Source organism: Xyrauchen texanus, chromosome 8, assembly GCF_025860055.1.
Source record: "Xyrauchen texanus isolate HMW12.3.18 chromosome 8, RBS_HiC_50CHRs, whole genome shotgun sequence".
Taxonomy (NCBI): domain Eukaryota; kingdom Metazoa; phylum Chordata; class Actinopteri; order Cypriniformes; family Catostomidae; genus Xyrauchen; species Xyrauchen texanus.
The window spans coordinates 26,398,099-26,470,187 of NC_068283.1; the positions used below are offsets into that span (position 1 = coordinate 26,398,099).

The window sequence follows — 72,089 nt, forward strand, 5'->3', positions numbered from 1 at the left end:
CACTGTTTTAAAAAACATTTTACTTTTTCCTACACTGTTGGTTGGTTCCAGTGGTAGCCATTTGCGACCAACAGGAGTGGACCATCTGTACCTCGTTTATTGACCACGGCATGGTTTTGCACACAGCCATTTATTTTTTCACAATTCCAAAGTTGCTTGAACAAATGATACTGCTATCGCTGTTACTAACTTTAAAACTAGCGGGCTGACCAATCAGTGATCTGCAGGATTTTAACGTCATATTTAGTATTGGCTCGGCTCGCTTGGAACATCGAGCGAGGTGGTACTAAAAAAATTACCAGGTTCTATCCACAGTGGAAAACCCCAAAAAAGCGAACAGAGTCGAGTTGAGTCGAGTTGTACCGTGCAGTGGAAAAGCCACATTTGTGTGGTTTTTTTTATTGTTGTCATACAGCGAAGAAGTACTCCATGCTGCAGATGGTAGCTACTGTTTTTGTTTGGGAAAACTTTACCATGGTGATGAAACATTATCCCACCCTCCATCCTCTGATGTAATCGGTTCCTGCGTAGAGACCAGCAAGATTTTGGGGCTGGTATCAAACCAGGTTTTCTGCTCTGGAACGGGCTTTTCTGTGATTGAATTGCATTGAACAGTAAGAGAATTCTCACCAGCCCAGAAACCTGCACCCGAACCATGTCAGTGGTAAAGGGCTATCAGAGACTCCAAAACCAAAGGGGCCGTTCAGACCAAGCTCATTCTTGCGTCGTGGTCACAACTGACGCCTCCAAGACAGGCTGGGGCGCTATATGCAACGAGCACGCGGACGTCAGCCCCTGGATGGGCCTGTGGCTACATTGGCACATCAACTGCCTCGAGTTGTTGGAAACACTGCTTGCCCTATGGAGGTTCCGGCCACTGATCCAGGGCAAGCATGTTGGTTCGAACAGACAACACTGCCAAGGTGGGTTACGCTCCCCTCGCATGTCACAACTTGCCTGCCGTCTCCTCCTCTGGAGTCAGCAGCACCTCAAGTCGAGCCACTCACATCCCTGGCGACCTCAACACCACGGCGGACACGCTGTCATGACAGGTCACCCACAAAGGAGAGTGGAGACTCCACCCTCAGGTGGTACAGCTAATTTGGAGTCGATACGGGCAGGCACAGGTTAACCTGTTGGCATCCCCGGAATCCTCCCATTGCCCGCTCTGGTACGCCATGACCGAGGCTCCCCTCAGCATAGATGCTTTGGCATACAGCTGGGCACCTGGACTATGCAAGTATGTGACAAGTTGACTACCCTATCCTTTTGGGTAGTCAACTTGTCCCCAAAAGGGCTGTTCGACACTCACACTAGCATCAGGGGAGGTACGGGCCGGCCCGGTGCGCTGGCTATGCGGCACATAGCAGTCTGCCCATCTCGCACTGCCAGTTCATGTAACACAGTCCAGCTAGTTGTAGATTTTTTGTAGGGGATCCCTAGTGTCACTTCATCGACACAATGTTGAGTGAGTGACAGATAGGGAATGTCCTGGTTACTTCCGTGACCTCCATTCCCTGGTGGAGGGAATAAGACGTTGTGTCCCTCCTGCCACAATGTTGTACTACCCTCTGAAATGGCCACAACCTTATTCTCGACTCCTCAGCACAAAACATGAATGAGCGGTATGCACGCCCCCTCTTTTATATCCATATGTCCAGGGGAGGGGCATGTAAATACCACTCGCCAATACCCATTGGCTTTTATCAAAGATCAGAGGTGTCTCAGGCTCCCAAGAGTGACCGCTAGTGTCACTACATTGACACAAAGTCTCGTTCCCTCCATCAGGGAACTGAGGTAACGGATGTAGTTTTTGATAGGACATTTTTGATAAGAAGAGTGGACTTTGCTGAAGCAAAAGTAGTGCAAAAACCATTGAAGAACCTCCATTTTAGAGCACACATTCGTGGATACATCATTGTCCTAAGTATGTGGTGATTGTTACCAGTTGATGGATTGTGGTTCTGATGGATTGTGTGTTTGTGTGTGTTTTTTTGTTGTGCATGTATGTGATGGCTGATGATTATTGGAGTGCTGTTTTGGCCTGAGGTTGCTTTAATGGCAGCAGTGATCTGAAGCTAATGGCAGCAGCTCTGAGAATTTCAGCTGTGATGTGAGCCCAAGACATGCTCTCTCACAGGTGAGGAACACGGCCATCAAGCTAGAAAGAAAAGCCCCTGTGTCTGTCACTGAAAAGTCAATTTACCTGCTATGCTGAGCATGTGGGATTAGAGGAGAGGAATGAGACCCAGAGCTACAGAGAATGAGAGAGAGAGGGGAGGAAAAAAAGCCATTAAGTATTACAGGGGCCCGAGGTCCACTTTAGTTTAATAGTTTTTTACCCTTGACTTTGTTACACACACACACACACACACACACACACACACACACACACACACACACACACACACACACACACACACACACACACACACACACACACACACATATGTTGTGTTTCCATGTTTTATGGGGACTTTCCATAGACATAATGGTTTTTATACTGTACAAACTTTATATTCTATCCCCTAAACCTAACCCTACCCCTAAACCTAACCCTCACAGAAAACTTTCTGCATTTTTACATTTTCAAAAACATAATTTAGAATGATTTATAAGTTGTTTTCCTCATGGGGACCGACAAACTGTCCCCACAAGGTCAAAAATTTCGGTTTTACTATCCTTATGGGGACATTTGGTCCCCACAAAGTGATAAATACACGCTCACACACACACACACACACACACACACACAAATACATTGACTTTTTTTTCTGTACCCAAGTGTGTTTTCTTGGTCCTGTTCTGTTTTCCAGTCCCCTCCCCATCTTTTACATACATACACACATACACAGTCACATATACACAGCTTTACTGGAGGAAAAAAGGATATGACTGATTAAAATGTGCATAATTATCAGCCAGCTTGCTTTGGGTCTCAGATCTCAGTAGGATCAGAAATTCAGAATCCTGTTATAGATGGGGTATGCATCTTAGCTTGGATCTCTGTGTGTGTGTGTGTGTGTGTGTGTGTGTGTGTGTGTGTGTGTGTGTGTGTGTGTGTGTGTGTGTGTGTGTGTGTGTGTGTGTGTGTGTGTGTGTGTGTGTGTGTGTGTGTAATGTTGTGATTCAATTTGTAGTAGGTTGGTTTGAAACTAATTATTAATAAATATTATGGTTTCAGCACAGATAAATATGTATATAAAAAACTGTCACTCAGGCTTACTTGCTAATCTTGTAGTATCAGTATGCCAAATAGCTGAAGTTGTAGTCTTCAGACTGGCTTTGAAGTGCTGACCTTTCTGAAACACATCCTTGGCCTTTGTACACCAGTACGAAGAAAGATTGAAAGAAAGTATGGAAGCTGTATTTAATCTCAGACTGAAAAGTCATGCATTGATTCTAGAGCATGTTCTGCGACAAACCGTGGCACAAAGGTCATTATGCTAAATCTGACACCAACTGTGAGTGTGTGCATTTGTGAGTCAGCTGTCAGGAAGGTTGTGTTTTTTGTGTATGTCCGAGAGAGTCAGGCAGTGGGTCAGTCTAACGCCCAGCTCAGCATTTTTACTTCTAAACACTAATGTGATTTAGCTTTATCCTGGGGCTAAACCCAGTGCAAAGGGGATGGAAAGGAACATGTTCGAGGTCAACAGATCTCCACATAACTCCAAACTGCAGCCAATGACATTTGTTCTCAGGAGAGATGAGACATACCAATAACAATAACCAATATCTTAAGTCTGAAAATAGACACCTTTATTTATTCAATTTTAGAGGGGGCATATCATGAAACATGGAATTTTCCTTTCTCTGGAACTAAAATCTCTCCCCAGTCCCCAGTTTTCTTTTTCTTTTTGTAAACTTTGCTGCAAAAATGACAATAACAACATTTTTATTGTTGTGGCATCAAAACCTGGGCAAATTAACACATGGCCACCCACATTTAACATCAATAACACCTGTTCATTGTTCAGCAATTTAAATCCCCACGAACAATTGCACAGATATACACAATTGTGAAATACATAAAAAAGACAGATACTCATCAAACTACATGAAATGCATGGTCCTCTTGTGCTTTCCCAGTCATCATATATAACTCACACCGTATACTGTACTTCTGGATGTTATTGTATAACAGCAAGATTAAGGGCAACATGGACAAAAATGAATGAGAAGGTTAGTGAAAGAGAATGAGGAAGATAGAGATAAATCTGGCCTTTATCAAAGTCAGAGGCTGCCCTTTTCTCCTTCATTGGATTGTGTGCGCTTTGCTTAAGTCTGTTGACAGGTCATGCGGAATTCAAGATATGTTTGGATTATGCTTTGTGATAGGGCTTTCATGCACTTCAAACACTCACACACTTGTTTTCATTAGACACGGATGCTGAGAGCTCAGATTTGATGTTGACCTCCATTATGAGTGTATGTGGACGAGCGTCAGAGTGAAGACATCATGCTTGTCCCTTTGCAGCCAGCCAGAAACGCAGCAAACAGGCAAATGTGCATAATTGCTTGCACTCTGATAATGTCAAATCAAATCAAAGCAGGGTCAAACAGAATAAGCCGCTGTTATGCAGGGTTTCTGTTTTCTGTTGCCTGCACACACACACACACGCATACACTATCTCTCTCTAATACCTCATATTTGAAATACAAAAGGGCCAAAATGCGTGCAAAATCGCTCACGAGAATAAAATAAATAATAGATTATTTCATATACAGTATAATGTTCTGTGTGTCACTGTCCTGTCTGGGTTTTTGTGTGACAGGACCGTGACATCAGAATGAGAATGAGCTTTATTGCCAAGTATGCTTACACACACAAGGAATTTGTCATGGTAACAGAAGCTTCCAGTGCAAATGAAACTGTATATACATACATACAAACATATACTTTTAACATATATACATATAGTGACATAAAAAAAGATATAACAGATGAAAAAAGAGAAATATACAATAGATCAATAATGTTGTTAGAATATTTGATATACAGATACATATCATCATTCTATATCTGTCATGTTTTTTGTTTAACGTCTCTGTGTGAGTACATGGATTTGGTTGTTATTTCCCTGCGCTCCTTGGTTGGTCTCATGTTTCATGTTTGGAGCATTGTGTCTGGATCCTGACTTCCCTGTCTGGTTCGGTTTCGATTGGTGTGGGGATTCGAACACTCGTGCTCCATGTTCTGTCTGTTATTGGTGTGAGTGCATTGTGCTTATATCATCTTGGCGGCATCATCTTGCACCTCAATCGTTTATGTCTGTCATAAACCACGGGTGCACTTCACGTTGCGCTGTGCGCTTGGGTTGCGAAGCTGTCTTCATGTTGTGCTGAGGTTTGGCCACTTTGGTCTGAGGTGTCGGGTTTGTGTGTGGCCGAACTTTCGCACTCGTTTTGTTGCCTGTTGCATGCATTGTGTGGCGTTTGCCTTATTTGCCTGTTGCCTGTTGTCTGTCAGTTGGCATGAGCGTATATTGCCTTATTGTCTTAGCGATGTGCACTCATGCAATTCGGGTGATTGTGCCTTGTGAGAGCATATGGCTTTGTTTTATTGCTGTGTTACCACATGTCTCTCAGTCTTGCGCCATACCCCGTCTCCTTGCTTGCCCATTATAGTTCATTTGTTACACCTGCCCTGCCCATTAACCTATTTGATTTCCTTCCAATTTTAGTCTCCTCGCATGTACTGTCCAGTGCCAGTTCGTCTTGTGCTTTTTCCATGTTCATGTCAGTCCTGTTTGCCTTCCAGTCTGTCGGTTCCAGGTGGTTCTGGACACAGTTCTTCTGCCCTCAGCCTGTCATCTAGTCTTTTGCCCTGGACTGTGTTTTTTCCACTACGGGGTAGTTTTTGTTTGGTTTTGTTTAAATAAATTCTTTTTTTTAACTCTGCATTTGATTCCTGCCTCTGCAAATCTCGTGACTGAATGAACTGTCCAAAAGATGGGCCTAGCAAAGAGTATTTTTTTTATGCTTCTCCTGCTCACCAGAGTGCTGAATACGTCAATTGGTTTTACAGGCTACGGCAGGAGGAAAAGTCCATGTGGGGGTATGCCCGTCTGCTCGCTGAGGGCGTCCCCCTGCGGCTAAGAAACACCCTGCTCTGCCTCAACCTGGGCCCAGCTCTCAGCCCCAGCGTCGAGCACTCCGCAGGAGGCACACGCCCCATGTCTCACGGACCCCCTCGAGGACCCGGAAGGCTCCCAGGCGCTCCTGAGGCATCCGACCCAGAGTCCAAGACGTTAGTGGGGGCTGCGGTACCAACATTCTCAAAAAAAGAGCTATTTCCTTTGTCTCTGGGTCACCTGGCCCGCAAATGCCATTCTCAAGGCACTTTGCTTCCAGATCTCAACAGTCCCAGCTTCCTGAACGCGGTACCTCCGCCCTCAGCCCCACGAATGTTCCCAGCCGGCCGGTTCAGACGAGTCTAGAGGATGCCAACATCGGACCTCCTCCTCAGTCACGAACCCGCCCCCTGCCGGGGAGAACCTGAAGGACGCGTACTTTCTCTGGTACGCCCGAAAAGAGGCTCCCCTCGGGGCAGACCCATTGGCCCACATCTGGCCCACGGGGCTGCACAAGTACGTATTCCCCCAGTGAGCCTTCTTGCACAGGTGCTATGCAAGGTCAGGGAAGACGAGGAGCAAGTCACCTTAGTGGCCCCCTATTGGCCCACTCGGACTTGGTTCTCGGATCTCACGTTTCTCGCGACAGCCCCTCCCTGGCGAATTCCCCTGAGGAAGGACCTTCTTTCTCAGGGACGGGGCACGCTCTGGCATCCGCACCAGACCTCTGGAACCTCCATGTCTGGCCCTTGGACAGGACGCGGAAGATCTAGCTGGTCTACCATCTACCATCATAGACACGATCAACCAAGCCAGAGCCCCTTCTACCAGGCATCTTTACGCCCTAAAGTGGCGCCTGTTCGCAAATTGGTGTTCTTCCCGAGCTGAAGACCCACAGAGGTGCGCAGTTAGGTCAGTGCTTTTGTTCCTACAGGAGAGGCTGGAGGGGAGGCTGTCCCCTTCCACCCTCAAGGTGAATGTCACCACGATACAGTAGACGGCAAGTCTCTGGGTAAGCACGACTTAATTATCAGGTTCCTAAGAGGCGCCTGGAGGCTAAATCCCTCCCGGCCAAGCCTGTTCCCCTCCTAGGATCTCTCGGTGGTCCTCACGGGCCTCCAGAGACCCCCCTTCAAGCCGCTAGACTCAGCTGGACTCAGGGCCCTCTCTCTCAAAATGGCCCTGCTGATCGTGCTCACCTCCATCAAGAGGGTCGGGGACCTGTAAGCGTTCTCTGTCAGCGACACTTGCCTGAAGTTTGGTCCGGCAGACACATATGTGATCCTAAGACACATATGTGTTTATCGACTCGGTAACACTTTATTTTGATGGTCCCCCTACGGATATTCAACTGACTATAAGTGACTTTCAAATGACTTTCTAAAACTAACTATAGATGAACAGTTGATACTACCTTAAAGTAAAGTAACTCTGTACTGATAGGAAATTCATATGCAACAAACATTCATAAGAGCATTTCCAGAAAACCTTTGGGTAACAAAAGTTGAAATAAGAAATCGAGCAGGTAAGTAGGTCATTAATAAAGATCTATATACAGGCTACTGAAAGTCTACTGAATTTTTGTTGAAACACTGTTTACTAGCTATATCAAATCAGTTGATAAGTCACTTATAGTCAGTTGAATATCTGTAGGGGGACCACCAAAATAAAGTGTTACCAAGTTAAGTTAAGTTAGGTTAGGTTAGGATATTTAGGTTTGGTTAGGGTCAGGGTTACAGGCTGCGAGAATTCAAATTAACACAATGGTGAATCCAGTTCACAATTTCAATTTTTTAGCACAGAAGCCTCACAATAAAGAACTAAGAATTGATTTGCTGAATTAAAAACAAAAACAAATAGAGATTACAAAATATGAAAAAATGCAAGGAATCAACACATCTGACTGTCATTATGTCATTACACAACATTTAGTTTTATTTCTGTAATTTGTTTGGACGAGCAGTTTTCCAGCAGTTCCCATAATTAGTGCAACAGCTCTGGAATGCAGATATACTGTTACAATACTTTATATTATGCTATTTTATGCTATATTATGCTATTGTATAAAAGCAATATCACTGTGGCATGGGGGGGCATTGTCATGTGTCGGTCTGCCGCAGAGGGAGAGCGGTAAGGCTCTTCACCTGGCTCATAATTGTCTCTATAACACCTGTCTCTCATTATAGTGATGGCGGAGGAAGACTTATAAGGAATGCCAGAGCATTAGAGGGGAAAGAGAGAGTTACCATCGAGTTAAAACACAGAGATAAAGAGTTTTTGTTATTGTTTTAGTTTTGATGGTAACCGTCAACTTTGGACCATTTGTTTATTAAAAGGAATTGACCTTGAACCTGCTTCGTTGTCTCCTGACTCCTCGATTGCTCACAGACCAAGATCTTTTACAATCACAAAAACAAGATATTTTTTTTTGCTTTTTCTCACTCTCACTCTCTCTATCTTTTCAAGTATCCTGTAGCATGTTTGTGCAGTAGTCCCATGATTCATACTGCTATGCCTAGGAATGCCCACATAAAGACAAGCACGTTTTTTGATGACCCATCTGTCATGAAGCCAGAGGCAAACACTTCTGCTCTGTGTGGTTATCAGAATTTCTGTTTGCGGATGGCTGTGCAATAATCACATGGGTCTAGAAGGTGTGTAGCCTGGATGTCTGACACTCATTGTCACTGCACTAGATCTCAGTTTATCTCTCTCACTCTATTTTCCATATGTTCATCCAGTCTCCTCTCTGTACTAAGTATACTTTGAGTTTATTTTGGGGAATGGCTGGAATGGGAATATTTGGAAAGTAATTTAGACTCTTACCCAATCAGTCCCTTATTTTCATAAAACTGGATTATTTCTCCCTCCTGAAATGTCAGTTAATATCTAGGCTCTATAAATACAGATTCTTAATATTACAGAAATATTGCAGTAATATTTATTTTTGACAGCAGTTGAGAAGTTATTTAGTATATAAATAACCTGAACTTTCAAGGTGCAAATGTCCTGGAAATGTTAAAAAATGTTTAATATGAAGAGCTGTATCTTTGTCTCATTAGCTTTATTTTTCAGACTTTTTACAGCAGTACACACACACACACACACACACACACACATGTTGGTGCAGCTATCCTTATGAGGACTCTCCATAGACAGTGATTTTTATACTGTACTGTAGATGTTTGTATATGGATCAAATTGAGGAAGTGTTTATTTAAGTGTTTAGTGGTGGTGGCGTAGTGGGTTAAAGCACATAACTGTTAATCAGAAGGTCACTGGTTCGATCCCCACAGCCACCACCATTGTGTCCTTGAGCAAGGCACTTAACTCCAGGTTGCTCCGGGGGAATTGTCCCTGTAATAAGTGCACTGTAAGTCGCTTTGGATAACAGAATCTGCCAAATGCATAAATGTAAATGTAAGAAGGTAATTTCCATACAGGAATGTCTTTTATTAAACTCAAAAACTTGTTAGATTTACTGTGCAACAGTACAGATTCACATGAACACAAAATCAAGATGCTTCAATTTAAAAGACCAATTGCAGCGGCCAACACACATGCAGCTTCTCAGCTGAGCTCTCTCTCCCTTTCTTTGGACTGGGTCGTCTTTTATCTCCCCCGACTCTCACTGTGAACATGGAAATGGTAATTAGTCACTTCATCCCAGGTGGATTTCCTTTCTATCTCCCCAGACGGGTGCTCGACCACGCCCTCACCTCCACACATATACTATAAATTATATCCCCCTAAACCTAACCCTCACAAAAAACTTTCTGCATTTTTACATTTTAAAAAAACAAAAACATAATTTAGTATGTTTTTTAAGCTATTTGAATTACAGGGACACTAGAAATGTCCCCATAAATCAAATTTATAGCAAAATACCCTTGAAATTACCAGTTAATAACCTAAAACCTTGTAAACCACCCACACACACACACGCAAGGATGTATTAAGAAGGATTCACTAGATCTTTAATTTACCAGCATGTCAGGGTACCGTGGCCTTTTCAGCCAACAGAAATTGATGACCAAACTTCACCATCATTATGGAAACCAGTGACTTTGCGACATTAGGAGCCTTTCGCCTTGTGTGGCTTTGACCTTTGAGTCAGAAACTACAAGGAAAGTCACTAACTTTGTAAGTTTGGCATTAATTATGGCCGTGTGTATATGTGTGTATATGTAGCGTGCAGCGGTGGCTTCAAACTTGCCTTAAAATAAAACTTTTCACTGCCCATTTACTGTCATTAACAAATATAAATAAAATCAAGATTTACAAATTTAAGATATGCAGTTGATTTACACAATATACACAAATGATCCTGTTACAAAGTTTACATCCCCTTTGTTCTTAATATGGTGTGTTGCTTTCTTATTGATTAATGACTGCTTGTATCCTTTGTGATAGTTGTTCATGAGTCCCTGCTTTGTCCTGAGCAGTGAAGCTGACCACTGTTCTTATGAAATATCTTCCAGGTACAGGTATGTGAGACTGACATCCAGTTTTTCACACTAAGAACAACCGAGGGACTCATACACAGCTATTACAAAAGGTGCAAACATGTACTGATGCTCAAGAAGGCCACATTAAGAACAAAGGGGATGCAAATATTTACACTGGATTATTTGTGTAAATAGTTATTATTTCTTTCTTCTGGAATATATGCAAATATGTCATGTCAAATATCTTAATCAGGGTAGTACTAAATAAAAAGCAAAATGCTATTTTTATGTTAGCACTTAATTTTTTTTAAATGATAAGCATCTAGAATATTTTTCAATGGTGATGCAAACTTACAGTACTCAACTGTAGTGATAATCGCAGACATCGCAGCATTAGCTCGATAGCCCAAGTGACACTTCTGTCAACTGGCCTGAAACTCCCTCACAGTGGTTCTGAGCCAGTTGGTCATCATTTTGTTGAACCCTGTTCTGGCATACACTTTTTACAATATTTGTGAATGATGTTCTCTCTCTTCTATGTTATTTGAGATTGCTATGGTAAATGAAAAAGTTTGGTGCGTTGGGTATAATGCCTAATTGAGTAGATGGCTCTGAGAGCCTCGCTCAGTGACATGGTGGGATTTAAACAAAACACACACACACACACACACACACACACACACACACACACACACACACACACACACACACACACACACACACACACACACACACACACACACACACACACACACAGAGACATTACAACACCTCTCCTGATGCACATGTGCACACGTAATTATCATTTCCCCTTTTGTCTGCCCCATTGGCCTGTTCTCCCTCTGTTCATCTGAAAGGATGCCTGAAGATTTGTAAGGGTGAGAGTGAGTATAAATACATGACAGATTCCCTCTGAGCTGCACGACTGTACCAGACAGATTTTTTCCCTGGATCTCTTGTTAAAAATCCTAATTTGAGCAGTTTCACTGAAGGCCTGTTGAATCATTCAGACACTGGATTACTTGAATCTGATTGGTCAATTGCAACATTCTGATGTCTAAACTGTAAAACTGACTATTGTCCCGAGAAACCAATTTCCTAGGCTAGTTTCATTTTTCTTGGTTCACTCTGCTGTCTTTTTTACCCACATAATAATGTAAACTCAAATCAATATATTTAATGTCAGTTCATTTATTTATTTGGTAAGTAGCCATGTAATAATTGGAAAAGTGTACTGTCAGTCTGTCAGGGTTTATTTTACTATTATGATCTAAATGTACATTTTTCTTAATAGACAATGCTGCTGCTTTAATGCTTGTCATTATGTCCGTTTAAATTGCATTTTGTTGTCTTCTGTCCTGTTTTACACTTACGTGTGACAGATGGTTTACTTTGTAAACAATAAATATTGGTATAGAATAGCTCATTGTTCATATTTTTATTTATCTGTGTGCATATGTTTCATATTGTATATTCTGTTGCAAAAATGAGGATTGCAATAGACATTTGTGACACCTTTACACACATTCTTCTTTAAATGTGTATGTGTGTGTGTACTCGCTCACTGGACTACTGTTATCTCTATGTCATGCATAGACCTGGAATACAAACTCTACATTATACAGTACTGTGTGTAGGCATGTTCATGACAGGAATAGAGTCTATAAAGAAAATATTCTGCACTCCTGCAAGTCAGATACATGATGGGTTTAATAATATTATATAATAAATATAATATAAACGACATTATAATTATTATTTTATTGTTTATTGAATTATAATTAAAAGTAATTTTTTATAAAACAAAAAGTAACCAACTTTAGTAAATACACTTCCTCTAGCTATGTGGAGTGTACCGGTACACCTGTTCATCAGTAAATCCTTAATTTGCTCTTAGACAGGTATTCAGAATTCCTCTGAGCTGAAATGTTCTCTGTCTGACAATCTCTAAAAACTGCACTGTGATCAGACTAAAATAAGAGGCTCTTTGATGACTGTTTGGAGAAGGGCTGCTCCCAGGTCAATTGTCTGAATGTGCAGCAGCTCTCAAAGGTTAGAGCTCACGGAGGAAAAGATAAGCACAGGATATCTGTTGCTTTTGTTTTATCTTGTTTTCCAGTGGCTCCCTGGAGACACCCAAGTACATGGTGTGTGTGAAAAGTACAGTTTCAGTTCAGAGAGAGAGAGAGAGAGAGAGCGAGAGAGAGCGAGAGGAAAAAAAATGGGTGTTCTGACCCATGATATTGTCAGGCCTCTGTGAGTTTAGAGTAAGTAAAGACTCAGCACACGAGGACAAGAGCAGAGAAAATAGGGGCAGAAGAAGAGAGGAACAAAGACAACAATGCCAATCCAAATTTCACAAAAAAGAAAAAGGCACTTTACACGAATGGCCTATAAAATAGACTAGACTAGTCTAAACTAGAACACATGGATAATAGAAAAAAACATATATATTATATTTATATAACATTATTAACATTTTCTAGTAATAACTGTGATAACAGGGTTAAATAGTTGAGCTTTGTGAATGCAATCAACACTATAATTGGCAAATAAATAAAATTATTTAATTGCCTTCGCAGCAAAAGTCCAAATATTGCCACTTTGTGTAATGGTATATCAAATTGTACATTATTCATGCAAACTGACAAAATCCAAAGACAGGGAAAAGAGTACATTAATTTACAAGAATCAATGTCAACATTACATTTGATGTATTTTGCAAATATCTGCCAGCAATTCACATTCTCTCTATCTTTCTCCCCTCTCTCTCTCTCTCTCTCTCTCTCTCTCTCTCTCTCTCTCTCTCTCTCTCATTCTGCAGGAAAAACTACTCAGAACACCAGGGTTGGCGGTTTTAAATGTGTCCTCCGGAAGAAAGTGTCCTGAGATGCAACAGAGGTGCAATGTGAATCAAGCAATGAGGCACACACAGGCACACTTAATGAAAGCTTTTGTTGTCTACAGCTGTGTTTTTCCTGTGTTTGTCTTTTGAGTCAGGACAGTCGACAAGTAAGAGATACAAATAGAGAGATGGGAGGAAGGACGGAATCTGTAGAAGTAAAAAGAAGAGGCATACACATTGTAGTTAATGTTAATATCTGTCGCCTTCCTCTTTAAATTGATCTGATGTCAAATTAATGTCTATCATTGTCTATCATGTAAATTATTAGATAAATCTGAATCTTTATGCAAATGGTGTTCCATTTACCCAGAAACTGTTTACTCGCTTTGTTTCACAGAAAAAAAACAAAAACAACATTACGCCACAGACTCTGAAAGTCCCATTTGTTATTTAAATGTATTCAACATTTCCAAAAGAGTAGGACTGACAAACATAGCATATATTTATTTAATTTACAACTTTATTGTTGAATTATATCTTCTCTGTAGAGGCTTAGCTAAACGTGTCTGATGCAATCTCATTGGCTCTATATCACATCTTTGACTGGCTAACATTTCTCAAATCAATAATGTGGCAAAGACGAAATACAGTTCATGCTCTGGTGTTGGTACTGATACACACACACGCTCATCCTTACAGACACACGGGCACACATACAAATAAACCTCATTTGCCAGCATCAATTTGCCGCATCAGAAAAAAAAAGTCGCACAAGTATTCTCACTGCACGTTTTTGCAATTCTTATCAGGAATAAATGAGTGACTCTACTCAGGAATAAATGAGCAACTCTACTCCTCTCTGCCCTTTTTTTACCCCCCAGATACACTTGTAGCAAACAGTTCTGACATGAGAATTTTACCATATAATGTGTATAAAAATTTGCTGACAACTCTCAATCCAAAGCCCAATGGCAGTGCTCTCTGAATATGACAACATATTCATGTTTCTAAATACAGAAAGCAACTAGCTGCTATAAAATAGCATAGCTATGACAACGAGATATTTAGGGCTGCAACAACTAATCGATAAAAACGATAATTATCGATAATGAAAATCATTGACAACCAGGGGTGTAGATTCCAGGGGTGATGGGGGGGGGTTATGGGGGTCTACACACTTGTTGACAACTAATTTCATTACCGTTTAGTTGGATATTTGCAGCGTGCACGGATAAGCTCCGTCATTGACGTCACTTTACAGCCCAGTTAATAATGTGTTTCATGATGAAACTCTTTGAAAAACAACGAAATCAAGTTGAAGCGGGAAAAACATGACCCAAGATGCCCATCGCACTAGAGTACTTTATAACCACTTCAAAGAAGATCATAATAAGCATACAGTTTAATGTGGAGCGGTCGCTGCATCAGGTGCATTGAAAGAAGGGTTGTGCTGTTTCATGAACTTAAAAATTGTTTCTCTACAAAGCATAACTTACATTTTGTCTATGTTTTGTAATGTATACATGTTATGATTTCAAAATCAGGCATGCATTTCCATTTCTCAAAACCATTTGTCTACCACAAGCGAGTCTCCGTTCAACTTTACCGAGCATGCAAGTGCACGCCTCCGCGTCAACCGATTGAGAAAGGCAGTGCAATCATATTGATTACACGTGTGCAACATCATACTACGTTTCAATGTAATCAATGATGCAGTTTTCATAGATGTCACAATGTCTCAGAGGTCCAAGTGTGTCAGCTTTTTAAGTGTTTAAGATGGTTTCTTCTCTTCATGTAAGCGCATACAATACAATGAGCTTATGTCTAGACAAAAATGATACTTTTCAGCACAAGAGTGAATCTGATGATTGTACTTTATATAATTTGTAATAATGCTAAGGGTCCTAATATTTGATAGTCCTGATAATGCCAAATGCAATGTCTGATTTCCCCAGTAAATGTATACAGTTACTGGATAAGCATGCACTACCATTAAAAATGTTTCTCGAAAAGAATAGTTTACAAAAAAGTAATGAGAGACTATACTTTTTTTAAACTTACAATATTTCATCTGCGCAGAATTATTCATATTTTTATTCTGGTGTCATTTTGCCCTCTGCTTGGTTGATTGTTTGTCCCACTCCATCCCTGATGGATAATTTTACTCATTAATGAATAGTACATTTTGTTAAGCTTTACTAGTAAAGGAAAGGAACTGTTTTGCATATGTCCTGAAAGAAATAATAATATTAATAATAATAAATTCAAACTTAACTTTCATGATTCGGGCTTTGTTCAAAGTTTTGTGGGAGTATAGAATCGTGTAGTTGAATTCAGTACCGTAAATCGAACCAAATACTCTTGCCCTTTTTGATTTCATTTTTAAAATAAATTTTAATAAAATACAGAAAATTATTTTATTCAAATTATTAATATTATTATTTTTAACATTGGATTAATTTGACAAAAATTATCGAAGATTAATCGATTATCAAAATAATCATTATTTGCAGCCCTAGTTGCAGATATTTATACAGGTTTGACATGTAAACAGGTTTTTTATATTTGGGAATTTGATTTGAATTTCAAAAATGCCCATCAATGGTTTCTTGTCTATCGCAAGTGTGATAGTGTGTGTTAAATAATCCTAAAACATACTTAAACATCCTTTGTGCCTTCAATAACTGTTGCTCATGTTCATATGAAAGTGAATGAACTCTTCTGCCGTTTCCTTAAGAGCACAGGGGGGCAGGATGTGGGTGAGAGAGGGAACTTCAGGGTAGAGTGCTAATTGACAAGGGAGGAAAAGAGTCAAGGCAAGGGAGTGACATCAGGTATCAGAGTATCAATTGTTTTAAGTGCTTGTAAGGAATAACATTCATCCACAACAGTCATCAGTCTCAGTCTTAACAGAGAACAACACATACACAAAGAATCTCAGTTACCAACAACAGCCAACAGGGGATGTTGTGCTCAAATGTAGAATACAGGAGAATGCAAGCATTTTTAATTATCTGAAATCTGATTGCAACTACAACTTATTTGATCTTTCATAAGCCTGCAATAGTAACATACTACACAGGGTGTTAGGGATATTTTTAACATTCTCCTTTTGTCAATAGATATCTGTTGGTGAAGAGAAATCTTTACTAAGGAGAAGCACACAATGATGAGGGAAAAGGTCTCAGCCAGTCACTCCTGAAGTCTTAAAACAAGAAATTGTCTTTCAACACCGAAAGAGAAAAATGTGATTTGTATCACTTTGTTTCCTCATCTTTTCCCAATCAATAAGGTGATTCAGAGAGAAGAAACTGAACCCTCGTTCTGTCGAGTCTCTTTCAGTTCAGTCAGTCAAATATTTTCAGCTGTGGAAACTGCACTTTTAAGATGTGTGTTGAAGCGATGGAGAGATCCTGAAAAAAATCAAGAGCTGGGATTATGAATGCTCTGTCCTTAACTTTTTTCCTTTCACTACGTCTCTTTCTTTTCCACGTTTTCCCCTCAAATTCAGTCGGCGTAAAGAATGAAGCCAGAGAAGGTGCTGTATTTGTTGTTGTTGCCTCCATGGGCTTTGCCACCATCCAGTTTGATGTAGACTTCATCGCCCGCTTCTAGATGCAGAATCACACTGTTAGAGGCGTAGTCATAGTTCTGATCAGCGTCTTGGGCGATCGCACTGGCTCGTACCTACATGAGAAACAGAGAGAGAGAGAGATAAAATGAACAAAGTTAAGTAAAAGGAATGGGAAATATGGAAAATATGATGCTGGAAGATCCCAACATCATCACATGGAAAATCGACATTGCTCATGAAATTTCATGTATACCGAAATCAACCCCATACTGCCGAATTACTGACAAGCAACATCAACCTTCAGACATTTTTGGATCATTTTAACTGCAGTCACTTTTCCTTCTAGTGCTTCTGATAGCATGCTGCACAAACATCTTTGGAAACACAGGTTCTGATCCCATGGGAACCAGGAGGTAATCATGTTCACATAAACAATGATGTGCACAAATCGGAGGTTGCATTTTCGCTCTAAAATTATAATATGCATTCATGTTGACTGTACTGCACCATTTAAACTAAAAACAACTTACTTTTGGCAAAACTCTTTGGACATTTCATCAGGAAACTGAATTCTGTGAGCACATTCGCATACTTTAAAAAACACTTCAAGCTTCGGCCATCGAAGGGCAGTGATTTGAATTTCGGTAAACACAGACCAATCTAGATCTTTTGGCCTTTTGTTGCCGAATTCACAGTGTGATAAGTATGTACCTGCAGCAGATATTCTATCTATTTTGATTCTATCGTTAATACTTTATTATAATTTAAAAGATGTTTTACAAGTGCCGTCATTTTATTTGAAATTTATTTCACAGCTCATGATAGTCGTTAGTGAATAGTTTGTGTCTGTGAACTTATGGTGTCATCAGCAAATTATTGTGTCATGACATCATTTTCTTTTAGCTTCAGAATGATTATTCAAATGGCATACAATGCTCAAGTTACTGGCTCAAAAACTTGGATCCTGTCATGGATGTACTAATGACTATTTTCACTGACGTTTAAATGGAAATTTTAAAGTCGACTACTCGACGAGTCTAAAAAGAAACCAACCTTCAGAAAACAGTCATAAAATGTGTTTATGCAACCCAATGTGTTTATGACCCGAAAAGAAATGCGCTGAAAAGTTTTGCGTATTTCACGACGTGCAGTTTGTGCATTAGCCATTGATCTAATATGACAGGTTTTTGGTAAAGAACGTTAACCAATAAGAGTTATGGTGTTAAAAAAAAAACAAAAAAAAACAGTAGCCATACGATAGAAAAACATAGGCCTGTGATGGAGCCTACAATAAACCTAATGTATTCTAAACATGACGTGCACACAGAATAAAAGCATGCACAGATGTAAACGAAGACAGATGTAAAGAAGACTCAAATGTGAAAACATCAGTAGGGACTTTCAAATGTATGGATATCCGATTCCCGCACCACCAGCGAAGTGATTTCATAACTACTTTTTTAGTTTGCTTGTCTGGCGACTGCACATTTTCCTGTACACGCCACGAGTGAGTGAAAGACCCAAGCAGCACTTGCAGCATAAGGTGAAATGAAACATTGTTTCTGGTCCAGATATCCTCTTTTTAAAATAATATCTGTATTATTAATTCTATTTCAAATAACTAACATTAATATGACAGTAATTTAAGTGCAGCCTCTGTAAAAATATAAAGCCAAATATAAATGTGTAAAAATGATGATCGGTTTAATGGGGGAAAATAGTAACTGACTAGTAATTCCTGTGTCGACTAGTAGCAGCAGAACTATTTAGTCGACTAGTCTTGTACATCCCTAGTTCCTGTGCCAGCCAAACAACTGCCATAGAGATTAGTGGGAATGCTTAAAGAGAGTTCTCTCTAGGCATTATAAACCTACTTTAATCCGATAGATCACAAACTGAGCACCAATGGCAGTGCAGTCTCCATTGATGCTTATTGCATAAGCCATCCGGCCATGTGGTTCACACCCAGGTAATGAATAGAAATGAGTGAAAATCTCCTTCTCTGATTCATAAAATCTGCAACTTCTACCAAGGTTAAATCTCCCTCATTAAAGAGAAAATATCAGACATCCGCTGAGACATAAATGCTTGGACCCATAAAAACACTCTCACACACGTTGACACATGTTCAGATTGGGTTCAAATTGAAGATAACAGTTACTATTCACTATTCACCAAGATTGAGACGTGAGCGGATTTAATATGCGTGGATTTATTTGAGTATCGCATGACAGCATTTGGGCAATTGCTGAGGATTTTTGTAATCTGTCTGGTGAATTAAAGTTGAGCTGGTGAAGGCATGAATATGTACAGTCATGTACCAGCCAGCCTGGCAGCCTGTATCTCTCACTCAACAAGCTGTGAAAAGTGAACACATTAAAAGAATCCATGAATGTGACAGCCTTTTCAGTCTTTTTTTTCAGTTCATTATCAGACAAAATGTTAGGCTTCAAAAGTGCTAATGTCTTAGTAAAAAAAGCATTAATGTGTTTTTTGGGGCTGTGTATTTGTGTGTCTATGTATTCTAGTTTTAGATGACCTCTGTTCCATCTAATTAAGAGTTCTGTTTGAAAGTTTTACTTTATTTTTTTCAAGACATGAGGGAGAGTTTTGTGGGCAGAGAAATTAGAGCGAACCCCGATACACCATTATAATTAACACCAGTGATGGGGTATTGTCTGTTACTATAGACTGTACCTTACTGTTAAAGGTGTTTGATGTGCAGTTTTTGGGACATGAGGAAGTGACACAGTGCAATAGAACTTTTAAGCACACAGAAAAGTGTAACATAATAAAAAGTCTTTATTCTTTATAACAAGCCTATCAAAATTGTAACTGGGTGAAATTAAACAATACAAAGACCAAACACACTTGTAATGGGGACTTAAATGTCAAATAATTGAAGGAATGACCCATATCTACAGGCATTCCTGCGCAAGACGCTGCTAAATATTGAAAAACAGTGTGGAAGTACGCAAAAACACATTTAGTGTTATCGTCCCTTACTACACTTAAAATGAAAAACGCTTTAATACAATGAACAGGAAGAAGAGAGAAAGGGAGAGAAAAGGCTTAACATGAAAATAACGTATTTCTTCTTGGATTAGTGTCGTTGTTTTGGCAGTAAATAGTGTTTATCATAAGAAAATCATGTTGTTTATCTACAGCTGTACTACTGTACTTTTATTATTAATGAATGCAGTTTTTCTTACCACTTTCTCTCTCTCTCTCTCTCTCTCTCTCTGCTCTCTCACTTCCAGAACGAGCTCTGACAAATGAACTAAATTGTAATGGCATGTCATGAATAGGTGTGTTTACTGGTGTTTTAAAATAACAGTTGTGGGAAACAATTAACATGCACTCTAATGCTATATGATTTTGACAAAATGATCTTGCTTCTGACAGAAAACACGACAGAAGATGTCCACTGATTGTCACTGATCTTTCCCCCAGCCGTTTCTGTCAAGTGGAGCGTCTGTGTAAAGCAACATCTGATATCACACACAACTCACATGAAAGGTGTGTGTCTTTCAGGTCCATCTCTATCAATTTGTGAAACATTCTCAGCAGTTTGGGTGTCAGCATTGTGTATGGATTTCATATGTAATGCAATTTTGTCCCTTAATTATGGGATGATTCCTTATTTTACAGGACATTTTGTATATTTAGTTAATTATTTTTACCGGATACTGCTTCAGCGTGAGGTTGACTCTCTCTCTCTCTCTCTCTCTCTCTCTCTCTCTCTCTCTCTCTCTCTCTCTCTCTCTCTCTCTCTCTCTCTCCACTCACTGTCATAATTTCCCTCAGTCGATGATGGCGGTGACAATAGTTGTCAGGGGTTGGGAATGGTAGAATGCAAGTGATAATACACCAATTAAAACAAAGAATCTCCAGTTTCACAAAACAGCATCCATTAAAGTTAAACGGAAACTAACGCAACCGTAGTTTATGGACTTCTGAAGCAACAAATCAAGTGGGTATACTGAGGGTATATGCAAATATTGATCCTTAGAATTCAGTATACGCAAACAGTCCTGGGAAAAAAGTAAGCAAAACGGCGCATACGTGCATATGGCACCGACTACACCACTGATGCACACACACACACAGAGTATGTTTGTGTTCCTTGAGTACATTTCTAGACTGATTAGTCAGGCACATATCACCACCTGTCCCACTGAAATATTGTCCAATTTTTTGGTATACGCAAGTGTGTGTGTTTGTGGCCCTGTCTTAATTTCATTCATGCACACAAATGCAAGTGTGCCTGTAAATACCCTGGCAGAGGGGATTCCCTAAAGTCAAGGCCATATGGATATTTGGGCTGTGGTACGGTGGCTGAAGAGGGACACATTGCATTGCTGTTCTGTGTAATTTGTAGCGGTGCAATGCTGGTTTGAGCAGCTTTTGCTGAATACACATTACACAGCCTCTATTTAGAATGACTGAGCATATGAACAACAGATACACAAACAACCATTCACACTGGCTGCTTACACTCCAGGTCAAGTTATTCCAATGTATGAATGTCCAAAAGAAATGTTTGAATATTCAGATCCATTCAACAAAAAATGCAAACTTAAAGGGAAAGTTCACCCAAAAATGACATCTCCACTATCATTCACTCATGTTGTGCTAAACCCACATGAGTTTTTTTTTTCTTTAGTGGAAACAAAAGATGGTTAGCAGTATGTATCATTTCAGTCACTGTTGACTTTCTTTACATGAAAAATAGAGTAATGAATGTGAGTGATGAATTGGGCTGTCAGCCCTATCATTCAGTCTAACATCTTTTGTGATCCACAGAAAAAGTAAGCCATTCAGGTTTAGAACAACATGAGGGTGAATGAATGGTGGCAATAACTATATATTTTTTGGCGAACTACCACTTTAATTATACAAGGACAAACTTTGAAGAAGTGAAATCTTACAAAAGGCTGAATTGGATTGTTTCCAAGAGGTACGTCTTATGCAGTTCAGACGTGATGGACAATAAAATCTCTGAAAAAACATATCAGCTTAACATAACAACAAATGGTGGAACAGAATGAGGGAAAAGGAGAAAATAAATAATGCAAAAAGAGTTTGAAAAGAGGTGTCAATTCTTTAAAATCAAATTATTCTGCTGCATTTTGTGCAGAGGCAGCACTTGCCAGAATTGTTCCCTATTGATCGGGCACAATGTTTACTGAATGTGCCAGTATGAGAGTGCGTGAGTGACATTGCCCAAAATTTCCCCTCCTTTTTCAGTGTCCTTTTTCTGAGCCAAAGAGAGAGTTCTGGAGCTTTCCATCATTCTGAGAGGAGGACCAGTCCTCCTCAGGGACACAGTGGGATCAGCAAACACAGCAGAGCCCTCTCATTAGTTTTCATTGCGAGCTGAATGGCAGTGGGTTTGTCAGCCAGAGACTGTAATGTGTTCTTTAATTATGATGGACAGAGCGATGTGAAAGAGAGAATGGAGAGAAATGTGAAAGGGCCAAGAAAAAGAACGAAATATGGAAGTTCTAAAATCAGTTTAAAAATGCTGGATTAAGCCTAGTTTACCACAGAATTTTTTCTTTTTTGGGGCCACAGTAATCCACTCTATACACATGTAAGGCACAAATGAGCATACTGTATATGCGACACAAGAATGTCTTCAATCTCATTTCGTAAATCAATTTTGCAATTACATTTTTAACCAATTGGTCCCAAGATCATTTAAATGGATTTATGAAGTCTAATAACTTAAATTTAACATAGGTGTCTTAGCAGAGTAACCAGATGTTGGTTTATTACATTAAAGCATGTTCCACTAACATTTGACATCCAGAATGTGTCCAAAATTTGTTTTGTTTTGTTTCTCAATTTTTAACAGTTTATCTATTTTTTTAATAATATACAACCCAACATTCTTATTTTTATGAATGTTTTGCTTGAAAAGTGTGCTTTTGCCATCTTTCTTTGTTGGCTTATGCAATGCTATTCATAAATTTTTAAGTGTGGCTGAAGTGTACAAGAAATTCTGTGGCTATATTGATATTCTGTGCTTAAGGGGTCATTCACACAGAACACTTGTTTTGTGACCATCTGCGCTGTTTTTCCTTTTTTTTTTTTTTTTATGTAAGCACGCTAGATGGACGTCTTTGAATGTTGCTCACATCACTGTTTTTCAGTGTTTGTGCAGGAGCGCAACGTTTTTAGATGCCATGTCTAGTTGTAAAATACAAACTTGTTTTAAAAATGTATCACGGAACATTTGAGTTTTGCTCTATTCATTGCACTTTGTCTTCACAAAAAAACTAATTCTCATTCTCTTTTGCCATACGTTCTGTCCTCTTTCATAAATGTCCAAATAGACATCTTCATTGTATCTCTTTTTTCTTCCATCTCAAGTATTTCCTTGATCATCTCAGGACCTTAAATTCTTCCTTTCTCTCCCTTCTCTTTTTCTCTGTTTCTAATTTCTCTCATTCTCTCTGTCTATATCCATGTTTTTCTGTGATGTTCTATCAGTATTGAGAGGTCTGGGAGAGCAGACGATCGATAGCTCAGGTAAGAGGAGCAGACAGTTGGTGATGTAGATGAGAATGGCTTTAGAGAAACAGATAGACACCAACCCTGTGACCATCTGTGCACCATTTTTACCACACCGTCTGAATTCTATTCAATGTCCTTCTTTAACATTTATTTACATCACACATTTTCTTAACACCAGCTTTAAAAAAAAAAATTTCTTCATTTTGCCTTCTAACTTTTGTGTTCATCAAACAACGTATCTTCTAAATGGAAAAACTGGACAAATAATAAACAATTAAAATGATACACTCCTCTGCCATAACATATAGGTGTCAAAATATTAGTAACAGTTTCCTAATTTAAGAAAGTTTCTAGTGTTTTGTTTCCCACTCTGAGGCTGTGAAATACTGTGTTAATTACACAGGAGTTGCATACGGATATTGCTCTCTAAAAGTGAGACGAACTCATCAGCACATGGATATTCAGTCTGGCCTTTTTCTGAATCCTTTTTCATCTGGGACCAGATCAGGGAATCCGGGACAGGATCAAGGTGAATGGTTGAAATTTGCTAATTCTATAGGCCATGCACAACCTGCACGAGTGAGTGACATTTTGCTTTGACCCACTGAGACAGAGTAATGAAAAGATGTTAATAAGAACAAAGAAAAGTTCATGAACTAATTGGTATTCAAAATGTGTGCTTTAGATGTAAGAGTCAGAGAGTTTTACACAATTGATATTGCTATAAATTGCTTTTGGACATCCATAATATATTAAAAAAAAAAACATAAGAAAACACTGTTGAAAGGATCTAGACATGTGTTTAGAAAATACTGTATTTCATTCAGTAACTTAGAGAGTCAATAGTCAGAATTAAAGTTTGCTTTGGATGACACTATTGGTTGTGAAATAGAGCAACTATAGAGCTAATGCATATGGTTTCTAATCATCATCTAAAGTCTCTGTCGGTCAAATGGAAGAAGCCCATCACTCATCCAAGATGACTCTCTGCTGCTATGTCTCCCTTTTTTATTCTCTATCTTTTTCTATCCATTGTTTACCTTCTTGATTAAATCTGGTGAGTCTAATATCGATGTGCAAACAAAGGCTGCTATTCTGATCCATGGTGACGATCGTCCGGTGCATATTAATATAAAATAATCTGCCTTTAGCAAACACAGCCTGCACTGCGGCCTTATTAAAGGGTGAGCTCTTAGTGCCCAGGGAGTGCGTGGGATTTGTTGGAGAGGATTTCAATGAAACATGTTTTAATCTTTTTTATTTTTAATATTAGCCTCCTCTGGGAAGCTGGACTTCCATCGCTGGCTGCGTTTGGATAGCATTTCAGAGTAATTAAAAAGCAATTGAACTGCCCTTGAAATCTATGTTGTATAAGCTTGAAAAACTCTTAAAAAGATTGAATGACAAAATTACACTGACAGCTGATATTGTTAGTGATTTCATTTGTAAAGCTACTGTCAGACAGTGAAATGTATCCAGAGCACATCACAAAGCATTTCAATTCAGTGTTAACAGAATATACCAATAGCCTCCAAGGCATACACTGTGCATACTTCATTCATGATACCCTCAAAGCATCTACTGTAGGCTAGCTGACTTCTAAACAAATTCACACAAAGACAGTCACTGCAATGAACATCTAGTTTAAAAGAAATATTCTATGTAACAAGTGTCAGTGGCATGCTGTTGATAACCTCAAACATTTTTTTTTTATTTGTACAGTACCACAGTTTGTAAAAGCAATCATAAAACCATATGCACAGACATTTACTTACAATGGAAGCCTACAAGGCAATGCTTGAATATTCCTTTAACAGAGAAAGAGCCGGAAAAAAGTAGTAGAAGTTAGGCAAAGTCAAAGAATGAGAATCCAAAGACAGCGCTGGGCTGTAGGGATGGTTTGGGAGGACAGACAGCCTGCTCTGACATGCAGCTGTTTTCCCCTATTTTATAAGACAGCCAGAATGAATATATGTCAGTATGTTCAGAGCTGTTCGGATATACAAAATTCCCCATGTTTATAGACATTCGTCATGTAATGGTTTTTTGACTTTGAAAGTCTGAACTTTCGGTTTGGTCATACATTGCAGGTTTGTGTGACTGAAGGGCAGACATAAATGCTTAAATATACACCAAATTATCAGACATAATTTGGCATAAATTGTGTATTTGTTACAAAAGTAACAAAGTAACAAAAGTTCACCTTAGTAAACCAAACCAAATCTTAGGTGATTCTTACCAAATCTGTCAAGAAAATGGCCTGGTCATGTAAACTCAAAATCAAAACAATATAAAAATAAATCAATTCAAATTTAATTTTACTTTTCATAAAGGTCATGAAGCCAAATTTAGGACCATTAAGATTTTTTGCATTGTGGCATTACTTTCAGGACACTTTACCACCCACTGATTATTAAAATCAGTGAAAATTAAAGGCAGTAAAGAGGGAGTACTACCATGATGTAGAAACACTTTACAATTTAGATTATACAACTTATTACCATTTTTTCTTTTGCCTTTTATAGAGTCAATGAAGAGATTAAATGTGCTGTGACTGAAAAACAGTAGACAGTAAATAGTGAATAGTCTTACACATGTCTGCATCTACCTGCCAGAGACTGATCTGCCTCAGAAACACAAAACATTTCATCTATAAAATCAGACTAAGCCAGATGGAAACATTCTGCTATCTCCATGTCCCTCTATTTCCTACTCTCGATCTCTCTTGCCTATATTTCTGTAACTGACACAAGTTGACTCCCCCTACCCATTACAAGATCTTAGTCAGTTTGTGGTAATGTTAGATAACCTGAAGCATACGCCTGGCTCTAATTATACTTAAAAGGTGGACTGTGTGCTGCATCTCTGATCGAGGCTTAGTGGAGCACTTCATGCAGCATTTACAGAAAAATCTCCTCTTAGGCGACAGTGAGCCAGATGCTCACACATCCCCTAAAATTCATGAGGACATAGATACTTCCACGGATTACATTTTACTTGGGTTTACTAGTGAAGCAAACCTGTTTAAGGACAAGATAAGTTGTGGAGAACAAAAGTGAAGGTGCCACGCTTTCATTTCCATCTGTCGCTTTACCACATCAACACACCCAGAAAGATTAATTTAATCAGTTGCTCTTTGTCCCGTCAACAATCTTCAGAATGCTTAAATAACAGTGATATAATGTTTAAACAATGATTACAACTGTTTGATGAGGCAGTGGTGTTTGCACAGAGTATGAGCAATGAAGAGAGATAAAAGAGAAACATTTGGATCAAACTTCAGAAGCACTCCTAATAAATGTATTACTGGGAGAGTTTAAATAATAACGTAGTCTGCTGATAGTCATGTTTGAAGAGGGCCAGCTGGCTAGAGAAGAGGATGCCAGCAGCCATCAGCTAATGCCAGACTAGCTTTCCTTCAGTAACTGGCATACAGTAAAAATAAATCTACATATTAAAAAATCCCAACACATATACTATACACAATGCACTTGGCCATCTAGAGTATGAATTTTAAAAGTATAAATTTGTCCCAAATGGAACCCTTAAATGTTTGGTTTGTTTTGTTTTAACACACATAACAATTTTAGCTGAAGGAAGTGACGTTTCAAATGCACACAGTCTTTGCCACTAGCTTTAAACTCAATCCAATACTTATAAATAATGCACAAATTCACACAGTATACAGTAGGTGATGGTAAAGTGTTCAGCTCAAATTTGTAAGGCGCTGTCTACACAAAGTTTTGGTGCCACATTCATCATTAATTACAATTGTTTTGTCAGACTTGCAATAAGGACAAGTACCCGCACCACTTCCGCTATGTAGAACAAGCCACAAGCAGTAAGTGCATGAAGTGTCCAACATTTCATACTCAATTTTTTCAGTTGAAGAAGTACCTCAACTGGTAACTCGTAGTACTCTTATTTTTGTTGCATTTTCAGAATGAACATACTAAGCAAACTACTTGCACTACAAAATGGCATAGAATAGTGCAGAAGTGTGTGACTTGGGATGCTCCAATAGTTTCAACTGTGGACAAACTACAAAATAACCATAGATTTAGTCTAGTCTGGGGAGGTGTGGTGAGTAATTGTTTGGGCAGTGCCGAGAGCCAAAATAGTTTTCTTATTGTTTGACCGTGTAAATAATAATAATAATAATAACAATCATGATCTTTATTATGATTTTTGTAAAATACCATTTTACTTCCAAGAGTTTGGGTACTGAAGTTTGGACATGGATTTCAGTATGCCTCTGGGTCCAACTATATCCATAAATGGATAGCTGCGCTTCTTATAGTGACACATTGTTTTTCTTAACTATAATGGTTAATATATGTTTAAAATACTGATGCAATGGCCTAGTGTTGAGTTGCTGTTGCAATTTTAATTCAGAGTAATAAACAGATTCACTTCCCGGTCTCGGCTGAGACTTGGCTTTTATGGTCTTGGTCTTGAGTCCCACTCAGCACCCTTTAGACTTAGACTTGCCTTTAACTTGATTGATTGGTCGCATTGAATTTGCACACCCAACAAGTCAAATGAAATGAGCAGTAGGGGAGAAATGACATGGGCACCAAACCACCCGTGCCAATCTACCACTTAGTGAAAATGAGTAAAAACTCCTGAACAGTAAATGGTGAACAGGAACACAAAGGAACACACAATGACAACAGGCACCATGCTGCGAAATCCCTCCATCAGAGAATGCAGCCACAACATACGCAGCAACCATAGAGTAAATGCTGCCAAGCCGGCGAAATCAGGTAGGCTGGGTGAGACACCACAGCACTGCCCGACCCTGTGCATAAACGGGAACCACGAAAACAAGCAAATGTTCTTTAGAATAAAATCCAGAAATGTCAATTTCATGGGTGTGTGTCATGAAAAGAAAAGTACATTTAATCAAAAGACAAACAAATAGCTCTGGTGTGAAGTGGCAGTCAAATGCGCACTTCACACCAAAAAATCATAACTTGTGTGGTCATGGTTAAGGGGTTTCTTGCAACCGGCAGTTGGTCTTGATTCAGACTCTAACCGAACACAATTACTGCACTGGTTCTTCATTCTCACACAACATAGCCTATCTTTTCCCATACCTTTACACTGCAGAGCTAAGGTGGACCTGTGCCTTCTGAGTATGATAGACTGTCCCCTGGGGGATTCCTGTGTAAATACATTTATGCCTCTGTGCAGTGTATATGCAAAAAATAACTACAACAAAGTTGTGCCAGAAAATAAGCGCCCCAAAAATCAGACTGTTTGAAAGAGCTGTTTGTGTGTCATAAATTCTTACAAAGTATTTTGCAGAAACAGCCTGGTCGTGTGCAACAACATGTGGTGTCTATTATAATCCAATCCATTATGAATCTTCATAAAGTATTGGCTGCAGTGTGCACATAGTGTACAAAATGGCCTGACCTCTATGCAAATGTGGTCTGAAGCCTTTGAGAAGAGGAGCTGCATCATGAAACATCACACTGTGTTATAAACCATTATTGTGTGAGAGATTGGTCTCACCTCTTCTCAGTGCCATAATGAGGAGAGTGTAGTAATTCGGTCTTTGGGGAGATTGAAGGAGAGGGAGAGAAAAACGAGGAGAGGGAGCGAGGGATGGGAGCAAGGAAGAGACGCATGGTTTTTGCTGCAGCATACATTTTTCATGAATTGCCCTATTCATCATTTGGCGCTGGGCGGATAGCTGTTATCTTACAGTAGCTGTTGTTTACTTTACGAGGTGAACGAGGTGTTAAACATGCACACGCGCATTGACTAATTCAACCGAGTAACTGGGCTAAGCGCGAGAGTCGGAGCGTAGGGGAACGTAGGTTTGAGGGGATGTGAGTGGAAAGAGTCATTGAAAGCATTGAAGCATCAAGAAGTATACATAGGAACTTTGCTGAAGGCCAAGTTGCTATTTCCTGGGACAGCATGGGTGTGTGCACAAAAAACGAATCGAGATAGGGTGTGAGTATCAGTGTGGCCGTATCTGTGTGTGTGTATGAGTGCGTGTTTGTGCTCATTAAAAGAAGGTCTCCTCATAAGTCATTGTCCTGGCCACAACAGAGTCACTCAGACAGGGAGGCACAGCTATTTTTAGTGCATGTACTGTATTTTACATACATGCCACACAACAACAGTCTTCCCACACACTCGCTCACTCACAGCAGTACCACTGTAGTCTCTCTGGGGCGGATGTTTGACTGCTGTGCATTTGAGGAGCACTGCAGATAGAGCTGAACCGCAGAAGGACTCATGGTTTAAGAGTATAGTTCCTCTCTTATAAATAAATGATGGATTCCTCCACAGTGCTTGCTCCGTGTCACCCAGACACATCTGACATGTGTGGTATTTCCTCGCCAGCATGGGCAAATCCATCGCTAATAACACTACAGCACCCAATTAGACTGGTTTTAATGTTTTGCTCAACCGGCTGGCAAATTTAGTGTCCAATTAGACATCAGATCAGGGGCAAAGGCCCCACCCTTGCACCTCACCACCTGATTAGAAGAATTGGAGAGCAGAGAAAGTATGTCTGACTGAAACACGAGTAACTCCAATGCAAATTAACAAGCTGTTATTGAAGAGTGCTGCTTATTAGACTTGTTAAAAGATACTTTTCAGCAGATTATTTTAAGGATAACAAGTTCACTTCACAAGAACATTAAAAACTGACTGCCAGCTGAAAATGTTTTTGTGTTTTTTACAGGACTTGACTACCTTGTGGTGATGTGACCAAAATAATGATTACACAGTTCTTTGTCCTGTTCACAAAAAATGTCAGAGCTACAAAATGTATTGATCCATGAGATGTTTTCCCTCTACAAACATATTACTTGTCTCTCTCCTCCAAATACAGATGAACAACACTCCCATTTGTGTAAGCTGTGTAATTAAACAGGAGTATTTTTCACATATCCCAGGTGCCCCTGGAGCAGATAGGGTTAAGGGCCTTGCTCAAGGGCCCAACAGTGGCATCTTGGTGGTGCTGGGGCTTGAACCCCCAACCTTCTGGTCAGTAACCCTAAGCCTCAACCGCTAAGCCACCACTGCCTCCCTTTTTTTTTTATTTTTATAGAATTATCCAGTTCTTTATAATATAAATCAGATGTAATCCAAACAAGTGAAGCTTCAGATAACGTCAAGAATGTGTGTGTGTGTGCGAAAGCATGTGTGTGTGTGTGTGTGTGTGTGTGTGTGTGTGTGTGTGTGTGTGTGTGTGTGTGTGAGCGTGTATTTATCACTTTGTGGGGACCAAATGTCCCCGAAATTTTTGACCTTGTGGGGACATTTTGTCGGTCCCCATGAAGAAAACATGGAAACACTACATGCGTGCGTGTGTGTGTGTGTGTGTGTGTGTGTGTGTGTGTGTGTGTGTGTGTGTGTGTGTGTGTGTGTGTGTGTGTGTGTGTGTGTGTGTGTGTCTGTGCGAGTGTGGTCTGAGACAGCATGATTATTCAGAAGGAGCCTCTTCAGATACTCAAAGAGCGCCTGGATGCATTTGCTTATAATGAAGTCAGAATGGGTTTGGGTGGATTAATGACAATATCAACAGAAGGAACACGAGGACAGGTGCCAGCACAATCTGGATGCAGTGCAAAGTTTTTAATTACGATTAAAAAGACTCCTTGGCACACTAATGGCTTTTCATTTCCCAGCCTTTTTACTTTTCACTCCTTTCCTTCTTCTTTATCGCATTTCAAACAGAATTCCCAGTTTTGCAGTTCACTTGTAAGGCCAGTAGAATTTCAAAAGGAAAGCAAAGGCATCTATACATGTCCATCTGGCAAATTTTTTTGGATATTTGGCAATTAAAAAAAAAGAAAAAAGAAAAGAAGAAGCAGCCTGGGAAGTAGAATTGAAATTGATTAAAAGAAATGCATCCTGTGTGCATGTCATGTGTATGTTAAGGCTAAAATCCATGAAACGCAAGCAAGGCTCTGGTGATAAACACAGCAAACACACTCTTAATATAGCACATATTGCAAACTCACTAGAATATTCTTTCTTTCTATCATACAAACACACATACCGCCTGTTCATCAGCTCTGTGTGTTTGAATATGATCAGTGGCCACTTAAAGAATAGAGTAAGTCCATAGGGATACAGCAGGGTCCATCACTACCATTAAGAAACAAAAAAACTGCATTCAAATAGTTAAGTTACTGCAACAAATTTAAACAACAAAAGTTTATTTTCAACTGTTAAAGAATGATGAGAGCCTTCAACATCCACACATCCTTCAGCAGATTGCATGAGGTCCTATTTGCCTGCTCTTGCACAAACACTGCTGCTATTCCTCTGATCTAAATTAGCAGTTTAATTAGTGAGGTGGTAACCACTTTATAAAGATAAGTTTGCACTCGATTGGAGGGCTCGTTGCCCGTGTCTGCCTAAAGAGTCTGCAAGGAGGGTCTCTAGAGATCAGGACCCATTGTGTTTAACAGACGGTGCTTTACGGCAACATATGCTCTCCATCCCCAATGTTCTTCCTTCACACACTCCATAAATGCTGTACTGTGCTCCCTGCAGTTTTGCCTGCTCTTGCCTTTGCCATTAGTATGCTTCTTTTATAGTTTTGCTTAGGCAATCTAGTCAGGGCACAGGGAAAACAAAGAAACCTAAAACAGCACAAGGGAAGATTGCAAGTTAGCAGCAATCTCCTCCAATGACAAACTTTTAAGCTGTACAACACAGAAGTTCAGAGACGAGTACTTGCAGTCTCTACCTCTGTCAGCAAGTGTATTTCTTACTTCTCTGTGTTTGATTAGTCAGCCTGTGTTTTGGATTAAAATATAATGAGTCAAATTAAAGATGTGTTTGTGATAGAAACAAGTGGTGATGTTATAATACCAAAGGGACCAGACAAGTTAAATGAATATAGCAACTACAGTACAAGACATGCGTATTAGCGTTCTGTCTCACATGAACAACATATATTTACATTACATTTATGCATTTGGCAGACACTTTTACCCAAAGCGACTTACAGTGCACTTATTACAGGGACAATCCCCCCAGAGCAACCTGGAGTTAAGTGCCTTCCTCAAGGACACAATGGTGGTGGCTGTGGGGCTCAAACCAGCGTCCTTCTGATTACCAGTTATGTACATTAGACCACCACCACTTCCTATAGGCCTAATTACCTTTAAAAAAAAAAAATATATATATATATATATATATATATATATATATATATATATATATATATATATATATATATTTTTTTTTTTTTTTTAAGAAAAGGACAGATAGAGCAAGAAAGAGCGTTTTAGATATGTTGTATACAAACACTTGTAGTCCTGCCTACTTATTATTTTCTTAAATTTTCTTTCATTTCTCTCTTTCACTTTTTCGCTTACCCTCTGTGCCAGTTTTTAAATGACTGTGGCGGTGTTCGCTCTGTGACAGTTTCTTTGTGGAAGTTGAAATATTTCCTCATGCTAGATCTGGTCGTGACGGCAGTCAGATAACCCTCGATAATTGTATTTTTCTGACAGAAAAAATGCTCTAATTGCTGAGGCAATGCGACGTCCTGCGTTCGCTGACCTCCAGACCACAGACAGACTAAAAACATGCGCGACCTCCAGGTGCTGCTCTCCTCACCCCATTTTCAGTTACAAGTGCTTCTTCTCCCTCCCTCACAGCAAAATAGTAAAAAAAAAATTATAATAATTTATACAAATATACTTGCATGGGTTGCTTTTTCAAGCGAATCCGTTGGACTTTGAGGCAAATGGGATACATTAACCCTTGTACGTCAATAAAAAAGCTTCTCAGATGTCCTGAGAGGACAAAAATGTCCGCGTCAAAACAATTGCCATAATAATATTATATATTAATATTATTTTCCACTTTCACTGACTTAGATTTTTTAACCAACATCAGTCCTGATCATAGCTACAAAATATTCATTCGTTTTCAGGATTTTAACCCTTTAAATGCCGATTTGTTTATATTATACTAAATGCCACTGCTGTTTTTAATGAAGAATATATATATATATATATATATATATATATATATATATATATATATATATATATATATATATATATATATATATATATATATATATATATTCCATATACTAAATGCTTAGGGAAATTAGTTTTTTGGATTATCACAGTCTGAGATATGTCAATGATTAGCAACAACACTGATTTTGATGCATTATTATTTTTTCTGCAGTGTCAGATTAAAAAAAAAAAAAACAATAAAAAAAAAAAAATCACAGTACCTTAGAGGAAAAACATTTCCACGTCAAAAAACTCCCATAAAAATATTATATATTAATATTCATTCATTTTCAGGATTTTAACCCTTTAAATGCCAGTTTATTTACTTAATGCCACTGTTTTCACACACACACACACACACACACACACACACACACACACACACACACACACACACACACACACACACTCTCTGACGTCCGTACCAACACATCCACACATTTTTATCGGCATCATTTATTCAAGTGGCCTGCAGTGCTTTATAATACAGCAAACAGAAAATAGGAAAAAAGCATGTATTAGCTCCATAGGCTAAACATGAGGAAAATGGAGCTATCTGGTGGAAAATATAAAAAAACTTACATTTTGAAGCCAGGGCTACGGAATGAAAGTATAATATCATATAATTCATGATGTTATGCTTTAATTGTATTCAAATCAAATATTGCTGTTTAAATGGGTTTCAGTGGGGACATTTTTGTGCTGAAGGTCCTGAGTGTAACTATTTTGTGTACACAATACATAGATTTATTATAGAAACTAAGGCTGAAATATAAAAATTCCCTTAACAATACACACCTTTGGTGTACGTTGGCATAACACAGCCAAAATGATACAAAAACAAAAATGAAAAAGACAAAAATATCCCGAAGGTCGCACAAGGGTTAATTTCTTTTTACATTTATTTATTTATTTTTGTAACTGAAATACAGGCGCCTACAAAAGTTTATCTTTTAAAAGCGTAGGCTGTTCTGCGATCCAAGTGCACCTGCTCGCTTTGAACACAGATGGTACCTCAAAAAAGTCTGAAATACATTTATGTGTTAATTGATGAATCAAACCACGCAGCATATAATGTAAAATTATATATATATATATTTATATTTATATATATATAGGCCTATATATATATATAATTTTACATTATATGCTGCGTGGTTTGATTCATCAATTAACACATAAATGTATTTCAGACTTTTTTGAGGTACCATCTGTATATATATAGGGCTATTAATAAATAATAATAGCCTAAATAATAATAATTATGTTTATTGTTGTTGCACTTGAATGCATCGATTCAAGGCAGGTGAAGAAATCTGAAACAATTTTAGTAGGCCTATACTTCTATAGAATTGATGCGTGTGATTAAATCAATACAATTCATGAATTAATCTAATTAAAATAATAGCTTTGCGAACTGTATCCTTGTATTGGATCAGAGTATAGCCTATATCATAGATTTATAATGAAATTATTATTAATAATTCACTAGACTGAAGCCTATGAAATAGTGCTGTTTGCCTTTCACGGTGCTCACACGCTCTTTTCTCCCACTTGAGAGACAGCAAACTCCAACAGCCCAAAATAAATATTTAGGCCCCTAACCCTCCTCTAATAAAAACTACATATCAGAGGATGCATATTTATCAATACATTCCCTGCACAGGGCAAGCGTACCGCGTAACGTCATGTACCGAGTGCACAACTGCAAAGCAATAAAGCAATGAAACAAAAAACTTTTCAGACATGAAGGACACATGAAAAAAAAGAGGAAGAGGGAGTAAGAAAGAAAGTAAGAAATCACACTTAATTTCCTAAGACAGCCGTGGATGATTTCACATGTTTGAGGATGTTGCGTGCCTTGCTGGCATTGATTACAAGTCCACGAAGTCCAAGATTTCGCACGCGCCGCCAATTTTATTTGAGGTGAAACATTTATTTCAAATAATTGAATAAGTAGGCTATTTGAGCATCTTAATAGATAGATTCTTGGGAATATTCTCCCTTTAATGTCATGTAATAATATAATTAATAAGTTTAATGTTTTCATTGTTTATTCGTCCGTATACTATGGAAATACATTATATGCCTTTAGTATGTAAAGGAACATCAGTTCATGCTCAAATACATGTTGGACACATAAATTGACACTTTGTTAAAAACAAAATAAAATAAATAAATGGAACGGCAAAGTTTATAACTGTCCCATGCAAAGGCAATACCATAAGAGAAAGCATGCGAGAGAATCTCTGTCCTCTGTTAACAGGGACACGCGCACAATGTCAGCGCGCATTAAGCGCATTCAGCGCGTCTCCTGTCGCCGGGTGTGTGTGGCGCCGCAGCTGTGCGAACTTCACCCGCATGCTCTGGGGGGACGAGAAACGCACAGCAGATGTTGCCGCGTCTCCCACCAGTTTCACACGAAACAAAACACACAAAAATATGGAAGAGAGGAACAGGAGGATGCAGAGGACGCGAAACAGTCCTGTCTGTCCTCTGCGGGGTCATTATTAACAGTTGAATTAATTTAAGATCCGCTCTGCGAATACCAGCTTAAAGAGTCACTTCCAGCACACGCAACAACAGATGAAATGTAGCGTATAAATATGAAACAGAAACAATACTGTAAAGAGAATGGTACAAATAAAAAAAGGCACAAAAGTGAAGAGTGAAACATAAACTGAAAAAAATAAAACGCTAAAAATGAAAGAATGTTTACACATAAACGTTTTAGATTCAGACTTGCTGTGCAAGGGAAAGAACAGCTCAATATTGATCACAAATGTTCAGATAATTTATTTTGAGGACTGTTCAACAAGAGCACATGTGCACAGGAAAGAGATTTGGCACTCACCTGTCCGTTCTTGCACAGGTCAGCCCACATGCTGGTTCCATCGCCTCCCCTCATCAAAACGTGATAGATGAAGAAATATGTGCCTGGTACACCGCAGATGAACTTTCCCAAACCACCGTCATAGTTGTTGCCAAGGTTGGTCACCACATCGTCAAACTTGAGGATCTCATAGCCCTCGTGTGGGTTCTTAAGTCCCGCGTAGAAAGCCACTCGTGGATGCGTGTTGTACGTAACTGTGCTGATAGCTCCATCATTGCCCAGACCCAGAACCCCGCTTCGGCCCCTGTCCCCCCGGTCCCCCGGGGGCCCCATTGGACCTGGGGGCCCTGGCTCCCCTGGTGGCCCCGGAGGTCCGGGTTTGCCTGGCCGGCCCGGCTTCCCCTGTGGCCCCTGGAGGAGCGTGGAGGGTGGAGGCATGTTGCCATGATCGGCCAAAGCCTCGGCCTCGGCCTGCACAGAAGAGCCAGTGCTGGCGATGCCCGTGGTGGTGCCCTTGTTCTGGTAGGGGTCGCACACCATTCGACAGGTGCCCAGCATCTCATAGTGGCTGTTGTCATTGCTCACGGAGCTGACCAGCACGGGGATGAGCACCACCAGCACCAGCACCAGCATGACCCCTACAGCGGCCACCACCAGGGTCTTCCTGCCCAGGCTGAGGCGTGGGAGTGGCTGGGCAGCCAGCGTGGGTCTGCCGGGAGTCGAAATGGTGACTGCTGGAGAAGAGGAGTCCGCAGAGAGAGAAAGATAGACAGAGTATAGTAGGGGGTCCTGGGGGACAGGCAGCGAACCCTAGGATCCCAAGTGTGTGGAGGACTGTGTGTGGGAGAATGAGACCCACATACACACACACTCACACACTTGCCCAGCTCCGTTCACGACTGGTTTGCTTAGCTGGCTCACTGGATCCGTTGGGCTGGCAGGAAAGAGGTTTCATACAGATCCCACATCCGCTCACACCCAGACCAAAGACTCACACATACACACACATTCACACAAATGCAAAGCAGTGCACTCACACACTCACTCCCAAAAAGTCAGTCCCATTATCTGGTAGAGAGCGTTGCATAGGGTAATGAAGAGAATGAGAGATGGAAGAGGTAGCAAACACAAAGAAAGGATGAAGTGAGTGAGTGTGCGCATGTGAGTGAAGGACAGTGAGAAAGAGAGAGAGGGAGAGAGAGAGCAGCAGCAGATCTAGAGGAGAGGAGGAGAGACAGTGTGTGTTTGCAGAGGCGTTTTCTCAGACTGAGGCTTTTATACCGAGTAACACCCCCCGACTCACACACATACACACACCCTCTCTCCCTCTCTCTGTCATAGCAATACAGCAAGGGGAAAGAAGGAAAATTAACCTGGAGAAGGAGAGCAGAAGGGACAACACAGGTGAAAATAAAAGAATACAGTAAGAAAATAAGAGACTCACAAAAAAAACAAACAAAAAAATTATAATAATATTAATCTAACCACCAAAAAATGCTCAAAGGTATAATTCATCCAAAAAATGAAAATCCCATCATCATTTACTCCCCTTTGTGTTGTTGCATACCCTAGTTAGTATAAGTCACCATTCACTTTCATTGCTTTTTTTTTTTTTACAATAATATGAGGGTGAAAAAATTACTGACTGAAGTTTCATTTATGAGTGAATTTATATTTTGGGCAAATTAAAAAGTGGGTTGTCCTTTAATAAAAATACAGCCTTAAGAGCAAAGATTGAAAATATTCTCTGTACGCTTATTAGCTGTACAGTTCTGTTTTGTACCCAAGTCGATGAAGTCATTGATCTGAACTTGAGGAAGGTTTAGCTAAACAATGTCTTGGTGAAGCTGCTCTTTGGATGACTAATTATTGTAACCTATTGGCCAGAGCTTGAAAACAGATGAAATACTTCAGTTTATTTAGAAGGAAAATTAGATTCAAGATCATTATGAGAGGCATCTACAACAGTATTCTCTTTTTAAGGTTGAAACCTCAAAGGGTTTTTTGCTACAATATGTTATTTAATAATACACATAAACATACTATTATTGAGTTTAGGCATGCTACAATAAATATTTTAAATAGAGTGTTACCAAAAGTAAATTTTTAAGGAGCAAATTCACTTGCTGTTCCTCTTTGTGTGTGTCTTTGACTTTGAGTGCTTGTCATATAGAGCCTTATTGTATTTCACCTTTTTTCCCCTGGCTGCCAATAAAGTTCCCTCCTCCTCTTGCTCTGAAATGGTTTGTTATTGGCCTGTTGCGTTTTTGTGCATGGTGTCTATTGATCCGGTTCTTTGACTGAATTTAGAGTCCTGAGTGAAAACAAAATCTATCCCTGTGGCTTATACTGGACAGCTGACATTTTTACCCAAAGAGCGGATATTTGAGAGAAGATCTGCAGGAATCTGAACGTGTAAAAAGAGCAAAAATAACAGCAGTAATGTGAAATGAGTAAAGAGAATGTTTTGTTAAGATTTCAATGTGGCAGATGCCATTATTTGATTGAATTAAAAGAGACAGAGACACTTCCATTATAAAAGATTAAACAGTGAAGGGAAGGGAAAGAAAATGATAAAGGAGCAATGAAAGATAGAGGTGTCAATAGATAGCGAGAGAGAGAGAGAGAGAGAGAGAGAGAGAGAGAGAGGAAGGGAGGAACAGAAACTGACACGGAGATGAACAAGTGAGGAGGGCAGGAAACAGAGAAAGTGATAATCCAGTGTGCACACTGGCCTGAGCACTGAGTGGTAATATATGACTTGATGATGTTTTCATTGCCATCGATATGTTCAATAAAGGCAGTGTGGTTGAAAAGAGAAAGGCGTGAGGTGACATTTAGTGGTTGGTGACTGCAAGCGTTCACACTGCTCAATTTCACACATTGATCAGATTGCTGAAGATATCATTGGACAGATTAATTCACAGGTGTGTCCATATGTTCTCAATCCTCCAGTACCTGAGTGAAAACCCTTGAAGACCCTGTCTGTGCAGTTGACAGCATATACTGTAAAACATTTGTTTGCTTCATATTTGCACTGTAAAATGTGGATATACGTGGTTGTAAAGGACTGATTTCTATTTGATCTATTCCCAAACATTACTTTTGTGTAATCTAATGTAGTCAGGTTGATAAAACAGTCAGTTTTCTTCTGGTTCCCTAAATTGTTTTGACAAGCAGTGTTCTAAGGGGCTGTTCACACTGAATACGGGTTTGCATCCAACCATACTGTTTTTTTATTGTTTTTCTATGTAAATTTGCACTAGATGAACGCATTGTGCCACGTCTCGGAGGTTTTCAGCGTCTTGCACAGGAGTGCCATGTGTTTTATAAGCTGGACAAAAACTAAAAACAAAACAAAAAACTTGCCTCGTGACACCTGCGCTTTCTGTTAGTTGAGCTGCAACTTACCTTTGTAGTGCAAGAATGCGTTTGGTCTGAATAGCCCCTAAGAGTGCTCATATGTAGTATATCAGCACTGTGATCCATCGCTGTTTTTATCACTCCACTTGCTTGTGTTTGCAGCAACAGGTGATCTGCTTTGTCTTTATTTAGAATTTTTTTTTAACTTATTTAAAAAATAGACCAAAACATTTCCATATTGTATTTAAAATGTAAGTTCCCCGTCTGTCGCTCACTTCGACGTTGTGTCGAAGAAGCGACACTAGGGGTCGCGCTTGAGCGCCGAATATACCTCTGATCTATGAAAAAAGGCCAATGAGAAGTTGGCAGACAGTATTTGCATACCCCGCCTCCGGACATACGGGTATAAAGGCGGGGAAATACGTCTAGTTCAATTCAGAAATTTTCTTCGGAGCCGATGGTCGTGTATGCAGCGAGCTGCGAGTCACACACTGTTCCTCCCGCCTCTGAGTGCGATTGCTGTTGGATCTACGGTGCATATCAGCGGCTTTCTCCTTCTCTGCAGGGCAGTGCAGTTTGCACCTGGGCACTTCGACAGCGCAGTTAAAAGTTATTTTCTCTAAAAGAATTAGTTTCTCTAAAAGAGCAAATACACAGCTGGCGTTGAACGTCCTTTTCAGGACACGTATTTTTAAAGACATCTTTCTGCCTCTGTGTAGTTTCTGGATGCGGTTGACTTCTCCCCACCTCTGACAGTCACTTGCCTGGGCTGCGATCACATGCAGGCAGCATTTTATGAATGGTTCATGTTCTCAGTGCGAGAACATAGCCATGGCAGCATTGCAGTCGTGGCTTTCTTTTGTCATGAGAGAAAGCCACTTCAGCTGCCCGCCTCGCCACCTTCCAATGGGAATGGGGCAGGCGCCACGTTTGATGAAGGTGATTTGGGGATAATGACGGGCTCCGTTTCGCCAGGTAAATCCCCTCGAACCACCCGCCTCCCCGGCACGCTTGCTTGCTTCCGTCCGAGCTCAGGAAGAGTGATTTCTCTTCAATGGTTCATGTTCTCAGTGCGAGAACATAGCCGTGGCAGCATTGCGGTCGCTGCTTATTTTGTCATGAGAGAAAGACACTTCAGCCACCCCCCGTGCCTCGCCTCCTTCCTACGGGATTGGGGCAGGCACCGCGTGGGATGAAGGTGATTTGGGGATAATCACGGGCTACATTTCGGCGGGTAAATCCCCTCGAACCACCCGCCTCCCCAGCACACATGCTTGCTTCCGTCAGAGCTCGGGATGAGTGCGGCCCACTTCACGGCCGGCCGGCCGGTCCCTTGAGCTCCCGGAATTGGATGACGACATCGCCGCTGCATCGGAGAGCGTTACAGCGGTGTTTGATGCTGATGACTAGCCTGGGTCACCTTTGGGTCTGCTCGCCCTGCATGCCATGGCCCCTCCTGCAACCAACACCAGGCCAAGGCACTTAAAAACTTGCACTTGGGTAGTCCTGTTCTTGATGTGCTGCAGGAACTGCACTCAACAACCGATCGCGCCCCCAGGGCCACGAAGGTCAGAAGCGCCGGCACTCGAATGGGCGATGGCCACCCTTGTGGTCCAGAAACGTAATCTATGGACTGGACCTGGTCGAAATACGGGAGGTAGAAAAAGCACGCTTTCTCGAACGCCCCTGTCTCCTAGCTCTGTCCATTCGGCGGCACCGTTGACGACTCCGCCCAGCAGTCCTCAGCGGTGAAGAAGCAGACGGAGGCCATTTCACACATCCTTCCCCACCTCAAACTTGCCGCCATGGGCCATGCCCTGTCTACTCGCCGAGGGCATCCTCCTGCTGCTTCCAAAAAAGAAAAAAACGTGCTGCTCCGCCTCAACCAAGAGTGGGCCCAGCTCTCAGCCCCAGCGTCGAGCACCCCGCAGGAAGCGCAAGCCCCCTGTCTCACGGACCCCTTTGAGGACCCAGATGGCTCCCAAGCGCTCCTGAGACGGATGACCCAGAGATCTCCGGAGTTGTTAAATAGACTGCTCCGTCCCCTGGTTGAGTCTTCTTTCAGCACTAGAGTCTCAGGACGCACCCTCATCTCCCGACGCCATACTACCGCCGCTCCCGCTCCCGCTGCCGCTGCGAAGCCCCCCTGGGTATGTCAAAAGTAATTGTCCCTTTAGTGCCCCTAGCACTGAGCTTGGATGCATGTCATTCACTTCCCAATACATCACGCTGGCTGGCCAGGACTATCCGACTCGGTTACGCAATTCAGTTTGCCAGGACTCCGCCCCCCTTCGCGGGCACCTGCTTTACCGCAGTGCATGGCGAATACGCCAAATCCCTGCATGTGGAAATTATCTCTTACTCAAAGACACGATAGAGCCTGTCCCTCCAACCGAGATGAAGAAGGGTCCCTTACTTCATCGTAGCCAAGAAAGGCGGCGGCTTACGACCGATCTTGGACTTGCGAGTTTTCAACCGGGCTTTGCACAAAATCATGCTTACTCATGCCATTCCTGAAGCACTCATGATTTTCTTTCTTCAGCGGAACACAAACAAAGATTTTTAGAACAATAATTCAGCTTTGTAGGTACACTCAATGCAAGTGAATGGTGACCAAGCCTTTGAAACTCCAAAAAGGAGATAAAGTCAGCATAAAGGTAATGCACACCATAGCCCTGACATAAACTAAAGTCTAAAGGCTATTTAAAGCTGCACTATGACTACACTAACAAATTGCCATAATTGATTGAGTACATATACAATCAATGTTCAAAACATTGTCCTTACCTTACCCTGATTCACTATGCTAAGACAATAAAACTGATTTATATTTTGAGCTGTCAGATTTGATCCATCAAAACAGTGGTTTGATCCATGTCTCCATAAGCGATCCAGTTGGGTTTGGCGATAACTGACCAAAAATAACTCCTTTTTCACTGTACATCTTGCTATTTTTAAGTCTCTTAGCACCATCATGATTTCAAGCTCGAATTACTCTTCTAGTTCAGCCGCCCACCTCGCCACCTTCCAATGGGAATGGGGCAGGCGCCGCGTTCGATGAAGGCGATTTGGGGATAATGACGGGCTCCGTTTCGCCAGGTAAATCCCCTCGAACCACCCGCCACCCCGGCACGCTTGCTTGCTTCCGTCCGAGCTCGGGAAGAGTGATTTCTCTCCAATGAGCACTAGATGGCGCTGTAGGAAGTGTAATCGAGCTTGTAATCAAAATCGTCAAGGAGACTACTGTCAAGATGTACAGTGAAAAAAGACTTACATTTTGGTCTGTCCTCACCCAAAACCAAATGGATCACTCCAGAAGACATTGATTTAACCTCTGGAGTCATATGGGTTACTTTTATGCTGCCTTTATCTGCTTTTAGAGCTTCAAAGGCCTTGCCACCGTTTACTTGCATTAAATGGACTTACAGAGCTGAAATATTCCTCTAAATATCTTTGTGTTTTGCAGAAGAAAGAAAGTCTTTGTGATGACATAAGGGTAAGTAAATGATGAGAGATTTGTCATTTTGGGGAAAACTAACCATTTAATAATTTGTTTTGACTTCACGGCTTTTAAGAGGAAGTTTATTTTGACACCTGCAAAAGGTGATGTGAATGAAAGCACTTGATTTGACGGAATAGAGTTAAACATATTACACCAAATAGTTGGCCTTTGATCTGTGTGCTGTTAGGAGCCTACTACAGTGAGGGAGATCAAAAGGACTCACATCCCCAAAGACTAAAGATTATGCACTAACCATCCACACAAGACTATAAGAAATGGTCTTTAATGGACTCCCTCGCATTTATGTTTGTCACGGCAACCAAATAAAGTAGGCAAGACAAAAAGATTGGGGATGTAAAGTGGTGAGATGAGAAATCCTTAAGAGCTAATGGTTGAAAAACAAACAAACAAATAAATAAGTAAATATGGAGCTCCAGAGTAACAAATGAATAGATCACTCTTTGTATGCTTTGGACTTTATGTCATCTTAATATTTTGAAATGGTGTATGAGAAGAAGCAACAAAAAAAATAGTTAACATTATACACACACATACTCCTTATGTCTTTGATTGCTTCCCTTGCATCCTTCCTGACTGCTGCCTTATCAAAGAGCTCCTTTCAGAACACTGATAGAGCAGGGCAGTGCTGAGATACAGAGAATAGCCAAAGAGAGTGAATGAGAGAGAGAGGGAGGGAGAGATTCAATCACAGTTTAGCTTTTGTCAGAGTTGATTTGAAGTCACAACTCACATTTAATGCTGGTGCTAAATGTTGTGCTTATTGGTGCTTATTATTTTTATTTTTTTGCTTAATAAAGCTGGCTAATGAAAAAAAAGAAATGTAAAATGCTATGAAGTTATGAACTCGTTGTATTCTTCAAGTCTAAGAAGAACCAAGCTAAACCTCTCAAGAATGTATTTTATATTTATCAGTAATACTACAAGACATCCAGAGAACAAGCATTGTTCAAAATTATACGAAATAAAGGACCTTATATATAAGTTGTATTTTATTATCTTCAGTTTGAGTTTAAGTTAATCAAATCAGTGAAATCATTAATTAAAAGGATGGAGACATCCCGAGAGCCCCGACACAATTTGAACACTGACAACAAGCATCAAAAGAGATGTGGGTATAGAGGAGCTGTCTATGTCCACGAGACCATTTGAGCATATGAGAATATGTGGAATGTGTATGTGTATGAACACAGTGACACAGTAACTGATGGAAAAGAAAGAACAACAGGACAACAGCACGCTTTTTTAAAATAGAAAGCTAAATGTAAGACATTACTTTGCAAGGAGCAAGACTCAGGAGCAAATACACGAAACATTTCCGCAACTTTTTGCTTGCAATATTTCAGCGCAAAAATCTGCATCATATTTAATAACCTCCCAGAATCCAGTTTTAACTACTTTAAGTGCTATATGCAGTGCTATAGTAATGCACCATGCATATCTTAATTTAGTCATTCGTTTCAGCACAAACACGCCTTCTTTGTATGTAAATTCGCATTTTTATAGATTGTACCTTTTTCACCAAAAAAATGTGTGGTTCTGTGAAATTCAATCACTGCTCCCCCAGTAGGTTTCCGGGTGAAAAGTCCACAGAGTGGTGCTTAAAGTGCATTGTACATGATGAAATACAGTAAACAGCAATGCATATTTTATTTACTCAACTCCCTAACCCAAACTCCAACCCTAACTCTAACTGCCAGTTGAGTAAAAAATGTCATTTCAGAGCAAAAAATCAACAACTGAATCATGTTTACCATTTTTTTTTATGTGAACCTGATTACTTCCTGACTCACATACAAAAATTATTGATAATGGCACTTGTCAGTAATTTGACTGAATGGGGTTGATTTAAGGGCACATAAAATTTTGAAAGCAGCATTGTCCCATATTTCCAATATGATCATGTTGTTTGAGGACACTGTTTTCTATGGGTTACACTGTCATACACACATTAACTTACATAACATGTTTAGCCAAAAAGTACAACATATATCCAAGGGAAAGAATATGTGTATTTGCGTAAGCCTCAAACGTGCCATAGCATATTACATATTATGGCATTTGACACTTTTGCCCTGAACTCTATCAATCTTGATTTTTCTGTCCTTCACCTTCTTTTGATTCCATCTTCCAATTTTACTTTCTTTATACATTCACTGCCTGTACTCTACTGACATCATGTCGATGCTGTATGCACTAATGCTGGGAATAATATAATCACCTATTATACCATTATTTATTTTTTTAAAGCCACATTAATTGTGAAGCAGGACCTCATCTGAGAAGGTCAAGGTTCTGTTTTCCATACCAGGATAACACTGATTGTATTTTTACACTATTTAGTTATACATATTTCTGTTGCATGAACAAGTGCTGGAAAGTATGAATTCTTGTATTGTTATCTGAAATCCGAAAGATTTATTCAAACTATGCATGCTTATTGTGTACTTACCTTCCTTTGCTGCCATAACACCAAGGCCACAAACAAGGGAGTCACTGTGCACTAATGATTCACTGTTTCGAGCCAAGAGAAAGGATAAATAAAAGTGACATTGCCATCCCTTTGTCCATCAATTTCTTTTTCCTTCCCTGTAAAACCACCCCCACCCCCATGCTCCACAGACCTGCCAGCGAGGGAATGTGGAGCTGTCACTGGGTTCTTCTGGTATGTCATCCCTCTGGTTAAACTTGCCTGGAGGGCAGTGGTGAATAGTGACAGTGTTGCTAGTCATGATTATGGCCAGTCTCCCTATAGGCTGGTTTAAGAGAAAAACTGTGAGCTGGAATAAAGTGCATAGAACCTTAATATTGTTTAAGGTCGCTCGTTGAACATTTCTGGAGGAGGATATGGGAGTTAAAGACTTAGAATTCTCAGAAAAAAAGGCTATCACCTTGCAATTGAATACATTATTTTGTGAATATTCAGTCACTAAAGCTCAGAGAAATGAGAACAGTTTTCTCTATTGACCACTTCCTTTCATGTTAGACACTCCACCCCTCTGCAATGTGGAGACAGCTGTCAAAATATATCTTAAAATAAATAAATCAATAAATGAAAACATTTGTGAGTGAGAACGGCTCCTGTCATCCAGGCGTGGGGAGACAGGGGATATCAGACTGCAGGCATGATTCCAACTGGGATGCACTACGCTTAGACTGGCCCCCACAGAGCAAGCAGGGGGGTGCTCTGGAAGAATCACATCTCTCCGGGGAGGGGCGTGGGGCACTTTGACCCAGATGGAGAGTGGGAAGACATGGGAATAGACAACAGATGAGGAAGTCGTTCTTAAAAATCTGACACATTTTCAAACTGGACACCCAGTTGACCTAAACTCACCTCTGTCTTGCCACACACCCCATCATACATTCAGACGTTAAATAAAGCATTCCAATGTTTCATGTTTGAGCATTCCATTATTCTTTGCTTCTGTAGTGACCATCCCAGCTTAATAGTCAAAACAAAACAATATCAACAACATAGTCAGTATAATGATCTGGTCTGTATGCCAGAAGATCACATTCAAATCCTATTTGGCTGTCTCATTTAGAGACCCCATGAAATCGCTTGTCGAGGATGTGTTTTTCTTTACATTTCAAACAGGGAGTTGTAGACGGACATATAAAAAGGCTTGTCCTTATATATTTATTTTATTCATTTATTTATTTTAAAACTGCACTATGTAACTTTGTGCTCTCAAGTGATATCTGTGGTTGAAACTTAAAATTGCAAGCAATTTGCAGAAGAATACTTCTTTCCTGTGTGTGCAGACATGACATAATGACGCAAAGATGAATGTCATAAGCCAGCGATTTTGTGGCAAATCGAAAATAGAAATTTTTTTTATAGGCTTACCATAGTGAATCAGGGTAAGGTAAATCCATTGTTTTGAACATTGATTGTATATGTACTCAATCAATTATGGCAATTTGTTCATTTTAAACCAAATAAAATCTTACATAGTGCAGCTTTAAATAGCCTTTAGACTTTAGTTTATGTATATAGGGCTATGGTGTGCTTGATTTGGTACTTGCTATTGCTAGTCATAAGAAGTTGTTATTAGGGAGGGGACATTTTTATTTTAGAGAATATTTGACGTTGGAAAAAAAAAGCAGTGGCAGCTGGTCAGAGGAGGCTGAGCCTCCTTGAAAATTCAAAACTAACGTCACAAAGAAAGTGATAATATAAACAGTTGTTTTAATCATTGTCAGTTTATTAATTACATACACAAGTCAGATGCCTTTTATAGAAAAATATGTATTTTTTTATTTATGTTGTTTATTTATTATTTATAGCCAGGTGAGTATAAACAACTGTATGAATTGATATGAATGCCAGAGGAGGCTGACGACATAAAGCCTCCTTTCATTAGTAAACTGAACAATCATAATAGATGTTCAAATGATGCAACATCATCTGATTTTGTTGAACAGCGTCCAAAAAGGCCAAACGGAGGCAAAATTTAATTTGCTTCCTTCTGCGATCATAACCAGTCATTATCAGAAATAATCATTCAATCCAATCAGCTTTTTGTTGCAACGTCACTTTATAATCAAGCCCTAAAAGGATGAGTTTAGCAATTCCACACCTTCTCTGTTGTAGGGAACATTAAGCTCAAAATGGAAAAACAGCAAAATGTTTAATGAATAATTATTCATAAATTATATGATTAATTTGGGAATATTAATCAATCAGAGAATTTTGAGGGAACACATTTTAGACAATAATCAAAGTATTTGCCCACTGAATATATGATATAAATACCTATCAATTATATTCAATTGTCACTGTCTTGGCCATAAGCCGTAACAACTTAATTTAGATTAAGAGTGATTATTTTTAGTAAAGATCAGCATGAACTAGTGACCTTAATTTGTGAACATAAAAATAATCAAACAGCAACAATATTTTATTGACTATTCTAAGACAAACTAACATATGGTCTGCTCTTATAAAGCACCTTTTTAACCTTAGCGGTATTCAAAGCACTTTACACTGCGTCTCATTCACCCATTCACACACACATTCACACACAAATGATGGCAGAGCTGCCATGCAAGGTGCTAACCTGCCATTGGGAGCAACTTGGGGTTCAGAAGGACACTTTGGCATGTGGAGTCGTGTGGGCCAGGAATCAAACCACCAACCCTGAGATTAGTGGACAACCCACTCTACCACCTGAGCCACAGCCACACACACATGCACGCATAGTACACAAACTAAGAAAAAAGAATTTGTGAAAGATATGCTAAGACCCTAAGTTTATGGCAATTTTTTAAATATGATGGACCACTGCTTGGGGAACCATCTTGTTTATTTCAGTACCATATTAAAGTATGCTGCCATTAGCAAAATGTAATGTAATCTGAGAGTTTTGAAATGAAATCGAAGACCATTTGAAAAATATTATAAAAAGTGTGATCATTAAACAGCAGAAGGATGTAATTTAATTAAAGAATTTACAATCACATGTGCTGCACAGTATGTGTAAGTGGCACCTCACTGCCCTGTCATCTCCTTCACACACACACAGGCACGCACACGAACACACACACTACTAATGCTTGATTTTCATGCAGAGTGTCCAATAGTACCCATCTGCAGAGCCACAGATCAGTGTGTTGAGTGTATAAATGGCTGTGAACTCTCAAATTAACTCTTTCTCCATTGCAGCTCAGAGATTTCAGCTCACGAGTTGCAGTATGCTTGATAAAACGAACTCTTCACAAACAGGAAGAACTTCAAAGATCTTTCAGCCATGGCATACATTTGCCTCAGGTAATCAGATAGATTTTTTTTATTTATTGTTTTTATGAATACTGTAAAGCTCTGTTGTGCATAATTTTTCCCCAAAATATATATATATATATATATATATATATATATATATATATATATATATATTAGGGCTGTCGATTTAACCAAAAATAACACGTACATTTTTTTTTACGCATTTAATCGCAATGCTTTCCTGAGAAATTCAAGCTTGTAGTACCACCTGTTTACTCCAGAGGGCAGTAAGTGAAATTTCAGCTATGTGAGCAACACACAGTTTATTACAGTGCGTTAAGTTCTTGCGTTCAAAACACTTGAAGGAGCGCAAATGGGAACTAAGGGATTTCAAGATGTGTTTAAAGATTGAGTATTAAACTATATTTAACTTGACACAGTGACCTAAACATTTTAGTTTTATGACGCAACACACCCGAGACATGATACAAGCATGTCTGACGCAGGTTGTATGGTCTTTACCTCACAAATATTTAATTACCAACAAGGTTCAGGAGGTGTCCTTTAAATTGTTACACCGTTTTTACCCAGTCAATCTTTATTTAAGAAACATGCTCCCTGAAATAGACCCACTTTGCTCCTTCTGTAATGCTGTTGATTAATCTGCCCCTCATCTTTTTTGGGAATGTGTCCACACTGTAGTATTTTGGAGAAAATTTTGTTTGATGTACGTACCTCTATTTTAACTAGTTTTTCTTTGCTTTATAAAGAAGTTTTATTTGGTTTTCACAGTTTTGATAAGTTAATATTTTCTGATTAATCTGTTTATTTTACTTGCCAAGTTTTTTTATACATAAGTGAAAATGTCTGTCTATAAAGCCCCTATTTTAACTTTTTTGTAAAGACTTGAAATACTATTTAAATACTCTTTGTACCTCCAACAACTCCAAAGCATTGAAAACATTGTAATAATGTAATGTCTTGGCATTATTGTAAAATATATCTGTAGTATTGTGTGCTATGTATACCCCTGGCTTGTTTCTAAAAAAAAATAAAAAATGTCTGATGCCGGTGTACATTGACGGGTCCTTAAACAAGCCCTCATAATAAATCTCGAACTGATTGTCAAATTCACTTGTAAAATGGATTGCTGTGAACTGTATGCCAATGATTGACTTATGATCAATAATATGATAGTAAACAATACATTGTATTCTAAAACCGCTTTTTGTATTGTGTTATCAATGATTAACTCTTCTGCTACAAGAATGTAATGCACTTTAATTATCTGAATATTGTTTTATTTTATTTATATATATATATAATTTTTTTATATTAAAGATAACTATGTGTAATTATTTCATCAATATATATTGAATTACTGTTATATGAGGGGCATTCTCAGCAAATATTTGTATATGCGATTAATCGCGATTAATTAATCAGGACACCATGTAATTAATTCGATTAAAAATGTTAATCGATCGACAGCCCTAATATATATATTTTATAGTTGAAAAGAATTATATGGATGTACAGCATGTACACTGTATTTAAGCACAATTTGAATATAACATTTAATTAAAACATGGAATCCAGAAAAATAAAAACAGAACACACATAATTTGTATCTATAAGACTTTAAGCATTTCTTTTAGACAAGTAATTTTCTGTGTAATTTCATCAACAATCTGAGGTTTTTTTATTTGTTGCCTAAGTATCGAGCTAGTATCGACACCGAGGTACCAGGGCTGGTTTCGTACTGAAGCCAAAATGTTGGTATCTAAGCAACCCTATTATCTGCTAACAATTAACATGCAAGGAATTGAATTCAAGAAGGGAATTATGCTTATTTCGGGAATATTGAAAGAATTAATGTTTATGTCTGATCAACCTGCGGCCAGTGTGGAGTTAATGTGACATACCTGTTAACTCTTTAGAGTAATACTATTCTCATGGCCATTGAAAATAATATCACAAATATGTTTAAATAATGTTTTAGCACGGAACGTAGATATTAAAATTCAAGTGACGAACCACTCATCAAAATATACCACAGTCAACTTCTCTTTGGAAATAAACAAACTTTATTGACTAAGCTACACATAAAAATAAACTAACACACATCAGACAAACATGAACAGGTGAGTGAGTTTTGACAGAGAATGAATGGAAATAACATGTAACTGGAAAAGGTCTATAGACCTTGCCTTACCAATACTTAATTTAGTACGCCGTGAATTAAGATTTTGTTACTCAAATTATATATTAAAGAAACATCATCACTTTCAGCGGAAATCTGGAGGTTTGTACTACATTATGTTGCTTGGCGTGGGAAGTTCTTTGAAGTCCTTTGGCTTGGTTTAGTTCAAGGAGGCCTTTGCTTGGTTCGATGGTCTGGGAAGTTTTGACGCAGTTGGAGGGTCGATTTTGGCATGTTGGATTGATGATGGAAAATCATGATAACTCTCAGAACTCTGAGTTCCAAAGAGAGAGAGGTAACATTTTGGAGACGAGCAAGAGAGTGTGGAAGAGAGAGAGAGAGTGGTGGTAAGGCATGACCTTTTAACCCTCTCTGTTCAGTCCAACCCTGAAAAGGCTCTAAGCCATCATAATTGGCTAAGGAATATAAAAATAAACTTAATTAGCATAACTTAATTCGAGACATGAAAAATGAAACTCAATGATAGTAAATATGACATAATTTCATGAATATTCAACGTGCTAGTTACAAAACATAGCACGTTGAAAAATACCTGATTAATAATCATAATGGTCCATTCGCATCACTGATGCATAGATACTCTGCAGGGATAAATCATGGTAAAGTGAGCTTTGCGATTGTATCAAAGTTCATAATAAAAGTATATGTATTGCAAAACCCAAGAAAAGTTCGTTTTGTGCATTTGGAGATAGAGCAAAGCACTTGTTTGGTCCAAATAAAAAGAGAATATAAAGGTTCTGATCCAGTTTGGATGAGTTTTAGCATGTGATTTTTAGGCCATGTCACAGGAAATCTCTCATGCTCCCTTATTAGTCTAATTTTTAAGTGTAGCAAATTGGTTATATCGAAGGACAAAGAATTCATCAGTTGTGGAATTCTGTGGTTTCCAAGGTGACATTTCTTCAGCTGAAATGGCTAAAATCATCCTTTTGTTCTGGAAGACAGTTGACACCATGCAGAGCAACTTTTGTAGACTATTAGCTAATTTTTGGCCTGTTTTTGGTAGACTTTTGGGTGTCTTATTGGCAGAGTTTATTACTTACTAAGTTGAAGAATTTTTGTACAATAGATCTCACACTGTGTTTACATCAGTGTCTCCGGCTGGATGTGTTTATACACAAACCCTTCCACAAACATGAACTGGTAGAATACAGTTGCGTATCCTTGAGTAATTGTGCTAAATTGCTAATTTGGTACTAGAAAATAACTTGAAAGCTGTATGGTTCGTTAAATTAAGCTTAACATTGTCTTTGTGTTTGTTTTTGAGTTGCCACAGTATGCAATAGACTGGCATGTCTTAAGGTCAATATTAGATAAAAAAAAAAAGAAACCGCATTCTCTAGAAACTTGTCAGTCAATCATTGTTTTGAGGAATGAAGGCTATACAATGCTTGAAATTGCCCCAAAAAACTGAAGATTTCATACAAAGGTGTACACTGCAGTCTTCAAAGACAAAGGACAACTGGCTCTAACAAGGACAGAAAGAGATGTGGAAGGCCAGATGTACAACTAAACAAGAGGATAAGTGCATCAGAGGCTCTAGTTTGAGAATTCTACCGGCTCAACACCAGTTTCATGTACAACAGCAAAGAGAAGACTCAGGGGTGCAGGCCTTATGGGAAGAATTGCAAAGAAAAAGCCTCTTTTAAAACAGAAAAACAAAAATAAGGTAATAGTGGGCAAAGAAAGAGTGTTATGGATCTGTGGCAGCGGGGGCATGGTCAAGTGTCCATCCGGAGAGAGAGAGAGAGCGGTAAGTGCGCTTGCACCTGAGCTAAATTATGTCTAACACCTGTTTCTGATTACAGTGATCACAGGGAGAGCGCCATAAAAGAGCCACATAGCCAGCAGACCGAAAAGAGAGAGAGTCTGGATCAGAAATTTCCGTGAACCTGAAGTATTGAAGATAATGTATATTGTGAAGCTGAACCTTATTGCAAATCTAAAGTTATTTTGGAGCTGACGTCTACTGTGAAGCTGGCATGCTGCGGCACCCTGTAAAAGCCAAATAAAAGTCTACACACATGAGTTGAAAGAACCTGCTGTCTGGTGTCCTCCTTGGGATCCTTCACACTGGTGCTGGAACCCGGGAGGACCCAGTAGAGTCCTCCAAGTTGGCGGAGGTCCTCCAGTCCCTCGCTGGAATTCATCAGAACCACCATCAGACCCTGCTTGAGCTCTGGCAAGACCAAGATAGCCAGTTTGTCGAGACCCTACAGGCTCAAGCAGAGGACCGGCATGCGATCCGGAGTCTCCTCAGCCAGGAGGAGCTCCTGGCTTATGCAGACTTGAAGAAGGCCATCCTACAATGGGTTGGTTCGCCCAACAGCTCTGAGACACCTGCCGGAGATGGCTGCTAGAGGGGAACCATGACGTTGATGGACTGGTCAACCAGGTGGTACTAGAACAGATCATACAATTTCTGCCAAAAAGGACGGCAGAGTGGGTCCAGTGCCACCACCCAGCGTCGCTGGAGGAAGCCGTCAGGTTTGCTGAGGACCATATGGCGGCGATCCCGATAGCGGAAGAGCCCTCCTACTCTCTCTCTCCTCCCCCTGTGTTTTCCCCTGTTTCATTCCCCTTCTCTCTATCCTCTCGCTCTGCTCTCTCCCCAGGGCCAGTTCCTGCCCCACGCAGGTGAGGAGGATTTCCGAGGCCAGTTCCTCAGCCATGGGAGGCAACACTTTCCCCTGCCCCGATCTTCAGACACACTCCCCCTCAAGTGGGGGCGCCCACCGGCGCAAGTATGGGTGTAACGACTGGGCCAGCGTGCTGGAGGTACGGAGACCCAGACAACTTCCGGGATCAGTGCCCTCTGATGGAGCTGGGGACGGTGGTGCAGGTCTCCAATATCCAGCAGGCTGCCCCCGATTGGGCCGGAGCGTACCGGATACTGGTAATTGTCAAGGAGGGTACTCACCAAGCATTGGTGGATACAGGTTGTAATCAAACCACCATCCACCTAAGCTTGGTTCAACCTGAGGCTTTGGGCACAGTTAAAGGGGTGAAGTGTGTGCACGGGGATATTCACAATTATCTTGGTGACCCTTGTGATCAAATTCTGGGGAAAAACATAGAGTAGAGGCCAAGGTTAGTTCCCGCCTCACCCATCTGCTGATTTTGGGGACTGATTGGCCTGACTTTATAAATGTATTAAAGGGTATTTGCACGTATGGGTTCTGCACTAAAACAGGGAGATGTGAGATGCTTTATGCTCTGGCAGGGGAGGCGGAGGCTGTCCTCGACAGCTCCAAGTCAGAATAACATGGGAAATGGAGAGGCTCCCCTTCTCAGGGGACTCCCTGAGGGGGACTTCCCTTTGGAGCAGTTGTGGAACGAAACCCTCAAGCACGCCTTCGACCAAGTGAGAGTAATCGATGGTCAAAAACTCAGGCCGGACATTGCTCTTTCATATCCCTATTTTGCCATTATAAATGAGCGGTTGTACAGAGTGACGCAGGATGCTCAAACAAAATAAAATATAACTCAGCTTTTGATACCACAGAGCCGTCGGGAAATGGTGTTCCAAACGGTTCATTATAATTCCATAGCGGGTCACTTAGGAAAAAGGAAAACACTACACCGTCTAATAGCCCGTTTTTATTGGCCGGGCATTGGCGGCGATGTCCGCAGGTGGTGTGCGGCATGCTGCGAATGTCAGCTAGTAAATCCACCGGCCACCCCAAAAGCGCCTTCCAATGACTGAGGTCCCACTTTAGAGAATTGGGATGGACATTGTCGGGCCATTAGAGCGGACAGCGTGCCGACATCGCTTTGTATTGGTCCTAGTGGATTATGCAACACGATATCCAGAATCAGTGCCTCTACGCAACATCTCAGCACATAGTTTTGCAGAGGCACTCTTCAAAGTAATCTCCCAGGTGGGGATTCCAAAAGAAATTATCACCAATCAGGGCACAACTTTTATGTCACGGACACTACGCAAGCTTTATGACCTATTGGGTATTAAATCGATTCGCACTAGCGTGTACCATCCACAGACAGATGGCCTTGTGGAGAAATTTAATAAAACCCTAAAAAATATCATTTGTAAATTTGTGCACGAGGGTGCTTGAAATAGTGATAAATGGCTCGACCTCCTGTTATTTGCAGTACGAGAGATCCCACAAGCCTTCACTGTCTTCTCCCCATTTGAGCTGCTGTATGGGCGGCACCCATGCAGTGTGCTTGATGTCTTGTGTGAAGCCTGGGAGGAGGGGCCTTCAAATAGTAAGAATGAAATTCAATACATCCTTGATCTCAGAGCAAAACTCCACACTTTGGGAAAACTAACACAGGAGAATTTGCTCCGAGCCCAAGACACGCCAACTGTAGGGTACTCAGCTAAGGGAATTTGCACCGGAAGATAAAATACTCATATTACTCACCACATCGAGCTCCAAATTACATGCCAAGTGGCAAGGACCCTTTGAGGTCAAACGACGAGTGGGGGATCTCAATTATGAGGTCAAACGAGCTGATAGAGAGGACACACGTCAAATATATCACCTCAACCTCCTGAAATTGTGGAGGGAGGTAGTCCCTGTGACGTTGGCTCCGGTAGTTCCAGAGAGGGCAGAGCTCGGTCCTGAGGTGGATTCAAAACATAATCGGTTCACCCCAGTCACTTGCGGAGGCCACCTCTCACAGTACCAGCTCACAGAGGTTGCCAGGTTGCAACAGGAGTTTTCAGATGTGTTCTCCCCTCTACCAGGTTGTACGAACCTCATTCAACACCACATTGAGACTGAGTCGGGGGTTGTGGTACGTAGCCGCCCCTACCTATTGCCTGAGCATAAAAAGAAAATTGTCCGGGGAGAATTAGATGCAATGCTCGATATGGGGGTAATAGAGGAATCCCACAGTGATTTGTCCAGCCCGGTTGTTCTAGTGCCTAAGAGCGATGGGTCGGTGCGTTTCTGTGTGGATTATAGGAAAGTCAACGAGGTGTCTAAACTTGACGCGTACCCAATGCCTCGCGTTGATCGGTTAGGCACTGCTCGATTTTATTCCACATTGGATTTGATGAAGGGTTATTGGCAGATCCCCTTGTCACCAATTTCCCATGAAAAAACAGCCTTCTCCATTGGATAACACCAATTTGTAACATGCCCATTCGGTTTGTTTGGGGCCCCGGCTACGTTTCAGTGTCTCATGGACCGAATCCTCAGACTGCATACAGCTTAAGCCGCTGCATATTTAGATGACATCTTCATTTATAGTAATGATTGGCAACGGCATATGCAGCATCTGAGGGCAGTACTGAGATCGCTGCGATGAGCAGGACACACAGCAAAGCCAAAGAAGTGCACAATTGGGTGGGTGGAGGTACGGTATCTGGGGTTCCACTTGCTTCACGGTCAGGTGCGTCCCAAAATTGATAAGATAGACGCGATAGAGGTTGTGAACTCTCTGAGTCCCAAGATCAAAAAGGGGGTGAGACAGTTCCTGGGGCTGGCTGGCAATTATAGAAGATTTGTACCCAATTATTCGGACGTCACCAGCCCACTGACTGATCTCACTAAAAAAGGGAGCTCCAGACCCGGTCCAGTGGACGGAGCAGTGTCAGCAGGCACTCACGCAAGTTAAAGCCGCACTTTGCGGAGGTCCACTTCTACATTGACTTGTACTCTCGCAGGTGGTGGAGGTGGAGGAGCGCCCGGTGCTGTACATTAGCCGCCAGCTCTCATTGAGGGAGTCTAAGTAAAGGACCATAGAAAAAGGATGTATTGCCATCAAGTGGGTGGTCCACACTCGCCAATACCCTTGGCCTTCACTCTCTGTTTGGGGGGGTAGGCAGTCCAGATGTCTCCCGGCCTGAGTTGGGCGGTGGGGATATGTGGCAGCATGGGGCATGGTCAAGTGTCTGTCCGGAGAGAGAGTGAGTGGTAAAAATTATGTCTAACACCTGTTTCTGATTACAGTGAACATAGGGAGAGCCGCATAAAAGAGCAACATAGCCAGCAGACCGAAAAGAGAGAGAGCCTGGATCAGAAAGTTCCGTGAACCTGAAGTACTGAAGAGACGAATGTCTATTGTGAAGCTGAACATTATTACTGTGAAGCTGGAGTAATGTGGCACCCTGTAAAAGCCAAATAAAAGTCTACTCACTTGAGTTGAAGGAACCTGTTGTCTGCTGTCCTCCTTGGGATCCTTCACAGGATCTTAAACCCATTGAGGTTTTTTGGGATCAACTAGACTGTAAGGTGTGTGAGAAGTGCCCGACAAGACAGCCACATCTATGGCAAGTGCTAAAGGAAGCATGGGGTGAAATGTCACCTGAGTATCTGGACAAACTGACAGCTCGAATGCCACTTTGGTGAATGCTGCACACTGGTGGTGGTTGAGGAGTGTCCCCTGTTTTGAGCACTTCTTTGAGTGTAGTGTAAGAAAAGCGCTATATAAATGTAACAATCATTCAATACATCAACGTGATCTTCCTCCGATATGTGCTGACATTTGTTTACATTAGTAGCGGTTGTCATTTGTCAAACAAACAGCTACTCAAAGAGTATTTTTAAGTACATAATATGTTTATTTTATGTAACAAACTTGTCACCAAAGTACCACGATAATAGTTCACATCTTGTATATACACAGTCATCATATCTAAACATGATCTTCCCATGCACACAGCCACATCTGCTTATTATTAGGTTCAGATGTGGTTTTCATTAACACAGACAGCAACTCAAACAATGTTTTCAGGCATATAATACATTTGTTTTCTGCCAAACTAAAAAAAGCTCCACAATAACTGTTTAAAACTCGTATACTCGCAGTGAAAACATGCTGATCGAGTGCAATTTTCCGAGCACACATCTCTATTTACAATAGCGCTTGACACACCCACAAACACACACACACACACACACACACACACACACACACACACACACACACACACACAAACACTTTACACACACACACACACACAATGTCTGAAATGTCAAAGTGCACTGGCAAACCGGATTGCTGCTATTATTTGTTTATTTGTTTTTACAGATATAAAAACTAACTAAATTAAAAAAAAACAGTACAGCAGACATAACCCATTTTTCACATTTACAATATTATAAAGAGTATTTATTTTTTATGACAAGAAATCCTAATTTTTCTTTTTTGTAAATAGGCTACTTTGCCCCCCTCTACTGGCTGTGCAGTGTCATGTGCAAAAATAACTCACTCTTGGGGGCACTGAAGAGGAATTTAGACCCTAGAAAATGTAATAAGCATTCTGACACTTGCAATATAGCACCAAATGGTAGCTGTTTAATCATAATGTCTATATTTGAGATTGAAAGGTGGGAATCTTTGAGTCTTCTCTGCACAGACTATCCACCAGCAGTCTACCAGACATTGCATGCCCAAATTTAAAACAGGTATTTCTGCATAACTATGGCCTTGGATAACTGTGCGCACATTAATATGTATGTATTCAAATAATAGCTACAATGCCTTGTGGTAATGTCAGAAGTGAAATGTTTGCTTAGTTGTATAATAGCATTTCCAGGACTGTTTCACAAATGACCACACACAAGGGAAATAGATGTGGTATTTAGGTGGATTATTAGTTATGTATTTGTTCTGACCCCCAGGACAGAGACTGGAGGAGACCTCTCCACAACAGAGATTATACAAAAACAGAGAGACACACAAATATACCCACAAATAAATAAAGAAAGAAAGAAAGAAAGAAAGAAAGAAAGAAAGAAAGAAAAGAAAGAAAGAAAGAAACAGATCATGAAAACCATCAAATGTAAGAGTAGAAATCACAGCTTGATAAGGCAGCAAGCGCTGCAGGTCTGATTTTGCCTGAAAGCATTCTTTCCTCTTCACATTTATACATCATGTTGATGTCTCCTAAGAACTGGCTCCCCTGCCATGAGGTTTGAGCAATGCATCATACAAAGTGAGCCTCAGCACTGCATCTCATATTCAGTCATTTTGGGGACTCCTGCCCTTTCCAACACTAAAAGCACTCACGTCTACTCCACCCTGCCATTGCTTGCTCTCTCTCTCTCTCTCTCTCTCTCTCTCTCTCTCTCTCTCTCTCTCTCTCTCTCTCCTGGGCATTGCTTTGTCCATCTACATATTAATGAGAGCCGAACAGCTATTTTCTTTTAATCATGAGGAGAGTAAGTCATCCGATGGGAGTGAACAGGACAGCTGTGCATGTTGGTATTTCTGGGAGGGTCAGAGGAGGCTTGATTTTCTCTTCTTTTAGGAGTCAATGGGTGACAGGCTGAGATTTTTAACATGCTCCATATTCAGTTCAGAGATGTCCTTTAGTCAACTGTAAGAGAAACTCCAGATATAGGCAACTTGCAACTTTAGAGACAGCAAACCACACTCTAGTGACATCACAAAATGAGGATGCGTTCTTGCATTCAAACACAGCTGGATGGAGCGCAGTTCCGAATATTGAGATCAGGAAGTTTCAAACTTCGTTTTACTTAATAAACCGGCCTAAAAAGCTGTGTTTTTGACACAACCAAGGTGGGATGCTAAAAGAGCGTTATGAATTATTGTTATTTGGAGGTCTTTCTCAGCAAATATTCATACATGTGATTAATTTATCTGCATATCATGTAATTAATTTGATTAAAGGTTTATTTTTTTGAATGTTTTAATTTTATTAAATTCCTCAAATTGGCATGCCCAATTTCCAATATGGTGTCATCGTGGTGGTGTAGTGACTCACCTCAATCTGGGTGGTGGAGGACCCAATGTGACTCTACCCACCCAAGTAATCGGGCCAATTGGTTGCTTAGGAAGCCTGACTGGAGTCACTCAGCACACCCTGGATCTCTCTCTCGCTCTCTCTCTCTTGCTTTGCATGCTGGGAGTTTGGGTTAAGGGAGCAACAAACGGGTGAGAGGAGTGATTTGGGTTTTTCTACTAAATTTCTTGACTTTTTCTTTTTTCTGTTTCTCCTTTTTTTTTTTTCTTCCTTTATGTATTATTTTGCTTTGTGTATAAATTGATTAATTTAATTTCAAGTGTAATGTGCATTTCACTTTAAGGTGTTTTTAGACTTTGTGGCAGAGGCCTGAGATGGAGGCTCACCCAAGTGGAGGTGTTGCCTCACTCTCACTCCGCCATGCTGTCAGGTGTACACCTGACGCAGATTCTAATGTGGAAGACGTGCTTGTCGCTGTTGGTGAACAAATTGGATATGAGAATATAATTTCAGCGTCAAGGATGAACAAAGCAGTGGTGGTTTTTCTCAAAGATGAAAGTTTGGTGAGTAAACTAATTGAAACTGGCATTTGGGTGAATGGAGCTTTTACTGTTGTTTCACTGTTTTTTGTTTGTTTGGTGAAGATCAATTATATACTGTAAATGAGGTAAATGACTTCCTGGATGCGACATTTGGAAAAACTATTGAGATTGGAGAATTCTTACCTGATGCAAAAACAAATTTGCAATCAGCTATGAAAATCCAACAGACCACAAGCTATGATGAATTAAGCAGAAGAAAAAATTTAGATTACATTTTTTTTTAACAAAATTGAGAAGAAAAATGGCAATTGAAAAAGGTTTAACAACTCCTTAATGATGAATTCATTTGGGGTTTATTCTGTCTTTCTCTTAGCTAACCCTTCTTTTTTTCTTTCTTGATCTTTCCTTTCTTTCGATGGGGAGCATTAAGATAGGAACAATTAATATTAATGGAGGAACAGATAGTAAAAGAAGAGCAGTGTTGAAAGAATATATTGAAAATATAATATAACATACAGGAGACACATAGTGACATAGCTAATGGTATCCCATAATGGAAGAAGTGGAAGGTAGGAAATATTTTTATAAGTCATGGCTCTAACACTAAGGGAGGTGTTGCTATTTTGTTCTCAAAGAAAATTAGCACAACTTTTGTATCAAGTGATGAAATAGAGAAAGGTCGGATTTTGGCTGTTCAGGTTAATTTAATGGCCTAATAATGGAGCAGAAAGGATAAAGGTCTTTAAAAATTGATATAGTAAGTTAGAGAATTATGATAAAAATGCCTGTCTAGTTTTGGGTGGTGACTGGAATTGTACATTAGATTTGACCTTAGATAGGAATGGAGAAGAACCATGTCCTCTTTCAGCTTCTTGTTTAAATAATGTAATGAGTAATTTTGATTTGTGTGATGTTTGGAGAGTTCAAAATCCAGTAGAAAAACAATATACTTGGTGTAAGTCTTCAAGCGACCACATCAGCTTTGCAATGTTAGATCTTTTTTTACATTAATAAAGACTAGTGTAATAGAATTTTAAAGGCCTGTATTTACCCCAATGGTTTTACAGATCATCATGTATGATTGTTTATAATTTACAAAAGACAAGATGTCATAGTTATTATTGGCATTTTAATGTAAAATTGCAAGATGCTTTCTTTTGTGAAAAATTTCATTTATTTTGGGCAAAATGGAGAGAGTGAAAGAATGATTTTGATGATGTTGTGGATCTTTTGCCAGAATTATACAGCCAATGCAAATGATTGTTTAAAAAAACTGTTATGGAATTGGAAAATGAAATCAAATCAATTGAAAGAAGTCTAATAAACCGAAATGGTGAATCAACTGAAAGACTGAATGAAAAAAGGAAAGCTTTGGCCTCACTTCTCCATGAACGATCTAAGGGAGCTTTAATAAGAGCTTGCTTCCTTTCTCTGAGAGAGATGGATGCATCAAGTTCATACTTTTTAGTTTTGAAAAGAGGGAAGGAGCGCAGAAGTCGATGATACATCTAAAGAAATCAGATGGAACTGTGACAAACAATCCTAAAGAAATGAGAACAATGGCCATTGATTTTTATACAGAACTTTTTTCGGATGGTCCTTGTGGTATTGGCTGTATGGATGACCTTTTTAAATATTTACCAAAGTTGACTGATAAACAGAGGAATCAACTGGAAATTGAAATTAACATTGATGAAATAACAAAGGCTGTTAATCAGTTATCCATTGGACGGGCACCTGGAATTGATGGACTTCCTGCTTTACGGGAAAAAAGAACTACCAACAAGCTGTAGAAGAGCCATTTTGTCTTTGTTACCAAAGAAAGGCGATCTTGGTCTTTTAAAGAACTGGAGACCAGTGGCAATTTTGTGTACTGACTATAAAATCTTAGCTAAATGACTTCAAAATAGATTGAAATTGTATTTAGAACATTTAGTAAATGATTATCAAACTTTTTGTATTCCTGACAGAACAATAATGGATAACATCTTTCGTGTTCATGATATAATAGATACTGCAAGAAGGGATGGTGACAATATTGGAATATTTGCAACTGATCAAGAAAAGGAATTTGATAGAGTCAGTCACTTTTATTTGTTTAGATCCCTTAAAGCTTTTGGTTTTGGTGATCTTTTTATTTCATGGATTAAACTCTTATATTCAGTAGTTTCTACAAAGTTAAAGGTTGGAGGAGGGCTAAGTCAACCAGTGTCAGTATATAGAGGTATTACACAAGGTTGTCCTTTGTCAGGAATGTTATATTCTTTAGCTATAGAACTTTGCTTCGTCAACTGGGAAAAACTTTGTATGGCTTTCTAATTGAAGGGCAAAAAACGAAACCTAAGTTTTCTGCATATGCTGATGACGTCACTGTGTTTATCAAAAGCAAAAGAGATGTGTTTGTTTTAATATAAGTTTTAAAGAAGTACGAAAATGCCTCCTTAGCCAAGGTAAACTGGGAGAAAAGTGAAGGTTTTATTTTAGGAAATTGGTCTGCAGGAGAGCTACCAGTCTTACCAGGAGGTGTGAAATGGGGTAAAGAAGGCCTGAAAATACTGGGTATTTATTTAGGAACTGATAAATATATCCAGAACAATTGGGAAGGAATGTATGATAAGATGTGTGACCGTTTGTCACAGTGGACATGGGTGCTGCCTCAGTTATCATTTAGGGGTAGAGTTTTGGTCGCAAACAATTTAGCTGCTTCAGCACTTTGGCATAAACTAAATGCCTTGAATCCACCTGATGAAGTAGTTCATTTATTACAAAAGAAAATAAATAACTTTTTTTGGTTGGGTCACCACTGGGTAAAATCTGCTATTTTATATTTACCAGTCAGTGAAGGTGGACAAGGCTTAATAGATATAAAAAGCAGAATTAAGGCTTTCAGGCTGCAGACTGCACATAAGTTGCTGTACTCTGGAAAAATCTGTTGGGCTGATACAGCTTGTTCCTTGTTACGCAGTATGAATTGTTTTAAATATGATTTTAATTTGTTTTTAATTAGCCTGAAAGATATGGAATTGAAGGATTTTTCTCTGTTTTATAAATCAATTTTGAAAGTGTGGAATTCTGTTTTTGAAGTACAGAGGGATTTAAATGGAGAAGGTTGGATAAAAAATGAACCTCTCTTTAACAACCCTCTAATACAAGCAAATGTGTTGAAAATGATAAGTTTGCAAACTTCAATGGTGAGAGCAGAATGCACAGTTTTGTCCAATCTAAAGAATGGTAACAAGTGGAGAAGTCCCAAAGAATTGTGTAGTTTGACATGCATTAGGTCTGTGAGATTTATGGAAAAAGTAATGAAGGACATTGTTTCTGTTCTTCCTTCTATCTACAGACAAAGTATAATAGAAACTAACTGTGGTATACAAGAGGAGGAAATGAAAGCAAGTTTTCCAAAACTTCAGATTTCAATGATAGTAGATGAAAAGCCTGAAAAAGGATCTCTTCTTGTTTTCTGTTTACCTGAACTGAATGTGTTGGAAGATGTTTCAAAGAAAGCCCTGTATTTATCATGTGTGAAAGTCTCTCATCAATCTGAAGTGAGGAGTTGTAAAGAATCAAAGTGGTTGGATCTGTTTGGGCAAAACTTGTCTCCTATGAGATGTTGGAGGTCCCTGTATAAGTCACCCATTGAAAAATCTTCAATGGAGGATTGTACATTGGGCAATTGTGACGAATAGTCATTTGGCATGGTTTGACCCATCATTTTGTGGTCATCAAGAAACTTTAAAGCATCTATTTTTAGATTGTTCTATGTTGAATGATTTGTTTGAGATTTTAAAGAGGTGACTTGGAGCACTTGGAGATGATACGAATGAAAAAATATTTATATTTGGCCCAAAGTATGTTGCCACAGATAGAAAAATTATTTCTATAATACATTTTTAATTGTTGAAGCAAAGTTGGCAATATGGATTACAAGGAAGAATAAACTTAAGGATAGTGGAGCGATTGAACCTGAACTTATTTTAAAGGCCTTTGTATCTGCAAGGATTAAAGCAGAGTTAAGTTAACCAAAAATTTGGTTGCTTTCAGTGAGTTCTGGGGACAAGTATAAGTGTTGTGTGTAGTTGATCAAGAGGAGATTTTATTTCTAAATCTGTAATTTTTATTTAATTTATTTTCTTTTTCTTTTTAAGGTGAATTTTTTTGTATAGGTTTTGATGTTAATGTAAGTATGTTTGTTATTGTCTGGGAATAGATCTTTTAGAATATTTTTTTATTAATCTTATGTTAAAAGTAAAAAAAGTCTCTCTCTCTCTCTCTCTCTCTCTCTCTCTCTCTCTCTCTCTCTCTCTCTCTCTCTCTCTCTCTCTCTCTCTCAGATTAGCGATTCACAAATAGACACTCTCTTTGATCTTTGGATATTCCACTCTCATTACCCTCATAATCTCTTCTGGGTCTATTCCTCAAATGCTTGTGAGTTTTGATTGGCTAAAGATGAACTTTAATTAAATGTGTGATAAAAAAAAAACTACACACACTGTTGCAAGCTAAGTTAAGTAATTTCAAAGGCTTCTGACTGATGTTGCATGAAGTGTTTAATCTTCTAAACATAGAATTTGCATTTAAAAAAGTTACAAACATTTAAACTTTTTAAAAAAGCATTTACCAGTGAAGAGGCCAAACAAATTGTTTTGAGCTTTGTTTTTGCAAATGAGGAATAAATATGGAATTCATTTCATTTGATACTAATCAACAAAGGATGACGGGAGCATCATCAGGAATTTATATTGGATCTCTCATCTCTTTTATTGGTAAAGCTGTTTAATCCCAGCATTGTAGTGAAAGGGAGAAACATGTAAACATTTAATAGTTCCTCAATTTTGAAATGGGAGAATGAGAGAATCTCTCAGTATTTTTGTTGTGTTTTCCTGTAAGAATATCTAAACATTCTTAAAATGTGATTTATTTAATTGTAAAGCAAAATGGCAAAATATTTTATGTCTTGTTTTAAGAGAAATCTGACAAAATGTCTTCTTTTAAGCATTTATCTTACTAGATTTGTCTCAAAACAAGACTTAAAATCTTGAAGAAGTTTGCTTGTCAAGTAAATAAATCACATTTTAAGAATGTTTAGATCATTTTCTGGAAAACAAGACAAAATTAGCTGTCTTAAAAATATTTTTTTGCAGTGTATGGGCATGTGTGTGCTCCGTTCAGTTCCATGTCAGTAAGTCGGCATAATGTGGCCGATCCTAGGGTAATGCAGTCTTTTCGTGCGATCATGGACAATCCATGTGTCACAGTCTGTCTGCACCTTATTCAAGGACTCTTATTTTGAAGTTATCTCCCTCACTACATTTCCCATAAGTCACTGCCTTGATTACTGCATTATCCCCACCTGTGTGTCATTCCCTCGTTTAATCCTAAGTGTATATATACACTCTTTAGTTTTGGCAGGCTGGGTCAGTCGCTACTCCAGTGTTTGCGCTACTCCAGCTTGATGATTAAAGGATATTAAGTTCCTACTCCTGCATCTCTTGTATCCAGTGACACCCAAACGTTACACTATGGAGTGTTATAATACAATTGAAATCTATGAAGCTGAAAACAATTTATTTTCTATTATGTATTAACTGAAATGTGATTAAAGAACATTGTTTCAAGATTGGCACGTTTACATATATTATTTTACTGCTCTCCCTAACTTTAGCTTTGGACTTTTCCATCTCAGGCCACATCCACACTAATCTGTTTTATTTGAAAACTAAATTTTTTGTTTCCGAATGTCATAGTTTTCTGAAGTATGTGGTAACAAAAAGTGTTTTCAAAACGTTACGTTTTCGGTGGAGGAAAATGGCATTCTAGTGTGGATTGGAGAAGTAAATAAAGCTAAATCAATGTGTTTTCAAACTAAAAGGTATTAGTGTGAACATGGCCTTGATCCAAAAACATCAATGAGAACATAAAAATGTATGTACCAAAAGTGTTGGTATTTTTGATGGTACATTGTGACTAGCACAAGTATATAGTGCAATATTAAAAATTGGTTAATGATTGTTGACTTTCCAAAGAAAGGATTGTCAACTTGTACTTGGTAGAGGAGCCGAATATAAGACAAAGTCTATTCATTATCTGAGAAAAGTGCACACAGAACTATATTTTATGCTAAGAAGTACAAGTGGTAATGCTGAGATAATATTATTCAGCTGTAAATTCAGACAATGCTTGTATAATTGCCAAAACCTTCCTTAGAGGGAAACTTGAGGCAAAGCAGAAATAACATTGTATTAGTGATGTGATGAAGTGTCTGCATGAATGAAAAAGCAAAGTCAAGCCAATTTTCTATTTTACCAATAAGGTTTACCATGAAGGTGTAAGTTCATAAGTCAAATGTTAATTAACTGACGTGGCTTTGAATGCTTTTTATTATTTTTAAAAGTGTAGAGAACAGCATTTGTATTGCAACCTGACCATAATACTGTTCTAAAACATGACTGACCACAGTATTTTTCTGCTTTGAGAACATAGCCATGTTGAGGTTGAATATTAGCTGAAAGAATGTTTTACCTGTATCTCTTTGAGCATGTTTGGCCAATTGATTGTCAATTTCTAAGAATTGTTTTATGGATACATGCTTTTTATTCACTGAAGTTAAGGTAATGTTACTGGCATCAGACAATTTCTTCTTATCCGTGGATTAGATCAAGGCCCATGATGTCACATTTTGATTCACATAAACCTCTCTGGATGATGGGATGGATGTGGGATTTGTTACTGTATTTATTCAGTGTAATTTATCTGTCTCCTACCTGTGTGTGTGTGTGTGGGGGGTACTATGTTTATACTACATTGTGTGGACCAAATGTCCTCACAATGATAGTAAAACCTGAGATCACCTACTTGTGGGGCCCAGCCAGCAGTCCCCACGTGGGTAATGGCTTATTGAACATACTAAACAATGTTTTTTTGAAAATGTAAAAATGCAAAATGGTTTCTGTGAGGGTAAGGTTCAGGGGTAGGGTTAGGGGATAGAAATTATTGTTAGATCTGTATATAATCCATAAAATGCATGGAAGTTTATAGAGAGTCCCCACAATTATATAAAAACAAGTTTATACATGTGTGTGTGAAAGCAGGACAGCTCTCCTCTCCCACACAGCAGTTCATTTACATTCAGCACAAAGACATGTCATAAATCACCTGAGCTGAGAGTAATGGGGCCTGCACTGGGGAACTCTCTCTGCACTCCCTGCCTCTTGATCTCACACAACCCCACTCACATGATATAGGCTGTACCATATATACAGTACTTTACGGAGAAAAGCAATACAATCTAGTACACCCTGAAGATACTCCGTAAAAGTGAAAACATCATATTAAAGTGATAATCAAAAATGTAAGAATTTTAAGAATTTAAGAATTGTAGGCAGTTTGATATGCCAATGCCGTTGTGGCCTGTTCAGGAGACCGTGGCTGCGTGCCCGTTGCACATGGCACCCCAGCCTAACTTGGAGGCATCTGTCATAACAACGACATGCCTTGACCCTTGCTCTAAGGAGACCTCTGTACGTAGAAAGCAGGAGTTTCCACGTCGAGGAGCCTCGCATCCCGAGCTCATGGTTGTGATGAGAGAAACGTCAAATAACTTACCTTGCTCCACAGGCTCACCATAGGACTGGTCAATGGGTGAGCACCTTCGTGACTCGTCGTGGATCGTGGGACGGGGGGCATTAGCTTCCTGGGGGAAGGCTCTACGTCAGGGCCAGGTAGTTGGCCCGGGCTGTGGCTGAGCCAGTGTCATCACCGCAGGGTGACACCATTGGCAACGAGCAGACGGGGTGCGGGACCTTGAGCCACGCTGGGGCAGGATGTGTTGGATAGCCTCCGTCTGCTTCTTGACCGCCGAGAACTGCTGGGCAAAGTCCTCGCTGGTGTCGCCGAACAAGCTAGCCTGGAAGATGGGGGCATCAAGGAAGCGTACCTTGTCTGCATTTTTTCATCTCAACCAGGTTAAGCCACAGGTGGTGCTCCTGGACCAACAAGGTGGACATTGCCTGCCTGTCGGTGACCTTTACAAGGAGGGCGAGATCGGTCACCGATGCAGCTTCTGCATCACTCCCAGGTCAGGAATTACCCTCATGCAGCTCTTTCAACGCCTTGGCCTGGGGCACTAGCTGGAGGGCCATGGCTTGCATGGCAGAGGCAGCCTGTCCCGCAGCACTGTAAGTCTTAGTTACCAAGGACGTCATGATCTTACAGGCCTTGGACGGAGGTCTCGGGCGATTCTGCCAGGTAGCGGCATTTTGCGGGCACCGCAAACGCCTTGTCCACCTGAGAAATCACTGTGTACCCCCTGGCCGTCCCACCATCAAGGGTAGTGAGAGCAGAGAAGCTCAGAGGTTGGGTCCGGGCAGAGCCTGCCATGACTTTGTGAGCTCCTCGTGCACCTCCGGAAAGAATGGAAGTGGAGGCAACATGGCAACATTGCCATGGTCATGCTCTCGCAGTGAGAGCATGAACCATCCACAAATGCTGTCTCAGCGTGGCTGTAGCCCAGACATGTCAGGTTGTGATCGTGGCCATCAGAGGCGGAGAGGTAACGAAGACAACCAGAAACTATACACAGATGGAAAGGTATCTTTAAAAAGGTGCTCTCCATCACTGCCAGACTTTTAGAGGAAAATACTCTTTTAGAATATACTCTCTCTTTTTAGCTGTCGATGCACCCAGGGGCATTCTCTGCACTTGTCCGTGCATGAGGGGGAGTAACTGCTGAATTTCGGCATATATCCAACAGCATACGCAGAGGTGAATGGAACGGCAGTGGAATTCAATGAATAAACACCACTCTGCTCAGAAGAAAACAATCTGAATGAATGTTTTCGAGCCAGCTCCATTTATTTCGGTATGTCCGGGGGAGTGGCATGCCAATCCACTCGCCAATTCCCATTGGCCTTTTAATAAATATCAGAGGGATTTAGGGCTCCCAAGAGCGACCCCTAGTGACCCCTCCTCGACACAATGTCGTGTGAGTGTCAGATAGGGATCTGGTTTTGCATTGGATATAGTTGAACCAACACAGTACCGAAATGTTTACTTTACACCAGTGACAAAGTGACTACAATATTAATGTATGTTGGATTGGACACAACAACAAAACAAAAGATATGGTAAAAGCCTATTTATTTTCCCATCCTAACAATGCAAAATTATATTATTATTTGCAGCGTAGATCTAGTGGGAAGAATAGAAGCTGTTCATCATCGCACCATTATCTTGGTAACTCCTAGCCAATCACATGTAAACCCTCACTTTATAAGTCTGCTCACAATCTATCACATTGCTGTTTCAGTGTGCTAACACGGAATCCTCCAAAATCTCACCGCCACAAGTCCAGTCCTGCACGGGCGTAGGCTCCATGCCCCTGCCTCCTATATGCGGCAGGATCTGATGGTTCTGAGTATAACTTCTTTGGTCTGCCAGACGGGGCTTACGCCAAAGAGAGAAATTATGTTCCTGTTTCATAATCATCAAATAAATGTAATATAAATCTTTACTCAAGTCTGCAAGTCTTATTGATAGAATTGTTTTCCCTGTTGTCGGCAACAAAACCTGCATCCCAGTTGAATACCATTGCATTACAGAACTATTTCTACCTGATCTGATTCTTTCATTGGTGTAACAAAAAGTATTAGTTAGATTCAGTCGTAGTACATAGGCCTAACACTTTTGACTTAAAACCAGTTAATTTAGATGTCACCGAGTAATTTCTTTTAGGTTATTTGACAAAACATTTTAAAGTGAACTACCATGACCACAGCTACATTTACTGTATGTCAGAATGCAAATAAATGTGTACAAAAACAAGAATCTCTGCCTAAAAACAATGTTTGAAACGACCTGCTCTTCACCTCTAAGAGTGCTTTTTCAGCACTACAATAAAGCATAGATTCGTACACACACAGTTGACTGTCTCAAGCAATGCACCCAAGCCCCTCCTGACTGTGGATGTAAGAAAGCCTTATGAGCCCATGTTACTGTCACAGTTTACCCTTCGCAGCACATTAAACGTATGACAAACCACACAACGAAAACAAACAAGTGTAATCCTTACAAAGCAGAAAGGTTTATTGATTACAGGTATTGATTATTTAATGTGTTGAATGAGAAAAGGTCTTTGTTTTGTTTTTCAAAATTCCAATCTGTTTGGGTCAATGTGTCTGTATTATGAAAGGCGCATTCAGTAATTTGGGGCTAATTTAAAAAGTTTTACACATTAACGAATGAATTGTGTTTTTGTAAAGAGTGATCTGAATGGTGTACACACACAGATGAGATGAAGACTGCACTCATAATAGCTTTCTATAACAAAGAATTTTATTATACATGGTGAGGGTCACCCCCTTCAATGTGTTTCACCATGTTGAAATGACATGGTCCGCTGTGTTTTATCACTAAACTTTGAAGAAGAGAATCTTCCTGCTCAGTGGCTGCTGCCTCTGTAGATATGCTTGTCTATGCTTAGCGCAGCGAAAAGAAAACAATGGAACATACTTTTTATTGTGCTTTAAAAGCAGAGGCAACGTGAGATCCAGTAGCTGTACTACCAAAGAAGCAAAAAAAGGTCTGAAGCAAGAAGATAGAACAACTGGCAAACTTTTAAAAATGACTTGTGTAGTCAACATATGTTAGTAATGGACAGTTTTCAGCTGTTTACAAATGCAACCGGAAAGCAATGAGCCATTTTTTTTTTATTTGTTATCACAACAATAGTAAGGGGGGACAGCTACCTCCATCTCAATGAAACGGCACATGTCTTCATTCATTTAGTGCAAATTAGCTTGGTACAGTGATTGTTGAGGATTTTGACTTTGGTTGCTTGGAAACATAAAAAGTCAACCAAATACATTATTCATGGACACGCTAAATTTGATCATCAAAAACAATTCTAATCTTTCCTTTACCGTGGCATTCTGTATCGCTAGATAATTGAGATTCATTTTACGGTAAGCACTTCTCTAATAAAGGTAATAACTGTCTTATAGAAATAACGTGAAATGTAGACAGTCTCCAAAGACTGATATGAGGGACAATAATAATCTGTCCTTGACTGTAGAAGTCTGTTCGCTTGAATTCTAATGTTTGTTTTTAGGCAAAGCAATTAAAGTGTAGTAGTAATAAGTAACTTTACAAATTACCTCAAACTCTGACTGTAAAGGGATCAATGGAAAGGAGGAGGCGAGAACCGGCTTGACGATATAAATAATAGTTTTAATGATGAACTTAAAAGACAACATAAACACACACATGACGGACATGTCCATAAACGATCTCTCTCTCCCGCACGATCCTCTGCAGTCAACCTTTATACCTCAGAGGCTTGATTAGCCTAATACGGGACCGGGCGTGAAGGATCATGACTCAGCCCCGCCCTCCGCCCTGCCACACCGACATTTTCCAGATGCAAATTACATTCCAGAGCTGGCGGGGTCAGCAGAGATGAGCATGCTGATCCACGTCGATAGATGGCAGTACAGCATCTAACACTGCTGTCATATCGGTACTTAAAGTACACAAAGAAGAGAAATGCTAATGCTAGCTAGAGAACTACTGAATGCCCCTATAAGGTCAAAAGGTCAGGAACATATTGTTCCATGCACTTACTGTAAACTTTCCAAACACATTTACTTTCCAGACACATTTTTATACTTTTTTCAGTTTTGTGACAGGATGTTTGTAACTGATTTTTAAGCAATAAT

General features: G+C 39.8%; 1 protein-coding gene across 1 annotated transcript; it reads right to left on the reverse strand.

The window, feature by feature from the left end:
• Window positions 1-13,793: 13,793 nt before the first annotated feature.
• LOC127647733 (C1q-related factor) lies at window positions 13,794-37,548 on the reverse strand. The gene is made up of 2 exons (XM_052132173.1): window positions 36,337-37,548; window positions 13,794-17,054 (listed from the first exon to the last, which is right to left on the reverse strand). The coding sequence occupies exons 1-2, from the start codon at window positions 36,946-36,948 to the stop codon at window positions 16,875-16,877; spliced, it is 792 nt and encodes a 263-aa protein (XP_051988133.1). The 5' UTR covers window positions 36,949-37,548; the 3' UTR covers window positions 13,794-16,874.
• Between the last annotated feature and the right edge of the window lie 34,541 nt (window positions 37,549-72,089).

Bases quoted from the DNA above. Each gene is read 5' to 3' on its own strand.
- LOC127647733 (XM_052132173.1), bottom strand. From the start codon at position 36,948: ATGCTGGTGCTGGTGCTGGTGGTGCTCATCCCCGTGCTGGTCAGCTCC. The intron at 17,055-36,336 runs GTGAGTGCCAAA...TTTCTCATGTAG, and splicing joins ACCTGTGCAAGAACGGACAG to GTACGAGCCAGTGCGATCGC.